Genomic DNA, 72,089 nt, shown 5'->3' on the forward strand with positions numbered 1-72,089 from the left:
AAGGATAAACTACCCCGGGGCAATCTATCAAATAGATTCGTCGCATCAAAGTTATATACTGCCAAACTTTCGTCTCGCCCGCAATCGGCGCCACTTTGCAAACTTTTTTACTGCGCAGTGTATTAATCACTGACGATTTACCAACATTCGGGTAACCAATAAAACCTACTGAAATCTGTTTCTTGTCAATATGTAATTTACCCAACTGCCGAAGCAGATTGATCAGTGATCCCTTGCCAAAAGGATGCGTTAAACTAGCGTGGAACGCAATAGTGGGATATTCTTTATTTAACAACGCTAACCATCTCTGTGTGATCCAGGTCGGAACTAAATCGACTTTGTTCAATATGAAAATTAAATGTTTGTGTGGTTTTTCTGTTTTTAGGTATTTTTCTAAGTGAGCAGAGCGCGTACCGAGAGGGTCTCTTGCATCTAACACTTGTAGAAGCACATCAGAACTGTCTACTACCTTATATAACTCGTTCCAGATACGTCGTGATTGTCCGGCCGCCATTACCCAATCGCGAGGGAGGTCTTTCACTCCCTGATTATCTCTAACTATATTTGTATCTTTTTCATCAGAGTATCCTTCTTGTTTTTGGTTGACAAGCTGTGATAACTCTTCCATTCCTGATACACTGATGTTCGGACGTTTCCGGCTCTTTTTCGGTCCAAAAACACTCTCAAAACTTTCAGTGTCCAAGAGATGTACGCGTGCGTTCTTTGCTTTTTCATTTAAGAGAGTAACTGGTAAAGTTGTGGGTTTCATGACTAGTTGAAAAGGGTTTTTCATTGCTGAGCCAAGTTCAGTTTGGAATTTTTGTAGAGCATTTTGTGAGATGACGCGAGAATTACCAAACCATTTTTGATTGGGTTCAACACGGGCAATAGTACCGGACTTGTTCCATCCTTGGAAAGGCGCCGGCGTGAGAATTTTACCGGTTTTGTCTCTTTTAGCTTTGAAATTTCTGTACATTTGAATCCTTTTTATTGTGCCCTTGGTTCTTGGGTTTGCAACCCCTTTTAAGCCAGCAGTAGGCCGCTCGGGGTTCATTGAGTGCCCCGAGCGGTTGAAACCCTGCTTTCGGGGCGCTTTTGATTGAGAACTCACTTTTGGCATTTTGTCTATAAAATAAAGCAAGTTATTACGTTAAAGAATGTATAATTTAATAGAAGAATGTGACTAATTCAAGCAAAATGTATTTGGTTTTGATTCACTTCATTATTTAACTTACCAGTGATTTAATTCACTCGGATAAACAAAAAAATAAACACTACCCAAAAACACGTGCGACTACGTTGCGAAGATTCTTACAGGTTATGTTCATTCAAACTTCAAACAGCCCCCTGTCACTTAAATGGGAGAAAGATGCAAGAGTTTGCGTGTGTGTCGCGTAATTTTAGTACCTCTGAGTGGCGCTGGTAGTTTAGTTGCACGGTAGCTGTTTACCGTTTGTGTTGTTATCATATGGCTAAAATACGCAACTACATTGCAACCGTTGCAACTAGACTTCTCTCTAAATATACGTTCTCTGCAAATAGCGACAACCTTGAGTTGTTTTCTGCAACACGGAGTTTAAGGGGGCTGGTTCTAACTCTTGTTCCCTTCTTTGTTTTAACAATCGCTTTCGAGTTCCGATCGCAGTCATGAGCTAAATTTGAATGCGAATTTGATTCGCTTCGTCGGTCGAATTCCGATATAAAATAAAGTAAATAATGACACCCGTTGTCGCACTTTTCCTTAACAATGTAATTTATTTATTTCGCAGATAATTATCATCGTCAGCCCTTCTCGAAGTGTTGTAACGCATAAAATACTGGTAAGGTATCATTGCTTGCTTCTTTTATACACTCGTGTTCGTAATACATACATCTTTTTAATCATTTCGCACGAATGGGGCGGCGTACAAACTATAGCGAGGCATCTAGAGATGTAGAGTTAAATTCTACGTCGGGTTGTACTTATCTGTGGCAGGAATTCGACCTGCAACCCACGAAAATTTGCAAATTTGCGTTCCCGGCGGAAAATAATATGAATTAATGAATATTTAGACGATTTGTATTAACTAAAATTATATAGGTATTTAATTTCAAGAGTAAATTACTAAAGGAGTAAAATTTGAATGTTTTTATGCTTTTGTGTAGTTCTTGAAGAGATTTGATGCGATGTTAAAGAAAAGATGTAATTTTATGACGAATGCTTTGATTGACTATTTATGCAGTATTTATTGCTAAATTGATGAATATTTACATTTAAATTTCAAAATTTAGTTCATTTATTTTGAATTAATACATTCTAGCAACATCTACATTTAAAGCTTTGAGTTATGTGTAAAAATCTCTATTTGTTTAGACAGGGTGGTGCATGCGCAGTTCCGTGTACGTGTAATACACGGACACTGCTATTTAAATGCGTGACCATACACTGACCCATAGCAAATCATTCACTGACTCATATGCACGCCACACTTTTTGATACACTTTGTATTTTCTTGCGGTACTCAAAAGTCACCGCAGATGGCGCAATAATGCATGTTTTCGCTAAAAATATTCCTGCGAGTGAAAGTCGGCGTGCACAGTTGTGAGGCCGGCACGCAGCTCTAACTTCGTGCGATAAGTACTAATCTTAAATGGATATTCGTGTTTCGTGTTGTAAATTCGTAATACCGCGTTATATTTGCTGTATTGTGTGATTGTAAATAATATTTTAGAGTTGTGCGAACCATTTTTGTCTTCAGCAGAACACGACGGGCGGCTATTCTACCTGGTAAATATTATTATTTAAATAATTATGGCAAATAAGACAATTTTTAAGGCCAAGTTTGGCTTCCTCCGGAACTCGGATTCATTTCAACACTGTCCTAAATTGTGTAACTAAAGTTTTGTTTCTTGTTTATTTCAGTATCTACTCGCATTTGATTTACGGCGTTTGATACACTGGTGAGTGAAATTTATCATCGTTCATGCGGCTACACTATTTTATTTTAGATCATTTTATTTTGGTCAAATTTTTCTCTTGAACTAATAGTTTTCCCGCAATTTGATAAAATGTAAGCACATTTTCAACAGAAAAATTAAATTTGGAAATTTAAAGTTTTTATTTTATATCTTCCTGTAAGAAGTGCTCATGAGCATTTTATTTGAGTAATATTTTACTTTAGGACCTATAGTTTTCCCATAATTTGACTAAATGTGAACTTACATTTTTCACAAAAAATTAATTTTGTAAATTTAAAGTTTTTATTTGAAGTTAAGTATAAAGGTTTCTGGAGCATTTTATTTTACAAGATTTTACTCTTGACTCATAGTTTTCCCGCAATTTTATCAAATGTGAACTTACATTTTCCACAGAAAGGCCGATCGCAGGTATAACGAGTATATATTCAACTGACTTCCTGTCCCCATCCTCGAGCTGCTGCCAGTCATTCCGCGTGAAATCCACACGAGCGGAGGCAGGCATAGCGTTCGAGTGAGTGACCGATCTTCCGTCTCTTCCCCACTCTAGCGGCATACAAAACGAATGGAGATTTTCTCGTGCGGTTTAGTTTTCGTTGAATGTTTAACAGTGAAACAAAATGTGAAGTGCAAGTGAAGTGTTACAACAATTGCAACAAAAAAAGGTGAATAAAATAGCTTACTTACAACAATTAACATTCTTGAATAAACTTGTAAAAGTAATGAAAGATGGAAAAAAAAGACACGTGTAAACAAACGAAATTTAGAGGTTATGTTATGATAATAAAAATGAATTGTGGTAGTTCTACTATATAAAAAAAATGGTTGTTTGTAAAGTAGGTTTACGATCGAGATGTTTACGTGATAACGTCTTATTGGTGATATAAGTTTTGTTTGTTGCAATTGTTGTAACACTTCACTTCGCACTTCACATTTTGTTTTACCGCTGTATCGGCCGATAAAAGTTTGTAGTGTGCGGGAGCCTAAGGTTATAACGAGAGGGGGTATACCCGCGATCGGCCTGCGACACAGTTTCTGAACAGTCACCCGACTAAAACGATTTTTAACACGTTGAGGACGGCGCGGTTTTGGGTGTCTGTTGCATCGGGCGGCGTTTGAGCATTTTCTCAACTCTGTCTAATTAATTCAGCTGTGCGCCACTGGTGGTTATGCATTGCTGTATCAAAAGGCGATTGTTTTGCAGTTGCGTAGCCATTTATTTATTTTGTAATGAATGCCTTTATCTCTAGAGTCCGACCGAAACTATGTGCGAACTGAGATGGCAAGTGACGACCACGACTTAAGCCGCGAGTTAGCCCAACGACGCACGATAATCTGACGAACACTGAGTTTCGGTTATGCCGTGCCTTCAGCCACCCCGGCCGAAACCAAATTTGAAGCCAAAACTGAAATTTTGGTCGGTCACTATTTATTATAATATGTAATCTGAGTGACACATTTGATGACAAAGATGCAAGGCCTGATTGTATAGGGTGAAACGAGGATAAAGATATAACCGGCGAACCAGTGGCGCAGTAGTCAAAATGAATAAGTCTCTGTTTCAAAATGAGCCGTGTACTGATCGGTGGTAATAATGCCGTCCCATTGCGACCAGACGCGTGTGTACCACCGATGGTACACGCCGTCCTCAACGTGTTAAAGACGTTATCACGTCAATAAGTCGGATTTTCCTTCCTAACGCTATAACTTCAGAATGCACGAACCGATTTCCACGGTTTTGTGGCCCGCGGAAAGGTCTCGTCTAGAGGAGGTTTATAGCAAAGAAAATTGAGGAAAAATTTTAACAGAAAAGTGGGAAAGGGCACAAAACGATATGCACGACCGTTAGTTGTTAAAACACACACAGGAAACGATGAATATCCAGTTAATCGTTGGCGTTTAAAAAGTAGTTATAGCTGGTCGAACTATCAAAGTTTGGGTTAAAATCAAGAGATTGGGAGGGTCGGAAGAGGCGGTAGTATTAAAATTACATTGGCTCCACCGCTATCACGAATTATCGAAAGGCATGCAAGCGCTGAGAGTTGTCATTCGGCCAAATCAATAATTTGCGGACACGTATAACGCTTCGATCCAGTATTATCCTTGGATTCACTTTCATTAACTTACCGAATTTACTTATAGAAGTTCAACTCAATAACGCTTTATTTTTGTAATCGAAATGCATTCATTATTGTTGTCAAATAAAATAAAATTTTTCGTTTTCAAATATAATACAAAAAAACAACTCTTTTTTCAGCTTTTGTCCACCAAACAAAATATTACTTAAAACGAAGCCATCTGGTGGCGAAACGGAGTTCACCGGATTTGCTAGTGTTAAATAAAAACATAGTTGGACTCATACCCTAAATAATTATAATACGGAAAAAATAGATAAAGTTTCAACGTCTAGTACACCGATGGAGACTGAAGAAATCACCACGCTCAACATGATGGATCCCTACAGCGCACATTCCTTCAACATCCAGTACGCCGATGGAGGCCGAGGATGCTTTACGTCAACGTCTGCAATACCCACCACCGCCGAAAAGAAGCGTCCCTCAGGTGAAATTGAGGAGTACAGAAAACGTGTAGCAGCTATTAGAACCCCAGAACAGGCCGCGGCGTTTGCAAGAAAAGCCGCTGAAAGACAACGCAAAGCGTACCATCTACGTAGAGCTGCAAATTTAGCTCTCGCCAGCGGCACGGTGGATAATACTGAAAAAATAGATAAAGTTTCAACGTCTATACCCATATAATCGAGGATGTTTGCCGCCAACGTCTGCAATACCCACCCACTGCCGTAAAGAAGGCCCCAAGGAAATCGTGCACAGAAAACGCAGCAGCTTGGCTAGGAACCCCCAGAACAGGCCGCGGTTTCGTAGTGCTGAAAGACAACGCAAAGCGTACCATCTACGTAGAGCTGCAAATTTAGCTCTCGCCAGCGGCACGGTGGATAATACTGAAAAAATAGATAAAGTTTCAACGTCTAGTACACCGATGGAGACTGAAGAAATCACCAAGCCCAACATGATGGATCCCTGTGCGCACATTCCTTCAACATCCAGTACGCCGATGGAGACCGAGGATGCTTTGCCGTCAACGTCTGCAATACCCACCACTGCCGAAAAGAAGGCCCTGCGAAATCGTCAGTACAGAAAACGTGCAGCGCTATTGAACCCCAGAACAGGCCGCGGCGTTTGCAAGAAAGCCGCTGAAAGACGACGCAAAGCGTACCATCTATGCAGTAGAGCTGCAAATTTAGTCCTCGCCAGCGGCACGGTACTCAGCAGTGCATCAAGAACAACCTACCTGGTCTACAAAATGGTCTTCGTCAATACATCATCGATTCAAATCTACTTTCCTGGATAACGATTTTGGCCATACTTGTTCGGTTTTATGATAGATTATGGTTCAGAAATGACCTTAAAGCCATCACTGCTGTACAAAATGCAGATAATCTCAGATTGGTGTTGGGTGAAAATCGGCGTACACGCTCATAGGGATTTACATTGGTTTGCAGCCAATTGTAAACGTTCGCCGAATACAGGAAAGCTTCCGGAGTCTCTTGCGAAGATGAAATCCATTTCCACATGAGGTACCCAGGTCTACCGCCATTGATCCAATCAGTGAACGGCTGATCTCACCACGTCTGCCATTTTATGCAAGCACGTCGACTCCGTCATGATTTCCTCATATGGGATCATCATTGGGACGCGATCAACGTTCCAGTCGACGTGCAGGAAATGGTGAAAATGCTTACCCTGGCAACCGGATGAGGACGAAGTAATCAATGTCAACATCTGAATCTTGCGCACAAAACGAATTCTCCTTCTACGTTAGCGGATACACGTCTAAACGTACGATCAAGGAACGGTTGACGTACTTCAGAAGTCGAGAGCCTTATCGCTTATACGATATCGAAGTAGACGGTCGGTGAAGCTACAGCTTACAGTGCCATCAGAAGAAAATCCTGCCGGATGAACCTGGTCCCCGCATCGAAGCAATTTCGGCTGATGAATGTACACCTGAATCGGAAATGTTTGCTGCTAGACAGCACACACTATTGTGGAACGAAGAGGATTGTCTTGACATCGCACCGGGACATCGGCGAACGCCTTTCAACATCATTTACGACCGTCATGCTGAAGAATTATCATTTCCGGCAATATACTTCGGAGAACCACGTCGTTTCAACATGGGAGTTTCGGTGACACCTTATATGATGGCGACCAGTGAAATAAGACGAAGTGACAGACGCGGCGCCACGCCTCAAAAAATCTTGTACGTTGCTATGAAGATCTTACGTCAACGCATGGTGGATGGAATTTACAGCACGTTCCGGAAAGTGCCGGTTACAGAAAACGTAACTCGACGAATGTTAGAAGACTCAGAATTTCTTAAAGAATTTGTTATACAAAACCTTGCCTTTATGAAATCAGTGCCAATCTCCGTCCAGTACTGGGCCTCTTGCAAATGGGATCTCTTTGCTATGCTCCGTCAACTTGGGAAGCCGACCATCTTTCTCACTCTAAGTGCAAATGAAGTACGCTGGTTGACATTACTGAACTTACTCCTCAAATTGAGTAACAAATATCCTGGCAAAGTTGCTGAAGATCTAAACACATCAGAGCGGTGCAGCTTAGTGAGTGACGATCCAGTTACGTGCTGCATATATTTTCACAAACTTGTTGGTACATTGATGAACATGTTGAAAGCGAAGTCGAATTATAATCCGTTCGGCCAATACTTTGTTAAGGATTATTTTCTTCGCATTGAGTTCCAGCATCGCGGAAGTCCCCACGCTCATATTTTACTGTGGTTGAACAACGACCCCCTCGAAACCGTTTCAGAAAATATGCCCAACACCATCGAACTTGTGGAGAAACTAAGTTCAGTTGCAAAAGAAGATGTGCCTAACGATACCATCTACTCCAACCAAATACATAAGCACACTTTCACCTGCACGAAACGAGGCGAAACGACTTGCAGATTTGGAATCCCGTACTGGCCAATGCTGACTACCCGTGTATTGGTACCAATGCCAAAAACTGATGGACGCCGCGTTGCATTCCAGAAAAAGGGTAAAGAGCTACGAACTTCCCTTAGCGACCGTACATATGCTAGCATGGACGACTTTCTGAGGATCATAGTTTGACGTTCGATGCATACCTCGACGTAGTGCGTTCAACTCTGCGCAGGCCAACATTGTTGTTCAAACGCAACTTCGACCAACTGATGACGAACACATTCAACCCTTACCTTGCTGGTGAAATTAATTCCAACATTGACATCCAGTTTGTCTTAGATGATTATAGCTGCGCACAGTACGTCGTGGAATACGTTAACAAATCGGCTCGCGGAATGGGTAACTTGAATCGAGAGCTGGCGAAAATGATGCAAGAGCATCCTGAACGGGACTACACGGGCCAATTGAAGGCTTTGAGTATTAAACTTCTAAATGCAGTTGAAATGTCGGCACAAGAAGCAGCGTGGTATTTATTACGACAACCGATGAGCGAAACAAGCCGTCAAGTCGTGTACATACCAACAGTATGGCCATCGGAGAGACAACGTTGCCGCAAACGTCGTGTACAAATGAATCGCGAAGGAATTGATGCTGACAGTACAGACGTATGGACCAAAAATATCATTCAGCGATATGAAGAACGACCTCCTTCCTTGGAACCTGTATATTTGGCCGAGTTTGCTTCGTGGTATGCTAAATGTCAAGATTTCATCGACAATGAAGACGACGTGGACGTGCATGAGTATGAAAATTTGGAACCAGAGACCGAAAAAAAAACGACGTCAAGACAATATCGCAGACGACAGATGGGACGGATCATACGACACAGGCATTACGAAGTAGATGAAATTGTCAACTATCAACGTGAGATGGTGCTGCTGTATCTGCCCTTCCGCAATGAATTATCTGAAATTGTTGATTGCAATAAATTTCTACAATTATACAACGACAACAAGGATGTCATCATGGAACGCCGTCAGATATACGAGAAAAATCTTAACATCGACAGTGTGCTACAGGAGCTTGAAGCAATGATGATTCTGCAAAATTCTAACAGCACAGAACCAGCGGAAACTGAGGCAAGGAGAGTGTCTGTCGAACAGTCTTCATAAGGTGCCGAAAATAACGATGACGTGAATCAAATCGTTCCACGAGAAGGATTTTCGGTTGTAAGAAACGTAGCAATGTGATGCCAAAACAGAGTACTGTGAGTGAACTACAACCTGAACAACGTGAGCTGATTCTTAAGGTTATACATCGTTTTGCATTGCTGCAGGTACGAGTCGTTGGTAATTCAAGTATTCTTCACGGGACCGGCGGGCTTGCGGGAAAACTTATACATTGAAAGCAGTGGAGACCGGCCACTTACACAAATGCAGCTCCTTAACAATGCCTGCTTGAGAAGCGTACCAGAAGTACGGAAGTAACAGCAGTTCTTGGTGGAACAACAGTTGCTCAGCGTTCCGTTTACAACATCTCGAGTCGCAAAGATCTATCTTCTGGAAACGTTGCAAGCATACAGGGAACATGTCCGTTAGCGTAGGGAAGCCCGTTTTCATCGACGAGATCCAGCATGATAGTGCGGCTATACTGCGTAAAGCAATTATCGACTGCAACAGATCACTTGTAATTTAGATCAACCATTTGGAGGCATTCATGTGATCTTATGATAGCGGTAGCAGTGACAGGGCACCCTACAAAGGTAGCGGTAGAAGTGACTTTTATTCAGGGCACCGTTCGAAGGTAGCGGTAAAAGTGACTCGTGTTCAGGGCACCGTTCAAAGGTTGCGGTAGAAGTGACTCGTGTTCAGGGCACCGTTCGAAGGTAGCGGTAAAAGTGACTCGTGTTCAGAGCACCATTCCGGAAGATTTGCGGTAGAACTGACTCGTGTTCAGGGCACCGCCGTTCGAAGGTAGCGGTAGAAATGATTCGTGTTCACGCGGTAGAAGTGACTCGTGTTCAGGGCACCGTTCGAAGGTAGCGGTAGAAGTGACTCGTGTTCAGGGCACCGTTCGAAGGTAGCGGTAGAAGTGACTCGTGTTCAGGGCACCGTTCGAAGGTAGCGGTAAAAGTGACTCGTGTTCAGGGCACCGTTCGAAGGTAGCGGTAGAAGTGACTCGTGTTCAGGGCACCGTACGAAGGTAGCGGTAGAAGTGACTCGTGTTCAGGGCACCCTACGAAGGTAGCGGTAGAAGTGACTCGTATTCAGGGCACCGTTCGAAGGTAGCGGTAAAAGTGACTCGTGTTCAGGGCACCGTTCGAAGGTAGCGGTAGAAGTGACTCGTGTTCAGGGCACCGTATGAAGGTAGCGGTAAAGTGACTCGTGTTCAGGGCACCGTTCAAAGGTTGCGGTAGAAGTGACTCGTGTTCAGGGCACCGTTCGAAGGTAGCGGTAAAAGTGACTCGTGTTCAGGGCACCATTCGAAGGTTGCGGTAGAACTGACTCGTGTTCAGGGCACCGTTCGAAGGTAGCGGTAGAAGTGATTCGTGTTCACGGCACCCTACGAAGGTAGCGGTAGAAGTGACTCGTGTTCAGGGCACCGTTCGAAGGTAGCGGTAAAGTGACTCGTGTCAGGGCACCGTTCGAAGGTAGCGGTAGAAGTGACTCGTGTTCAGGGCACCGTATGAAGGTAGCGGGAGAAGTGACTCGTGTTCAGGGCACCGTTCGAAGGTAGCGGTAGAAGTGACTCGTGTTTAGGGCACCGTACGAGCGTTATAGAGAATATTTAAATTAGTCTCGATGTAGGGATATATTGGTAAATTACAAATTCCTCCTTTTCCTCATCCTTATTGCATCCCAAAACCAATATATTCTTTTCTTATGCCGAGAAATATTGAAACTAAAAGAAGATTTCGTGTATATGTGTTATTTCAATATTGTGAATTTTTACTTTCGTCTTCTCAAGTACGAGTTTACCACTACGTTTGTTTGTAAACAACTTTTGTTCGACTGACGTGTATTATCGCGACGTACCTGCCTTGTACCCGGTAACGCGTAGCGCACACGGCAGTCGTTTCACCGCATGGTCCGCGAGCGCGCCTAACTACAAGCCATGTGTTTTCAGACTTCAATTATTCAATTAATGGTCGTGTATTCTTATCGTCTCAGCAAAATATTCGTAACGAGCATGTGTGGCTATTTTGTTTGATGAGTTGTGACAGTTAGAGTGTTCTAAGTAAGAAATAAATGTCTGTTAATTTCTGCGCCGAGTTTTCAGTTGATAAGATATACCTATTCCTGGATCGAAAATCTCTTCATCATTGCACTGGTAGGTGTGTAATTAATTTTTTTCGCGCAAAGTTAAGACGGTTTACATTAAATTGATGATTTATTTTATTCCATTTTAGGGATATTAATTTTGCAGATTACAAACACGTGGTAGCATTTTTATCAGAATTCTTAGTTCCGTTTCCGAAAATAACATGCATAATTTAATTATTAAAGCATCTTAGAATTATTAAAATGACAATAATCATGTGGTCGACCACGCTCACTTTGCCGTCGACCGTCGGCTCGTTCCTCTTTCCGCTGAACGTTTTTAATTGAATTACACTCCTTAGCATCATTAAATGAAAAAGTTTCTTGTTGATCTAATAAAATCTTGTACGTTGAATAGTTTTTCGCTCCATATATCTTAATCTTTACAAGTAACTAGTTATTTTTATCGTGTTTACCTACTGTATTACAACGCGCCGTCGCTTGTCGTCAGCTGATTTGAATGTTCTGCCGAATGTTCTATCAATTTATTATGATGCTTCGCCCGACGGTTACCATATGCAGTTGATGCTATCATCAAATGATAACTATATACACAATACAGTGGAGTTGCGGTAATCCGAACCTAGTCTAATCCGGCACCCCTCGTAATCCGACATGGTCATATGCTATTTGTTTGTACTTCAGAGTTCATAAATGTATATGTTGCAGTCAATGCATACATTTAGTAAATGTATACATTTACTAGTCAATGCATACATTCGCTAAAATTCGTAGTTAAAGTATTCATTGTAACTGAAATGAACACATTAGCTAGTGGATGTATGCATTCACGGGCTGCTTCTAGTCAGTGGGTTGTGTGTTAAATCCGTTGATTAAATCGTTAAATTTGCCGTGAAACCTTAAACCTAACCTCTTTATTCGCGATGCACTGTGTGCTGTTGGCTGTTGCTCAATCTGTGCTGTTTGAGAGAGTATTCCCTGGCTGATTGTTGTTTTTATTCGTGCTGTGTGCTTCAATCTGTTGCTGTTTGAGAGAGTATACACTGGCTGATTGTTGGATGGTAAGTGAGTTATTTAAATTATATGTGTCCATAGAAATTTAATAATTTTAATTATTTTTAGCCATAAATATAAAATGGATAAACAAGCAATGAAAGATAAATTCTACCAATATATTAAGAATACTCCACAAAAAGCTAACGGCTTTCGTATTACTACGGAAAGATATACTCAACTAATAAGTGATGTTAAATTCGCTAAATCTGCTCAGAAAAAAGAACATCGTCACTTCTGGTTACTAAAACATTATGATACAGTGTATGTGGGTAATGTGGATAAACTAATTGCACCAATAGCAGATGAAAAAGTGCTGTATTATGTTACTGTTGAAGAATTGTTTGAAGTTTTATATGAAACTCATTTATCAATTGGACATGGAGGACGAGACAGAATGAAAAAGGAGCTTAACCTTCGCTTTAAAAATATAACAGTACAAGATATTCAAACATTTTTAAATAATTGTGAAGTGTGCCTTAAAAAAAGGGCGAATGAAAAGAAAGGCTTGGTGGTTAAGCCAATGGTGTTTTCTCTCTCATTTTAATTCAAGATGTCAAGTAGATTGCACGATTCCAATCACAGCCAGATGATAATTAAATTTATATTGGTGTACCAGACCACTTAACAAAGTTTGTCATTCTTAGAGCCCTAAGAATGAGACAGCGATGAAATTGCTGATCAACTCCCTTCAAATTTTTTTTAATATTTGGGCACCATCTATTTTGCAATCGGACAATGGCCGAGAATTTGTTAACCACGTTATTGATGATTTGAAAGGTTTATATTCACTATTAAAAATTGCCACAGCCAGTCTCAAGGCAGTGTGGAGCGTGCGAATCAAGATATTGAGAATAATATTTTAACCGCATGGATGCAACATAATCAAACTAGCACTGAGCAGAGGACTGGGTTATGTGCAGTTTATGAAAAATCGAGCCCTTCACGCTGGTATAAAGCGAAGTCCTTACGATATAAGGTTTGACAACCCGCCAAGGTCGGCCTTACCTCTTCTTCCCTACCACACGAGGTATTAAGCAGTATAAACAGTGAAGAAGATTTGGAAAATATTCTTAAAAATATCAACTGTAATGAAGAAAGTGTCCAGGAGATTCACGAGTTGAAGTTATTGCGGAAGAGATCTAGATCTAGAATCAGAGATAATGTGCAGACAAATTGTGCAACTCCAAATGTCATGGAAGTTTAAATTGTGCAAACAAATAACGTTTTACCACTCTTACTTATGTTTATGTTTCAAATTATTCTTTTCTACATATATTTGTATTTTTTAGCTGGCAAAGTTAAGTAAACACTTACTGTAGCTGCTATACCCTCACAATATCGCCGAAAACGATATTTTTTACTGTAAAACCATTGCAAGTCAATGTAGCATTTGTCAGCTTCGATGTGGATAGCTATTTCTGACCATTATACCCAATGTGCACACCACTGGCTTGACAATTGTATTTTTTTGCTTTTATATTTATAGCTTTCTATTTTTATGTTATAACTAGTTAAATCAAAATGTTGTTTTGCCATAAATTATTTCTAGTTTCTAGATAAATTTAGTGCAGACAAAAGTAACTTACTTATTATAAAAAAATAGGGGTTGGGTGATAAGAAACCAAAAAATAGGTTGTATGTATATTTTAATGCCAGCATTGAAAAATGTCGTAAAAAATTTCTACCAAAATTTTAAAAATTAAGGGTGAAAACAACCCTATCAATTAGAGATATGAAGTTACCACTTTGACCTACTGAATGCGCATATAATAATTTTCTTGAGCGGGATGAAAATGATTAAAATTACTAAAATGGCTATAAAGAAATAGGGGTTATGATAAAAACTAAAATTTAGTGTTGTATGTATTTTTAATTCCACATTATAAAAAAAATAAAACAAAAGAATTGTCCAAAAATTTAAAAAAAAGTTAAGGGTGAACAACCCTTATCACTTAGGGTATGAAAAATAGATGTCAGCCGATTCTCAGACCTACTGAATACGCATATAAAAATTTGGTAAAAATCGGTAAAGTTGCTTCGCGGAAAGTATGGAAACAAACACTGTGACACGCAAATTTTATATATATAGATTAGCTTTAGTAACTATCATCGAGTCAATTAGTTAATTCATTTTTGCATATATTTTACTTTCATTATTATAACCTATTTATTGCTGTTCAAACTTTTGTTCTAAATTATTATGTGTTTCAATTTAAAACCAAACTTTGCTTAATAAGTAACCTAGTTTTACCTGTTCAAACTTAATCATTGTGTGTGTTCTGTAATTCTGTTTTATCCTGAATCTAGAACGGCGACTGCGGTCTTGCGCTTGTAAAAACTTGTTCCAACAAAATTTTATTTTAAAATTCATCAATTAACGCTTTGACTGCAGTTGGTTAGTAACTCTGCATACATTACCTAGGTAATACATGCATTCATTAGTTAAAGTGTTCATTCTAATAATGAGTGAACACTTTGACAGCTGTTGGTTAGTAAATGTATACATTACCTAGTTAATGCATGCATTCACTAGTTAAAGTGTTCATTCTAATAGTGAGTGAACACTTTGACTAAAATGGGTAGTGAATGTATGCATTGACTAGTCAATGTATACATTGACTGTAATGTACACTTTGACTGCAACATATATATCATACTGTGGAATCTCGGTAATCCGACAATCACTTTGCAGGGCATTGTCGGATGAGGGATTTGTCGGATTATAGAAAACTGCCTAAGAGCCCTTACAGTCCGGAATTTTTTTCACAAAAATACCTTGTAATCCGACAAATTACAAATCCTAAAGTACAAACATATGGCATGACCATGTCGGATTACAAGGTGTGCCAGATCAAGCCGGGTCTTATTGGATCTGTAATTTATCGGATTACAAGGTACTCTTATGTAAAAAATTCCGTACTGTAGGGGTTTTAGGCAGCCCTCTATAATCCGACGAATTCGATAATCCGACACTGCCCTGCAAAGTGATTGTCGGATTACTGAGATTCCACTGTATATTAAAATGTAAGTGTTTTATTCTCGTAACACCTTTTTACTCACCTTTTCCGATGATTTTCGGGTAAAATCTTTGAATTCATATTAAAACCTAGTTGTTTCGTTGTAAATTTCCTTCGTTATGATGTGAATATTGACCATATTTGTAGTTTGTAACATCCTGTATATAAGTTTTCCCAACCGAGCGTAGGAAATCGCTTATATTTGTGAGTTTTGAGTGTTCTTTGTTTTAAACTTGGGATTTTCCGTCTGGAACACCCTGTATATTTGTTTTTCTTTGTGTCCGTGAAAATTATGCTTCAGCTGTTGTTTTAGGGCTTTCCTTTTTGCACTTCGAATTTTCTTTTTGCAACACCCTGTTTATTAGTTTTCCGGAGCATCGGTTGAAAGCGAGCAATATTTGTAGTGTTTAAATGCTTTCACCTTTGATCGTTGAATTTTCTATTTGTGACTTCCTGTATAATAGTTTTCCTTCACATCCCTGAAAATTTTGCTTTGACCCTTATTAGAATTTAACTTCTGGCACTTTGAATTTTCTTTCTAACACCCCGTGTCTTAGTTTCCCATACGTCGGGTGAAAAACAATCGATATTTGTAGTGTTTTTCTGTTTGTACTTTAAATTTTATTTTTTGTAACACCCTGTATATTTGTTTCCATTTTCCATCACCTAGAAAATGGGCTATTTACTAATTTCATTATCTCGGTAATACATTTTACAATAGTACTTGCATGTGCGCGGCTATGCAGATCGTAAGTCCTACTTCAATATGGCTACATGTATTTTGTTGACTTGTAAAATCTAAACATGTACTCTATTGTTAATTAATAAATAAGTAGAAAGATATACTTCTTTGATTTGTTTTACCCCTTCTATAATTTCAGGAACAGGTCTCTTCTCTCTCAGTGGATGATCCCCACTATAAAAATTGTTAAGGTATCCTGTGTGATTTGTGTGCTCCTTCTTTCATTTCAGCTACAGGTCAGAACTTGCAAGAATATTTTTATGTGTCGCCTCGCTTGAGGCGACTTAAAACTTAGAAATATTTGAACAAGACCTTATAAGGATTGTCCTTATAAGGAGTTCCCTCTCTTTGGGGTGATCCCCACCATAAAAATTGTTGATATGCCTGAGTATTTCGGGGATGAAGCGCAGAGACATCGCAGCTGTAGGATGGGCCGGGAGCAATGGACACATCGAAGCAGTTGACTGTCTTAAAGAACGACACGCCGACAAAAATTTAAAATTACCGTCACCCCTATCTCTCTTTTCTTCTTGTACTCTCTTCTCTTCTTTTCTTTCTCTTCTTATTTTTCCTATTCTTCCCTGCTGCTCGCTCTACTTTCCTTATTCGACCATCATCTTCTACTTATTCCTATTGTTGCTTCGTCGTACTCTGCTTTTCAAGTTATTTCTGGCATTTGAATCTTGAATTTCTGTGGTATGCAACCCACATTTCTTAAATGTCTTATTATTCAATAAAATTGGCTCTACAACTGAGATTCGAACCATGAACCTCCAGCATGCTAGCATGTACACATACCACCTGAACCACAACGCTCACTTACCAAGCTCTATTCGTTTCAGGTATAAATGTTGTTCTTTATCTCCGCTTTTAAAACAACAACATTTATTTATCTCTTATATGCATTTCAAACACGGGTAATCAAATATCTTTAAATCTAATTCTGAAAACGACCATAGGAACACAGAGAGATAACTGCTTCAAAATATACTATTAAATTATATTTTATTGAAACGCATATAATCAAGACAGTACATACACAAATTTAATTCTGTTACATGAAATTTAAGTACATGTGTTCCACGTTACTTACAAAAGTTACGTAATTTACTAGTTTCACTTGCTTGAATGTTTAATTTTCACTAACTGGTACGGAACAGATTTTACGGACTTCATTCCTCACCGGAAACAATCGTGGTATATTTCCACGATTGAATTATTTAATAAATGCCCAATAATTTATAAATCTAGTAAGAACTCTTCGTAAGGACGAGAGATATCCGACGGGCAACTGAAAACACGTACGTACATTGAAAAAATAACTTAATTTATACTTCCACGCGCGATAACTTATTAATTACACGTCGCATACATCTATCAATGCTAAATTCTATCCGTGCTGACCGATAATTAAACTACCGACTTATAACCTCAAAAACGTGAAAAATCACCACGAGAACCGACCGACTTACAAAACATGTGCACGATACGCAACGAACACAGACCTGCAAGAATTCTATAGAAGGGGTTTGGGATAAAACCACTCACTTTCAGATTTCATGGGCGACAATTCAATAACTGTAAGCCACACTTGCTGACATTCATTCTCATTCATGCCACCATTACATTAACATCTCAAGAAACCCGATTAATAACTATGCAGATAGACGCACAAACTAAACACGTGTTCACGACACCACCGCGCACGACCGACTAAGCAGAGAATTGTTAGAAAATTGTCAGCCGACGTAAACATCTAGTTGGTGAAAAAATCACCCTTTCATGCAAATTTTCTCCCAGGTCGAATTCCTGCATACAACAAATACAACCCGATGGAGGGTGAAAAATCACTTTAATTTGACATCTCTAAAGATTGCGCGGAAATTTCTAAGCAACCTCTCGCGAGCTATAGCGATAAAACTCTAACAATTTCACTCTCCATGTGAAAATCCTACTTAACACCCCAATTTTCAAATTTACCAATGCGGCATTCCCGCAACAAATTAATACAACGTCACGGAGAATTTAATTTAACACCTCTAGACACGTCCCTTTTGCGAGTTAAAGCTAGACAACAGTGCTGGAACTCCCAAATACCCTTATCCGCATTACTACAACAAATAAATCTCAAAGTCGTCCCATTAGCAACGGAAGCAATAATACAATACAGTAAAAGTCGTGAGGCGTATGTGCAATACAATGTAAACTCTTGATAACCCGTTTTATGACGCTAAAGTATGTACAAGAAGGTTGGTTTGTGGCAAATGGCTGGGCGAATAAAATCCGTCTTTAAACCAACTAAACTTAATGATTTTCGTTATAAAGAGTTTACACTGCATGTTATTCCACAAGCATTCATCAAATCAATCATCAAAGGTCCCTAAATATATACACTTCGAATTATAAGTGAATTAAAAGAATGCGTTTATGGTGAAAAAGTCAGGAAGTTCTTTTGTGTCATTCCCTGTGCGCATTATTTATACTGCTTTAAAAATAATGTGTGTGCGCAAGAAGTGTTTTCAAGATAAGCAATAAATTATAGAGGTATCGCATCCCGTCGAAACGCAAATGCCTTCCACCAGGCTGGAACGTGTTCCTTGGATGATGTCGTGGTAGGCGATTATCGAGTGCATTCTCCACCGTAGGATGCATCTGTGCGTGTTTACGCACAAAATTAATTTCTATAATAATATTTCTAAAATTAAATTTGATATGATAATAAAATACATGTGATACTAAGTTAACTGCCGCGTTCAAATTAAATGAAATTCCAGTAAACAAAAATAATGAAAATGTGCACTTTACCTTTCTTTCTCGCGGTGCATGCAGGTCGCTGGAACATGGATAATACGGACGCCATTGCTGGTAGCCAAAAGATGATCTTCGGGAATATATTTGGCGCAGAATTCACTAAGAACTAAAATTAAATCACATTTAACTGCAGTAATACCAGACACGCTTAGATAACCAAAAAGTTCACAACAATAACAAAATAAGATAACGTTCTAACCGTGCGTAAGCCAAGACCTTGCTTGCACAAATAGGTGAATTAAACGGGGACAGTGATTTCAGAAAAAGAAAATAAAAAGTCTGCACTTTACCGATTTTTCCCCGCTACCGCGCAGAACATTGTCCATGTTCCCGGGACAAAATACCAAACACAACGACACAGATAGACCGCAATTAAACGAAATAATATTCCAACACACGTTGCAAGACGTTGCAGGTACATGCTACGTGCTACGAGCGTGTAGTGTAAACAAGTTGATAGCACACGGCCATCTTGCATCACGCACAACAAACGTAAATAAAATTGACGATTGTGTATATTCGACACCTATAATCCACTAATAAAACACTAAACACTCGAAACACAGACAATCGAAATGAACGCGATTTACCAAATTACAAACTCAAACTAAAATGAACAGCCGCGAAAAACACGTCCGACCCATTCCACGATCGGCACAAAACTGCGCTGAGTACACCTCCGCGTGTTTTGAAAATTGCAAGAAAAGGCGTAGCTTTGGTGGTCATTTTGAGGCAATTACGATGAAATTTCGCAAGAGTTCAGGGTGAATTGTAAGAATGCACTCTTGCCCTATCATAAAATCGAAAAATAACTAAATTATAGAAAAACCGCGTTCCACCGCGTGTTTTGAAAAATGCAAGAGAAGGGAAAACTTTGGCGGCCATTTTGTGGCAATTAAGACCGCATTTCGCGAGGCGTTAAGGGTACTTCTTAAAATGCACTCTTGTTCTATCATAAAATAAAGAAAAAGCTAAAATATGACAAAGGGTTCCCGAAATATGGTCTGCTTTCCACCGCGTGTTTTGAAAATTGCAAGAAACAGTTACGATCGAATTTCGCAGAGCTTCAGGGAGCATTTTAAAAATGCACTCATGTCCGATTATAAAATAAATAAAAACTAAAATATCATGAAAGGTTCCCGAGATATGGCCTGTTTTCCACCGCCTGTTTTAAAATTGCAAGAAAGGGGCTAATTTTGGCGGCCATTTTGAGGCTGTTATAACCGAATTTCGCGGGGGTACAAGGGTGCATTTTGAAAATGCACTCTTGTCCTATCATAAAATAAATAAAAACTAAAATATGGCATAAGGTTCTCGAGGTATGGATTGTTTTACACCGCGTGCATTGAAAAATGCAAGAAAAGGGAAAACTTCGACGACCATTTTGACGCAATTACAACCGAATTTTGCGGGGTTAAGGGTGCATCTTAAAATGCACTCTTGTCCAATAATAAAATAAAGAAAAACTAAAATATGACAAAGTGTTCCCGAGATATGGCCGGTTTTCCACCACTTGTTTGGAAAATTGCAAGAAAAGGCCTAACTTTGACGGCCATTTAGAAACTGTTACGACAGAATTTCGCGGAGGTTCAGGGGTACATTTTAAAAGGCACTAATGTCCTATACTAAAATAAAGAAAAACTTAAATAGGACAAAGGGCTCCCTAGTATAGCCTGTTTTCCACCGCGTGTTTTGAAAATTGCAAGAAAAAGCGTAACTTTGGCGGCCATTTTGATACAATTACCATCGAATTTCGCGGGGTTCAATGGTGCATGTTAAAAATTCACTCTTGCCCTATCATAAAATCGAAAAATAACTAAATATGGCATAGGGTTTTGAGATATGACCTGTTTTCCATCACGTGTTTTGAAAAATGTAAGAAAAGGGCAAACTTTGGCGGCCATTTTGATGCAGATAGAACCGAAATTCGCTGAGCTTCAGGGGTGCATTTAAAAATGCACTCTTGTCCTATCATAAAATAAAAAAAACTAAAATATGACAAAGGGATCCCGAGATATGGCCTATTTTCCAAAGCATGTTTTGAAAATTACAGAACGTAACTTTGGCGGCCATTTTGAGGCAGTTACGATCAAATTTCGCGGAAGTTCTGGGGTGCATTTTAAAAATACACTCTTGCCCTATCATAAATTAAATAAAAATCTAAAATTTCACGAAGGGTTCCCGAGATATGGCCCGTTTTTCACCGTGTGTTTTGAAAATTGCAAGAAAAGGGCAAACTTTGGCGGCTATTTTGAGGCAATTACGACCGCATTTGACAAGGGTTCAGGGGTGCATTATAAAAATGCGCTCTTGTCCTATCATAAAATAAAGAAATAATTAAAATATGACAAAGAGTTCCCGAGATATGGCTTGTTTTCCACCGTGTATTTTGAAAAACGCGAAAAATGACAATCTTTGTCGTGTCCTTCGTTTTGATATTACCCGCAATTAAAATAAACAAGGCACCCTTAATTCGCGAGCTATTGCAACACGCAGGTCATAAAACATTTGACCGAATAATATAACTTAATAAAAACTTACCAATGCAGTGATTGCTAGGGCACAGCAAGTACTGCAATTAAAAGAAAACATAAGTTAAAATAATATGCAATTGAACGCATCCAGCGCATATATAAAACTTATATAAAAATTGTGGATATTAAACGCACAAATTAATCATTAACTAAACACTGCAGATGCACGTTACAACTAAATAGTAAATTGATGAATAATAAAATCGAAAAATAACTAAAATATGACATAGGGTTCCCGGGATATGGCCAGTTTTCCATCGCGTGTTATGAAAATTGCAAGAAAAGGCCAAACTTTAGCGGCCATTTTGAGGCAGTTACGACCGAATTTCGCGGGGGTTCTAGGGTGCATCTTACAAATGCACTCTTACCCCATAATAAAATCGGGAAATAGCTAAAATATGACAAAGGGTTCCCGAGATATGGCCAGTTTCCCACCGCGTGTTTTGAAAATTGCAAGAAAAGAGCAAACTTTAGCGGCATTTTTGACGTAGTTACGGCCTAATTTCGCGGGGGTTCAGAGGTGCATTTTGAAAATGCACTCTTACCCTATAATAAAATCGAAAAATAACTAAAATATGACAAAGAGTTCCTGAGATATGGCGAGTTTTCCACCGCGTGTTTTGAAAATGGCAAGAAAAGGGCAAATTTTAGCGTCCATTTTGAGGTAGTTACGACAGAATTTTGCGGGGGTTCAAGAATGCATCATAAAAATGCACTCTTACCCTATAATAAAATCGAGAAATAACTAAAATATGACCAAGAATTCCCGAGATATGGCCATTTTTCCACCGCGTGTTTTAAAATTGAAAGAAAAGGGCAAACTTTAGCGACCATTTTGAGGCAGGTACGACCGAATTTAGCGGTGGTTCAGGGGTGCATCTTAAAAAATCTGTCTTACGCTATAATAATATCAAGAAATAACTAAAATATGACAAAGGGTTCCCGAGATATGGCCAGTTTCCCACCGCGTGTTTGGAAAATTGCAAGAAAATGGCAAATTTTGTCGTTTTCTTCATTTTCTATATTACCCGCAATTAAAATATTGCAACATGCAGGTCATAAAACATTTGACCGAATAATATAACTTAATAAAAATTTACCAATGCAGTGCTCATTGATTGCTTGGGCACAGCAAGCACTGCAACTGCAGTAAAACACAAGGTAAAATCAAAACATCGCATACAATATAATATTATATTCAAACATCGGAGATAACAAAACATTCTGTGCTGAGAAGCGCAAGTCAGATATAAGTTACTTACTCAAGTACGAAGGGTTCTCCTAATGACGGGAAACAAAATGGCAACAATATGCATTTGGAATGTACACAGCAAACGCACACATATTTACACAAAATTATGAATATTAAACACGCAATTAATCATTAACAAAATACTCAATTGAAGAGTCCGATAAAACGATACGAATCGCGCGAAATACGTTTAGATGCGCCAGCAAGCAACGATGCGGCAGTTCCCAATAAGACAATGTGCCTGCAGCATGAACCCCGCAGGTAAAAGCAATAGAATTGTGCGTGAATTGCAACAGGCATGTTACCTGCGATCACAACTGAACGTGACAACGTGCGGCGTAAGGGGATTGCAACGACGACACACGGGCATTCGATAAGAAAGTGTAAATTGTGTTCAAAACAAGCACAATTCTCGTATCGAATGCCAACGTTTGCTGTTAATATAGAAATAAAGAATATAATTCTATTTTATGATTTTTAGTACAGGCAAGTGCCATCTCTGAATGCTAAGAATAGTAGTCCCGCAATTAAAATTATTAAAACCAATCAAAAATTAAAATTCGAGTTGTATAATTCTAATTTCTCATGGAAAAGATTTTCGTGGGGTAAAAAGGTAAAAAAACGGGACTAAAAGTGCTAAAAAGTGCAAAGTGCAAAGTGCAAAAAGTGCTTCCTTTTTTCACCCAATTTATTCAATTGCGAATATCTCGTAAACTAAAAGCTGCAGAAAGGAACGGATTGAAAAATATTGAAGTCTCAACAATTCATGATAAGACTACCTACGCGATTTGCAATAGACACGATATACTCTGCGATTCAAACTAAATTAGAATATGCTGCATGCAGCAAGTTGATGCGGCGTGAGAAGACGGTGCGTACACATGCGATAAAAGTTGTTTATATCGAATCGCTGATAACAACAACACTGTATACAAAAATTATTCTTCGTGGCCACGTTTGTCGATAAATATAAAAATAAGTCGTATAACTCGATTTTATGATTTTAGTACATCCTAATGCTATCTTATGAATGCTACAGATAGTAGTCCCTGAATTTAGATTAATAAAATTAATAAAACAATAAAATTCAAATCATGAAATTATTACTCTTATGCAAAAGATTGACCGATTTTTACATCAAAATATTTAAGGCATATTTAATTAAATGATGGATTGCTAAGGTTATATTTTAGCAATGAACAAATCCAACTGAATTTTAAGACAATTTATACTAAAATAAAACACTCGTAAAATTCAGTGTTTTGTTGCAACTTCAGTAGAAAAATTATAAATTCCCCCAAATCCGAAGTTTTCTGCTGAAAATTATCACATTTGATTAAATTACGGGTAAACTATGAGTCCAACAGTAAAATTTTACTAAAAATAAAATGATCAGGAGAATGGTTTATAGCAACATCCAAAAATAAAACTTCTAAATTTTCAAATTTAATTTTTCTGTGAAAAAATGTGAGTTCACATTTGATCAAATTCAGTGGGAAAACTATGAGTCCAAGAGTAAAATTTTATTAAAATAAAATGCTCAGGGAGACTCATAACAACTTCCAAAATAAAAACTTTTAAATTTACACATTTAATTTTTCTGTGAAAATGTAAGTTCACATTTGATAAAATTGTGGAAAACTATGAGTCCAAGAGTAAAATCTTTTATTAAAATAAAATGTCTAGGGAGACCTTTCTATAACAACTTCCGAAATAAAACTTTAAATTTACAAAATTAATTTTTTGTGAAAATGTAAGTTCACATTTAGTCAAACTATGGGAAAACTATAGGTCCCAAAGTAAAATATTACTCAAATAAAATGCCTAAGTGAGCACTTCTTACAGGAAGATACAAAAATAAAAACTTTCACCCCAAATTTAATTTTTCTGTGAGCTGTGTGTCTACATTTTATCAAATTCAGGAGAAAACTATTAGTTCAAGAGTAAAATTTTACAAAAATAAAAATACTGAGGAGGCCGTTTTAGGGTAACATTGAAAATAAAACCTCAAATTTTCAAATTTAATTTTTCCTGGGAAATGTAAGTTCACATTTAGTCAAATTACGAAAAGCTATGAGTCCAAGAGTAAAATGTTACTATGATAAAGTGTTTAATTGAAAACGTCGCTCTGAACATCCGTACAAAAGGTTTGAATTTCCATTTTCAAATTTCTATGGAAAGTTTGACCGAAATTTCCGCAGAAAGAAGCTTAAGATATTCATTCTCTAATTGCAGAAAACCGAAAATCGAAAAAATAGATACTATAAAAATTTCACTCACCAGTGTATCGAGCACCGTAAAATCAAATGCGAGTAGATATTGAAATAAACAAGAAACAAAATGAAATGAATCTGAGTCTGGGAGGAACCTAAACATTGCCTTAAAATTATCTAATTTGTCAAGTAATTATTTAAATAATAATATTTACTCAGGTAGAACAGCCGCCCGTCTTGTTCTTGCTGAAGACAAAAATGGTTCGCAATAACCTAAAATACACATATTTACAATCACACAATAACATGGCCGATTTCTATGCGCGACGGCAAGCGATACCAGATACACGCGAAACCATAATAAACACACAAACATTGACTTCCGAAGATTACATACGCGATAAATATTTAGCCACTAAAACCCGTCTATTAACACTAAATTCAAGCAAATATAACGCGATATAACAAATTTTACAACACGAAACACGAATATCCATTTAAATATTAGTAATTTATCGAAGTAAGAGTTGCGTGCCGGCTACACAACAACTGGCACGCTGGCTATCACTCGCAGGGAATATTTTTAGCAAAACATGTATTATTGCGCTTAATCTGAAGTTACTTTTGAGTACCCTCTTCAAGAAAATACAAAGTGTATCAAAAAAGTGTGGCGTGCATATGAGGCAGTGAGTGATTGGCTATAAGTCAGTGTATGATCACGCACTTAATAGCATTGCGCGTGTGTCACACGTACACGCAACTGCGCATGCACCCACCCCGTCTGAACGAATAGCAATTTTACATAACTGAAAGTTTCAAATGTAGATGTCGTTGAATGTATTAATTCAAATCAAACTTTGCAATTTTAGCAAATATTCATCAATTTAGCAATAAATCAACACTGTATAAATAGTCAATGAAAGTATTCGTCATAAAATCACATATTTTCTTTAAAAAATCGCATCAAATCCTTCAAAACGAAGTGCGAGAGGCAAAGAGAGAACGGGTGTCATTATTCATTTTATTTTATATCGAAGTCGACTGACGAAGCGAATCAAATTCGCATTCAAATTTAGCTCATGACTGCGATTGGAACTCGAAAGCGATTGCTAAAACAAAGAAGAGAACGAGAGTTAGAACCAGCCCCCTTAAAACTCCGTGTTGCAGAAAACAACTCAAGGTTGTCGCTATTTGCAGAGAACGCATATTTAGAGAGAAGTATAGTTGCAACAACGGTTGCAGCCATAGTTGCGTAGTTTAGCCATGATAACAACACAAACGGTAAACTGCTATCGTGCAACTAAAACTACTGTGCGCCAGCTCTTCTTGCGTCTTTCTCCCATTTAAGGACAGGGCTGCTTCAAACAGCCTACAGAGACAAGATCGGATTTAATATTTTTTGATTTTATTTTCATCCGTACGTATTTTAATTCTCCCGCGCTGATAGTAAAAATTTTATAACCTAAACTTAAGACTATTAAACTTGTAATAAAGTTAAAAACATTTAAGTACTGATTGCTGTAGACAGCCCACAACCTTACAAATCCACATCTAACAATGTAAGATATGTTAAATGTTCGCAAATGTGAGTGACTTGATATAAATAATGCATTTTTGTAGTAATTTTATAAAAATATAAAAATCTTAGAAATGTAATTTTGTTTCTTGACTCCGGAAATCGTTTTAAGCTGCTTGTCGACGGTGCGTGTTTCAATGCGAATGGACGGTTTCCCAGGAGCGTAGCATGCGGACTCTGCAAACTGATTGTACCCTTGCAGCACCATCCTTCCTCGACATTTCAATCTACGATAGAAAACATTATAAAAACGTTCGCCAAAAAATCATTAAAAACTTATTGTTTTACCTCAAACTTGAATACTCAATGTCATTCTCATTGGCTCTGTCTTCACTTCTGAAGACTTAATTTGTTCGCGCATTGCGCAATGCGCTTTTATCTGTGGATAGCGGATTTTCGCTTTGGTAATCGATCTTCTTGCAGTAAGCACCTTCGAGTTGGCGCTGTTTTTGGTGTACGCACTAGAATTCATCATAAAATTATGTTTTAATAAAGAATATTCAATTCTAAAACTTTAAACTCACTTATGCGGCGTAAATTATGGGGTAAGATGATTTCGCGTTGATAACTGTGCCATAATTTTGGTGATTTGTATAAGACTCGAGGTGTCATTTTGTTTGAGCTCATTGTCACGTCACGTTTTTGTTTCCTTTGCGCTCATTTGCTCCTTCTTTTCCTATAAAATAAATCAATACAATCAATCAATAATCTATAACTACACAATGCAAATCACAAATGAAAAAGGAATTATATGGGGTTGTTCTTACTTTTAATAGTTTATTTGTATGAACTTAAACTAATATTACACCAAATCTTAAGACTAACATATCACATTTATACTTTTAAATATATACATTAACACTGCAATGTATAAGTTGATGTAAGCTGTCCTAATACAGCTTCGTGTAACGCATCCATAATCAACTTCTCAACGAAAACCACTTGTTCCTTATTTAACTGTCTCATTTTCATGCCAGCTAACTTCAGAAACAATTGAATTCGTTCTTCTTCTGAGGAATGAGTATCTTCTTTTGGGCCTGTATTAGTAGAAAACAATTTTATTGATGAAGATGGTGCATTTCGTCGTGGTTTTACTGTTTTCTTTGTAAAAGTTCTTGAATCTATTTTAGGTGGGCATTGAACAGGAGTGCAAGGTGTTACTTTAATAGGTTTTACAGCTTTTACAGTAGGAACAGGAATATTCGATTTAGGTACAGAAGATTTTGGTGTTGTCAACTTAGGTTGGTACGATAAACGCCTTGAAAGAACATTGGTATTCTTTTGTTTGGAAAGTTGACTTTCGCTTGCAACTAATAACTTTTTCTGCACGTTTGGTTTCCTACCAAGTGGTGTGTTGAACATTTCATCTTTAGAACTCAAATTACCCGTTGATCGTGCATTACCAAATATACTATTTGTAAGGTTTTCAATATTATTGATTAAACTCAATGCGACATTGTCATATGCCACACGGGAGTCTCCATTAGAAGAACGCCTTGAAGATGATGATGATGATGTTGATGATGATGAAGATGAACCTAAATGTGTATTGTGTGTAGTGGTGTCTTGTGTGAGTGTGGTAAGTGTCTGTTGAATAAAATAAAAAATAAGGATATGTCAAACTACTATTACATTACTAAAAGTTGAGCTTCTTCCACTGTCGAACACCAATTTTCTTCTTTTTTCTTCACATAATTCATCACAACTCACACGCGAATAACTTTAGCGCGATAGTAAATTGTAAAAATCAACCAAAGCGGATGTATTTTTACAAAACGTTTAAAAATTATAAAAGAAAAAATATATATAAATTGTAGACTTACTTGTTCCAGAACTTCCCGTGACCTCTCGATTAAACTTTCGATCGTGTCGTCGAAGTACGTAAATTTCTCACCATGCTTCTCCTCATACTGCACGGCAAGATTGAGTAGTTGCTCCTCGATGCACGGAATCTTCTTCGTAACAGCTTTGCGTTCCTTTTCTTCTTTTAGCAGCTGCCCACCACGATTCTTGAATCTATCGGGTGCATTCGCCCGTTCGTCCAAATCACGCATTCGCTTGTATAGCACATCACGCTGCTTTAATAGCTCAAAAATCTCCTGATTATTTCGCAAATATGCTTTCACCCTTTCAATCTGCATATCATGCAAAGTGAGTAGGTCTTCGGTGAACATATCATCCTCCATGTAAATGGCAAATTCCGCGCGTCGAGCTTCAGAAAATCCAGCTTCATTCCATCGATCGATCAATTCTGTGCGAAGTTTGACAATAAATTTCTAAACAAACAAAACAACAATAAAATTAAAATTTGATTTTCGACTGCAGAAAATAGAAATAGAAAAACACTTACGCCAAGATTGGTTTTGCGAATTAATTCACACCGCTTCACTTCTGTTTTGAATGCTTCTAAGGTCTTATAATTGAGCCCCACATGAGTTTGGATAAAGTCATTGCAGTACTTCACATCTTCTTCGAGAACTTTCCAGAGATGCTCGAGTGCTTCACGCAATTTATTCAGTTCTTGTTCGATTTTTTCGCGCATTTCCAGTAAATCAAAATGGAACTGCTCCACACGCTGCATGTTTTCATCGGAAGCTTCAAAGAACAACAGATTATCGCCGGTGATAATATCGCGTTCAAAATCAAGTTTCGGCATGAACTTAATCTCGTCGGATAGCGCTATAATTCGTTCTTGCAGGTCACGAAACTTTTCGATTCGGTGCTGTTTCTCAACTTCGAGTTCTTGTAGTTTGATTTTATACATCTCAATTTCATCCCGGCTAGGAAGAGGAGATTCTTTAACGAAGAACGGTTCACGACCCAAGGATTTGCTCACTTCGTCGCGACGCGTCTTGAGATTATCAATTTCTACTGTCCTTGTTGTTATTTCTTCTTGCCATCTAAACAAAACATCAAATTTAGTTAATAAAGATTAATTATCATGATTTTAATTTGTTCTTACCCTTTAACTAACTCAATGAGATACTTCTCATCATTATATAGGCCCTGATTTGTTGGAGCAAAGCTTGGCATTTGAATGGTAAGTTTCTTGCACATCTTTTCACTCTCCGTCAACAAGCTTTCAATCTTATCAATAAGAGCTTGTTGCTTCTCGATGGCTGCAGCGTGACAATCGTTAACACAAGCCTCAATCTCATCCTGGAGTTCCTCTTCCCATTTGACTTTATCATTTTCATTCAAACCGAACGTGTTAACGATGCTGTACCATGAACGCAAGCCGGTCTCGACGCTCTGAAGAATTCTTTTCACGCGCGTGTCTTCGCAAATGCTCAAGGAGCTAAGAAATATTCGTTGGTTAAACATTTAATTTCAGTTTGCCGCTCAATTTTGGCTGTGAAAATATCTCAGAAATAGAATTACTTACCCGTCAATGTCCATGTTTTCTCTCATTGCAATCAAAGCTTGACACAAACAATGGAAGGTGCAAAACAGAACACACACTGTACTTGAAAATTAAAAGCGGCTGGTAAATACGTAGTCACTAGGTAGATTGCCACTGATTACCGAAAGACGAATTTCTTATAACCGTCAACGTTTGAACCGCCAACTACCGGACGCGAATTTAAAGTGAAGGCCAGACGAGCATTCTACGATGACATATCTCCGAACTAATCCGAGTGCGCATTTGTGTGCGCATGCGCATACGGGAATATAAAATTAAACTGAAAGGTTTAGTTTTGTTTAAAACCAAAAGCAGGTAAAATCACACTTTGAATTCCTCGAAAAAGTGTCGTTAAATGTAATTAGGAAAATTTCCGACTAAAGCATCGCCCGTACCAGGTGCAAAATTATGAATAATGAGACAATAAGGGTTATCACACCTGGCACATCAAAATTTTACTGAATTAAAATTTTAGTAAAGATTTTTAGGAATTCTTTAATAAAATTAATTTCATTTTTAGTTTCAATTTAATTTCTATTATACTGATAATATTTTGCTTCCTTTATTATTTGAAAACTATTAAATGTGTGCATAAGATGTTGCCTAGATCTGTTTATACATTCCACATCTACGTGTGTTCTTATTATAAAACTTCATTACTTCATTTAATAGTTGTGTTAAAATAGTTAATTTTAATATACGCTATCATTGAAAAAGTTTTCTTTTGAATATTTGTTTTTTTAACGCTTCGTAATAGTTGCAACTGGGAGAATTTGTCAAAAATGGTATGTTATCAGAGGTTAAGTTTTTATTAGGCGAATTTTATTAGCGAATTATTCGTTTATTTTATAATTGTAATTTTCTGTATTAACATAGCACGGAAGATTGAAAGTGCGTACAAGTGAGGAGCAACAGCTTATCAAAGAAAAGCAACAAAAGCAGAAATTATTAGCCTATAGGCATGGAATGTTACTCATTCAATCCAAAAGGCATGAAAAGCCTTATGACAAAGAGAGTTTTGCCATCTGTGCTGGAATTCTGGAGAAAAATCCTGATGTTTATACATTGTGGAACTATAGAAAAGAAGTAATGCTAACACTGATTGATGATTTGTAAGCAGAGGATTAAAAAGTGAAAAATAAATTCACAAAAATATAAATTGAATTTCAGGTCAGACAAAACAAAGAAAGTAAAAGAAGAGTTTGTAGAAAATTTGAAAACGATTACGATGTATCAGACAAGGGTCTTGTTACCATTATTTCTATGCTTGATGATTACTTTAAAGAGAAATCTGATGACACTAGCAATGTGGAAAATGCTAGAAACAGCTTTAATAAACACCTGGAAAATATAAAACACAGCAAGCAATACCTATCGAAATCATCTCAGATCTAGAAGAGATGTTTGTGAGGACATGCACTCTAGATGAAACCCAAGGGCTTGATGATCAGTCATTGATTGAGAAACAATTGGGATTTTATTGCAGATTATTAAAACTACGTTTGATTAAATTAATGCAGCAAGAACTTGATTTGACCGAGAGGTGTTTACTCGCCAATCCGAAATCATATGGTGCGTGGCATCATCGTTTCTGGATTTTACAGCATCATCCCAAAGCAGATTGGCAACAAGAGCTGAAGCTGGTGGAGAAGTATTTAAAGTACGATGAACGAAACTGTAAGTTTAAGTAGAAAAGTGTTTTTAATAAATTTAAATTAAGCATAACTAAATGAATTGTTAATTTTTTAGTTCACTCTTGGGATTATCGAAGATTACTCCTCAAAAACTCGGATACAAAATTGACGCCGAACTGGAATTCTCTACTGATAAGATAAACGCGAATTTCTCGAATTATTCTTCATGGCATTATCGAAGCACGCTGAAAGAATTAAACGCCGAGACATTAGAGGATGAATTACGCTTGGTGCAGAACGCTGTTTTTACGGATCCGTACGATAGCAGCACGTGGTTTTACCTGCGTTGGGTTTTAAGTAACCGGGCGGTTTCCGAGAAACATCGCGAAGCTTTGCTAAGCGATTTCGAGCAATTGCTGGAATTGGAGCCTAATTGCAAGTGTAAGATTTAGTTTTATAGAGTGTAATAATCTTTAGTTAATCCTTTTTTTCTTTTGTGTCCCCAGGGGTTTACATGGCGAAGTGTTGGATCGCAGGTAGTCTCTCATTGTCTAACAAAGATGCAATAAAGAAAAACTTAGACGTTTACCGTAAACTGATGGAATTAGATCCGATGCGGAAAGGTATGTATGCGGATTATATTAAAATAGGCGAGGAAGGTGATCAAGAATAGAATTTATGGCAGTTTTGTTATAACAAGTTTTTGCCTAACGATTATTTTTGCTGTCTTCTAGTTTTTATCAAGTGATTTATGTATTGGGTAATAATTTTAATTTGATTCAATCATCTGTTATATTCTCTATTCGGTTAAATTAGCAAACACTAATAAAACATTAAATATAATTATTAACATATACAGTTTACGATGTGTGATGCTCGCCGCCATCTTGTGAAATTAACTTAATGTTTCTTTTCTTGTTCGATGCGTTCCAATATTTTCTCTTCGTTAATCTCAACCTGAAACAGTAAAATAATTGATTCCTTCATTCATATGTTTAATAATGTTTACATACAGTTTTTCTCAAATTGATAAACTTTGTATTGATCTCGTCCTTCTCCAGCTTTTCAAGATATTTATTTCTCAAATAAAGTACGGTATCAATGTGAGTTTTATGCCGTACAGCCAAGTCCAAAGCCCTGAAAGACAATCGCATTAGTTAATTAATTACTCTGTGTCAATTATTTATCAATTATCGAATTATCAAGTTAGTAATTCGGCGGTTGAGTCGCAGATTTCGGCCTTGCTGATTTACTAACGAACAATGCGAATAGATTGTATGCATGTACAGCATGCGGGTGCATTCGGGATTGGTGGTTTGCGGAGAGTACGTAGTACCTATTCCAATTATGCAATCTTATGTGATTGAGTATTGCGTTATACACCATGCCGTTGTGCAGGAGGATCGATTCGGCGTGTTGAATCTGTCCGCCTAGTAGCGCGGCGCCTGCTAATTGCAATGGTCGGGGTAATTCCTTCAACATAATTACAAAATAATACATTTTAAAGGCATGATCTACCATTTGATGGAGTAAAATTATTCAATAATTGACTACTAAGTGTCTCTAAGACATATTATTATTAACCAGTATGTGAATTGAAGTTCTCAATGGTAAAATATTTTAACTAAAATACCTTCAAGTGTTGTATATATAACACTTTATCATATTGATTGATGGCAGCGTAAGCTTCCTCGGCGATATCTAACGCATCACTTGCCGATTGAGTCGCCATGACAGCTAAACAAGCCCACAAAGTGGTCTCATCAATTGTACGGCACAGATTCAACGCGTCCGACCACTTGTTATTCTGTATGTACCCATGCAGCAGAGTTGGAAACGGAGATATTGGTATATTTAACAGGGATCCATCAGTTCTGCGCACAAAAACAGCATTTCCGATGAAATCATGTATTCTCGGACTTCTGCCAAGATCCTGCGAATCGTATTGCATACTACACAGGCGCAACAGATCACGATCAAAACAAGCCGACGGGCAGTACCACACGATGAGTCTGGTGTCCTGAATAGCGCTGAGCATGTTTTCATCAGTGTTCCATTGATAGGACTGTATCTGCCCGCCCAGTTTTTGAAAGTCTTTGTGTTGTGTTTTAATTGCACCAGAAATAGATCGCGGTTTTGTCTAAGATGGCAACGCGCCGATCTGAAGCTGGACCGGATTGATCCAGTGCAATTTGGATAATTGCCATTGAGTGTTGTAGAGTTGAGGAGGTGTCTTGCATCGTGCGGTTTGACGCCAAGTCCATTATATGCAATAGTTTAGCATCTGCGACATCTCGTACTACTAGTGTATCCGGCGATAATGCTACTGATTGTGATCGTAAACTCTCTAAACGCATGTTGGGCCATCTGGGGATGCTGCAAGTCTACCTTGATAACTGTATAATCCCACTGTCGTTTTCTCAACAAGTAACAGGTGCCTGCAAATAAATGAAGTAAAAAATGAAATAAACACACTACATTCTAACTTTTCAGATTGTAGCAACAAAGTGACATTTCCATCCTTCAGGTCAAATATAGTTGGAGTGTTCCAGTTGTTGGCGCTGTAAACATAACACTGCTTTGGGGTTGTAAGAACAAGATGGCCATATCGCATTGATAGTTGTATGACTCTTTCGGGTACGTCTAGGAGTTCAGTGGTGTCTGTTTGGACATCATGCACTGCCACTGCTTTCTTCTCAGTGACTGTTGCTGTGTAGTTGCCGTACTCTACACTTCGATCTACTACGTGGGCGAAGATGACTTTACCATTAGCGCAGGCTCCAGCTAATTGCGTGCCATCTGAACTCCAGCTCAGTTTTAGAATGGTGCCAGTTGGAGGTTTTTCAAGACATCTGGACCACTAACAAAATAACATTTTTAAAAATGTACTCTCTTTTTTACCATGTAAAAACTTACTCCCGAATAATCACAGAGTCGTAGAGTGTTATAAGACCCAACGGCAAAAGAGTCCCCATTTGGTGACCATGCAATTGAAGCTATCGGATGGTCGTGTAATCCGCTTGAGAATAAAGGGCGACCGTGGGAGTCCCAAACCCGGTATTTACAGTCCTCACCACCGGAGGCGATCATTTCGCACGCGGCGCTCCATGCTACGCAAAGAACTAGACCATCGTGGGCTTTCCACTACAATAAAGTATATAAATTATTCTTATAATAATTGAATGCATTGAATTACTTTAGTTGGTTTGGTATTTGGAGTTAAGTGTTTGATGACCAATAGTTTTCCATTTGTGTAGACGATTGCTTGACCATCTGGGGACCAGGCGGCACCATAGACAGAATTCTCACTGGTTACCACTGTAGAACGTAACATGCCACTTCGGGACCATACCTTCACAAAACCATCTTCACCACCTACAAGTTTTAGGATATTATAATTTTATTTTTATTGAAAAATTACCAGTACCTGTTAGAAGGCTAGCTCCATCATTACTCCATTGACCAATGAGAATGGCACCTTTGTGAGCTTCAACGGAACGTTCCACACGACCACCACGGTTTGCGATATGAAATCGCCCATCGGCCGACGTGATAAGCATAAGATCCGCATGTTTACCACCTGTCATTCCACCTACACGTGGAACGAACTGAAGATCAGTTGGAAAGAGATCAAAGTTGAAGCGGGCGATTCGAGTGGATTCATTGTTGGACACCGTCCAAGAGAGTAGTTGATTGTCATCGCTATAAGAGTTTATATTAGGTCAAAGTATTTGAGTGTTTGGCTGAGTTGCTCACCTTCCGGGAGTAAACCTCTTCCGTGCTACTCCAACCAACACATGTCACGGTCTTCTCGTGAGGGGACTCTTTTTGCTAAAGTTACTTTAAGCCTCATGATAGATAGAAGAATGTGAAAATTACAATCTTGACACACTGACGTTTCCTTTTCTGTAATGCGTAAAGTGTTTGTATTGACTGGTTGCTAGGTACAAAGATTGAATAATAAGTTGGTTTCTGTTTGTAGTGTAATAAATAAATACATATATTTTATTGTTGTCTAAAAGCGGTTTTAAAGCTTCTGATATACATATTTCGAACCTTTTTATCAGCGATGATTATATATAGAAATAAAACAAACCCCTGCATAGGAGTAGTGATAGAGAAACAATACAGGAAGAAAGAACTGTCGAAAACAAAAGCAAAGATACCAAACCACCAGTTGATACCTAACGTAAAGAACAACTGCGCAAAAAGTCGCAATTTTAATAGAAACATTGGATCATCAAATTGGCTTGACATTTTTTGTCTTGTTTTGGTTTTTTACAATGTAGTTCATAAATAATACGAAAGTAGATTATGATGTTGATGACCATTGCAAGACATGCTGGAGCCAGTATTGTGCTAATCAAGGTATATCCACTAGGATAACATAAACTCATTGATTCTAAATTATCTTCTCCGTAAGTGTTCTTGTTCACGGCTAAAGTTATAGTAACGATTGCCGCCGGCAGACCCCAAGTGAATAACAAGATCCATTTGATGTGAATTGATTTAGTGTTGTATACTTTGACGAATATTTGGTATTGACGGTGCGCCAACACAACCATCCAGCAGAATTGTGAGAGCACCACAAAGTGAAGACAAGTTCCCAAAACAATGCATCCTATTGAATTGGCATTAGCGGAATTATAGTTAGTGCCAATGATAAGAAGAACAGTTTGCATCAGCAGAATAAGACAAAAATTCAAAGTGCGTAGTTGATTTTACCCCAGCTGGGAAAACACATGGCTGTAAAGAATATTATAACAAGTCCCAAGGAAGATATGCTGCATAGTATCAATGTCATCATGGAAAGGATGCCATCACTTATTGGAGTAAGAATATTTTGCGTCATCAGAAGTTGTCCAAAATGCGTGGTGTGGTTGAAGGTGCAGATTGTATACTTGCTGGTTACGGCATTTGATTGGAAGCTCTGAGAATCTGTTTTCCATGAACCTTTAATTAGTTGCCCATAATACCAAAACGCGCATTCTGTTTGTTGATACATTGATGAAAAAGAAGGAAATATTAAGAGAACCTCAACTTCTGATTGCTGATAGTAATGTTCTGGAATTAGAATGCTGAAGGCACGTCTGTAAACTTGATAATCAATATCAAGTGAATTGCTAGATGGTTCATTGAATAACACCGTTGAATGGAACAAAGTAATTGAAGTGATGCTCAATTCTGTTTTAAATATGTCCTCCTCTAAAGTATAATTTAAATAAGCCACTACTTCCCAGTCGGCTAACTCTAAAAGTTCATCTAGAGTTTGTTCCATAATTAGGATTGTTTCATTTGCAGACGTCAATCCAACCCCTCTATAATATGATTTTTCCGACATTAATACACTGACAATATTTTCACTTTCTGTGATTTCTTCGTTATAATCTAATTGTGCTGATGACAGTGCCATATCTAATTTATCCAGGACTCTGTCGGATACGTTTAGCTGATTTTGTGCTTGGTTGAAAACTGTTGCATCCTTTGTCATTAGGATATTAATGGACTCTATTAAATCTTCCTTGGGTACTAAATGACCAATATTTTCTAATATGTTAGCAGTTTTGTTCAAATCTGCGCTTTGAAAAGGATATTCTTCGTCTTGTAGAATTTCAATTAGACTTCTTATAATTTCTTCTGGAGGATCATCGGATGTCTCCAGGTCATTCAATTCTGTAGTACGGTTGCTCTCGAAGGTATGGCAATCAGGGACGGCAGAAAATCGAGCACCGCGACTATGATCCTCTATGCATGTTACTTTAATGGCGTATCCTTGTTCGTCGTAACAGGTTGTTTTTGACACTTGGTTAACTGATACTTGTGCAAAATACAACTCATGTCCATTTTGCACTACCATGAATTCTTCGCAGAATTCTAAATGATATGTCCTTGGATTCAAGTGTTGCACAAGTGTACTTTTCATGTTGGCTTTAAGTGTTTCATAAGAATCTTCAATTTCTTTCTTTATTTCTACTTGAAATGTTTGATCGAATGTGGTAACCCCATCGGAGATAATTAAATTTAATCGGGTTATGGGTGAAAATACGAATTTTACACCAGAATATGTGCTTTCCAAATCTGAAGCACATGCTGATAGTGATTTGTTGCATGTGATTTCTACAATATAATACACTTTGGAACCAAAAACGGTAACTTTGTTGCTTCGAATAATATTTGACATATTAGCAATGTCATACACGGCACACTGCCATACACCAACAGAAGGAGAATCCTCAATTTCACTTAATCGTTTTTACCATAACCCATATCCAGATGGGAATAACATATTACTTCAACAGGATCAACAAATTCAGTTTTAGCTCTAAGAAATACTCTCTCCTCATGTTGAATGTTGACTTTTAGTTTCGTGTCATACGATAATTCAAGAATGGGTTCCTTAATAGACCAAAAGTTTCACACATCTTCCAATTATTAGGCTCATCCGAAAATACCCAACCTGTTCCTTGCCAAACAACAAATTTCTCTGAAATATCTCCAGCGATAGCCTGCTCGCCTGACCATAAAAAGTTTCAACAGGGAGTTGGTTCGCTGACCAAACCAAAACCCCACTTTTGTTTACTTCAACACCCACTGCACATTCATCTACGCTCATAGGATGTACCGCTGGAGTTTCACATTCTGCGGCACAAATACAAGTAATGCCATGTAAGCCCACCTCCCACGATGTGCGGCAATAGACGTTTGCATGCTGTAATTTGCAAAAATCTGGTTCACGCTCCGCTTTGATATATGAACTATCTGTAAATCTGGAACTTTCGTATATGCAAACATGATACCTAGGAGTATCACAATTGGCGCTGTAGACACCATTGTACAAAGACAAGCACTTGTAGTTAAGAACATCTTCTGTGCTTGAAACTAGTGTCGTAAGTTCTATTCTGGGCATTGCATCAATGGTACGGGTATCGATTAATGCCTCCGAAATAAAATCACCTACTCCGCCATCCACATCATTTCGCTTCCATGGTATCCATATGGGGTACTTCATACTTATAGCTTTATAAATGGGATCTTCATTTTGTATGTACAATCGGTTGTAAGGGCATTCTAAACCCTCTTCGTATGGCAATATAGTGTCAGATATTACATAACAGAAATCTTTTTGTTCTTGACCTGACATGAATGATGTGGGATTGTAGCACATAACTGAACCATCTTGCAAAGACTCACAGTCGGGTTGTTTAGTGAGAAACTCATGTTTTTCAAAGTCGCATTCTCGTAGTACGTAAATGCCGTTGATAATGCATAATGGCTCTGAGTAGTAGTATTTGGGATCACTTTGAATTGATTTTGACCAGTATATTTTTTCTCCGTTGACGGTTTGTTCATCGGAACATTGCTGAAATAGTTTTTGACTAGGTTTTAAATAATAAGTAATTAAAATATGTGATATTACCATAAATATTGAAGGAATCAGTGAAGTAAATAAAACAAATTTAAAAGCACTCATTTTACTACTACGCTAACATCGATGTTAACACTTTGTGATCTGTATAAATCCCATAAATCCCATTATAATAAAAAAAATATATTTTCATGTTTGGTAAGTTGTTATCTCCCAATGCTCAAATCAGCAAACACGGCATGTTAAATTAGTAAAATAGTTCTAACCAGAGATAAAGTAAATAATCGATAAAAGTATAATTCATGCCAAATGTATCTGAAATTTGCCTTTCAACCTTTTTAAAAATAATATTACTGTCACAATCGATAACATAAAAATAAATCGCAAAATCTGTTGGTAAGCGCATAACTCAACAACGCCTAGACCAATTTGGTCAATTCTTTTTTTTTTAAATGTTTGTTAAAGTTCAAGGATGGTTTTGACGGCGAGAAAAATTCAAATATTTGACGGGAAAACCCTAAAGACAGCCCTTTTCTATAGGATAAAAGTTGGCAATGAGATTCAATCATTCAATCCAGAGATTGTCCGCTGAAGTGCATTGTTAGCAATTCTTTATATAATTAATTTCTTTAAAAGAAAATTGCAAATCTTAGAGAGTAAAAAAAATTACATTTTTATTAAATACTACTGGGACAAAGTCGTGAGCAAAAGCTAGTGTAATCATAAAAATTGAATCAATTTAAGTTATTGTCTTTACAAGCTGAATTTAGTTTTCTAATGTACATCTTACGAACTTTTTATCAGCAACAATAACGTAGAGGAATAAAACAAATCCTTGCATAGCAGTGGTTATGGAAAATCCAAACAAAAGAAAGGTACACTTAAAAATAAATGCTAACAACCCTAACCACCAGCTAATGCCCAACGTAAAGAACAACTGCCCGAAAAGACGAAGTTTCAATAGAAATATTGAGTCATTATTTTGTGTTGACGTTTTCTCTTTGCTTTGTCTCTTACAATGCAATTCATAAATAATACGAAAGTAGATTATGATATTGATGACCATTGCAAAGCATGCTGGAGCCAGTACTGAGCTAATCAAGGTGTATCCACTAGGATAACATAAACTCATTGATTCTAAATTATCTTCCCCGTAAGTGTTCTTGTTCACACCTAAAGTTATAGTAACGATAGCCGCCGGCAGACCCGACGTGAGTACCATGATCCATTTGATGTGAATCATTCTGGGGTTGTACACTTTGACGAACATCTGGTACTGACGGTGTGCCAACGCGACCATCCAGCAGAATTGGGAAAGCACCACAAAGTGAAGACAAGCTCCCAAGACAGTACAACCTATTGACGTGGTACTAATGTCACCATAATTGGTGCTGACAAAAGTAACATAGTTTGCATCAGCAGCATGAGGCAAAAGTTCAAAGTCCGCAGTTGAGTTATACCCCATGAGGGAAAGCAAATGGCGGTAATGAATATTATAACTATTCCAAGGGAAGAAATACTGCCTACTATCATTGTCATCATTGACAAAATACGTTCACTTAGCGGACTTAGTACATCGTTTTGCATCATCAAAAGTTGACCAAAATGGGTGGTATGGTTGAATGTGCAGATTTTGTATTTGTCTGTTGAGAAACTTGACCAAGTGCTAGACGAATCTGTTTTCCAAGAGCCTTTAATTAGTTGTCCATAATACCAGAAGGCGCATTCAGTTTTTCGTAACCTGAAGGTGTAGTTGGAAATATCAAGAGAATCTCTACATCTGATTGCAGGTAGTAATATTCAGGGACAAGAATGCTGAATACTTGATTGTAGACATGGTAACCATCGAGGGCACTGTTATGTTTTCATTGAACAGTGTTGTTGAATGAAACAGAGTAATCGATCTAATGTTACTGGTTGAATTATTGGTGCTGTTGGTGTCAATGTCACTTTCAAATAAGTCTGCTTTGGAAGAGTAGTTTAAATAAGCCATAACTTGCCATTCACCCATATTAATAAAATCTTCAATTGTTTGATCCTTCAATAATATTGTTTCATTTGTAGATGATATTCCAACCCCTCTATATTCAGATTCCTCGGACATTAAAACACTCATAAGGTTTTCATGTTCCAAGATGACTTCACTTTCTTCTAAATAAACTGATGTCAATGCCTCATCTAGCATGTCTAGGATCCTGTCAGATACATTTAATTGAGTTTGTGCTTGATGAAAAACGGCTGGATCTATATCCATCAGAATATTGATTGACTCCATTAAATCTTCTTTGGGCACTAACTCACCAATGTTTTCTAATATGTTAATAGTTTTGTTTAAATCTCCGCTTTGAAAAGGGTATTCTTTATCTTGTAAAATTTCTATTAGACTTGTAAAAATTTCTTCTGGAGGACCCTCGGATGTTTCCAAGTCACCCAATTCTGTAGTATGGTTGCTCTCGAAGGTGTGGCAATCAGGAACGGCAGAAAATCGAGCACCGTGACTGTGATCCTCTATGCATGTTACTTTAATAGCGTATCCTTGTTCGTCGTAACAGGTTGTTCTTGATACTTGGTTAACTGATACTTGTGCAAAATGCAACTCATGTCCCTTTTGCACTACCATGAATTCTTCACAGTACTCTAGATGGTATGTCCTTGGATTCAAGTGTTCCACACCTGCACTTTTCATTCTTGCTTTTAGTATTTGATAATAATCCTCATCACCTTTCTCTATTTCCGCTTGATATGTCTGGTCGAATGAAATAACACCATTGGTGATAATTAAATTTAAGCGGGTAATAGGCGAAAACAAAAACTATCTCCATCTCCATCATTTGTGCTTTCCAAATCTGTGGTGCATTCATCCAAAACAGTGTTGCACGTGATTTCTACGATAAAATACACTTTGGAACCAAAAACAGTAACTTTGTTGCTTCTAATAATGTTTGAAGTATTTGCTATGTCATGTACGGAACACTGCCACACTCCAACATAAGGTGGATTCTTAACCTCACTTAAGCGATTTCTCACAGTTTCCATATTTAAATGTGAATAGCATTGAATTTCACCCTTTGATTCCTGACGTAAATATGCCCTTTCGGGGTTTTGAATGTGTACTTTAAGTTCAGTATCGTATGATAAAGTTAGTATCGGTTCTTCAAATTTCCAGTGCGTTTCACACATTTGGCATTTACCAGGTTCTTCTGAAAGGATCCAACCATCAGACCAAGTAATAAATTTGTGATTTGGTTTCCTCAAGACCTGGCTGCCTGTCCACATGGTGTTTTTACCGGTTGTTGAGTTGCTGTCCATATTAAAACATCATCGTCATTTATTTCAACAGGCACTCCACAATTTGCTACCCTTTCAGGAATTACTGCCGGAGTCTGACATACCGAGGGACAAATGCAAGTTATACCATCCAAACCCACATCCCATGATGTTCGGCAGAACTCGTTTTCATGTTTCTCTCTGCAGAAATCAGGTTCATAAATTGGACTCGGAAAATCTATGGAGTTGAACATTATAACATCGTAGAGACATACGTGATACCTAGGTGTTGTACAATCAGCGCTGTATTGTCCGTTGTACATAGACAAACATTTGTGATCTTGGACGTCTTCTGTGCTAGTTACGAGTGGAGCAAGTTCTACTACACTAATTAAAGGATCTACGTATTTTCGATATGGAGTGTATATAAAGTCGCCTACTCCACCATTCACGTCATTGCGTCTCCATGGCAGCCATATTGGGCGAAGATTACTTAAATATTCATAAACAGATTGATCATCTCTTATGTACAACTGATTATAAGGGCATTCTCGTTGATCAAATGCCTGTGCACTATCCGGAAATACAAAACAAAAGTCACTCAGGACTTCTGATGTAGAAGGATAGCATACTTTATAATTCGATTGCCATGCTTCACACTCTGGTGGTGGATCTATAAATTCATTTGTTTTCAAATTACTGCCACCCTTCTTTGGCCGGGCGTACACCACCCGTCTAATGAATTGCTTGAAGCTTGGAAACTGTTGACGACATTAAATACGCGTCCGCTCAAGGGTGTGAGGCGTGTGTGAAGTTGGCAAATGCGTTTTCCTTGCACGCGCTGCAGGCCGGATGCAGATAACAAGCTTCAAAGGGAATTAATACAATCGAACGCGAGATTATTTATTGTGAGAGCTTTTTTTTTTATTTACGCACACTAAATACAAATCAACCTCTTTGGATTATAAGTTTTGTGCTTACAGCCATAGAGCCCAACTTGCCTTGCATCGGCTGTTATCAGCCCCAAAATTGATTCAACCTATACCTCCATAACATTTATTTCTTAAATTTAATATGTATTGATTGTATTATCATTTGTATGCAGTAGAACTTAATTAACTATAGCGATGATTAACTCTGTGTTGTTGGTTTTAACTGCGCTTTAAAGCTTTGGACTTTCCAATTGTTTGATTAACTAATCATAATGAACATTTAGAAACAGATGTGAAAACGTAGATTTATACGCTTTCGGCGGTTGGGAGGATCTCTGTTTCATCACGTGCGCTATAAACACATATTTTAATCACACTAATCGTAGAAACTACCTGCTACCAGGGGTGTATATTTTAGACGAACGCGTTTGCTAACGACGCCAGCAAGGATGCTTTGGATAAATCAAAACTTTTAGTTTTGCAAACACCAAAATGCATAACACTAAAATAATTTACTAATTGTTCTATAAAGCTAAATTGAAGTCAAAAATATTTCAGCCACTTTTACGTAAGAGAAAGAAAAATGCAAATAAAGTCACACATTAATATCTTCTATAAAATAAAAATAAATTGCAAAATCTGTTGGTAAGCGCATAACGCAACAACGCCAAGACCAATTTGGTCAATTTTTTTCTAAATGTTTGTTAAAGTCCAAGGATGGTTATTAAGGCAAGAAAAAATTGATTAATTGCCGGGAAAACTCTAAAGACAGTCCTTTCTTTAGGATAAAAGTTGGCATTGAGATTCAATCATAGTTATAGTTAAATAGTTGAAACCTAGATGGCTCACTGAAGTGCATTAGGATTAGCAATTCTTTATATAATTAATTTCTTTAAAATAAAATGTCTAAAACAAGAGAGTGAAAACGAATTACATTTTTATTAAGCAGTACCGGGACGAAGTCGCGGGCAAAAGCTAGTATATAATATTAATTTAAATTTTAATTAAAAGTAATTAAAAACAAACTATTACTAATACAATTCTTATATTCTAACATAATTGCCACATGTGATAAGCTTTGCAGATAAACTCTAATTGTTCATTGTTATTAAATTGCAAATCTCACCTGAATGTACCCTTGCACGATTGAGGTTATGTTGCTATCTGCGTCGTGATGTGCTACGCATATAATCGCGTGATACATTCCCGACCGCGGTCATAATCCGGGACCTGGGATAGGTATAACAATTATTTCGGCCAATTGAATTTGATAGTTTCATGCGCGAGAGCGCGATCATACTAATCTGCCGCGGCAATATTGGTCTTGGCGATTAAACCGGCACGAGAGCCGATGACCCTAACCTAAAACCGCATCTGGTTCAAATCTAATAATGTACAATCTAGGTGCTACCAACACTTTCGAAAATAAATGAAATAATCATTCAATTTCAATGAGGACATCATCTTCAGCAATTCGATCACCAATGGAAAAATTGATTTTTTTAATTCTTCCAGCTGTAGAAGCGTTCATGGAGTTCTGCATCTTCATTGCTTCTAAAATATAAATAAATGTTATATTAAAATGTTAAATTAATATTAAATATATAGATTCTAACCTATAACGCATAGAACTTCACCGTCATGAACAACTTGTCCTTCTTTACATAAAATGTTCTTCATTAATCCAGGCATTGGAGCTCTGACTTCTTTTGAAATAGAATGAGTTGATTTTGTGGTTACGTATTGCATTAAATCATGAGCTACCTTCGGTAGTATCTTAAGGTCATATGGAGCTCCTTTAAATCTAAAATGAAACAAATAACATCAACATAGCCTGAAATTTAATGAATTTGACATTATCTTACATAATTCCAACTCCGTCTGGTTTCTTGTAAGCAAATTGCATCACAATTTCTGTAGGATTATTAATAATTAATCCTTGTGAAGATATATTATACCCAAACCAATCATTATCATCAATTTTTAGTTCAAGACTAAATTCTTCCGTGTTTTTGATTTTTTCAATGTTTCTAATTAACACATGATATTGATTTCTATTTTGGTCATTCCCACCAGGCAATTCAATCACTACCTCAACAGATTCACTATCTGTTCTCATTGGTCCTAGATGAAATCTTCTCCTAACCTCTTCTTTGGCAAACATTGCAACACCATTAGCAATTAAAGCTTGTTTCTCTTCCAAAGTCAAATTATACCTTGTGAATTTTCTCCCGTCTTGACCATAGGTCCGATTAAGGTACTCGGTGTTAATTTCACCACTCTGAAAGTCTTCCCTTGTGAGGACATCCCTTAAGAGAGGAATATTATGCGTTACTCCTCTGAGAATGTACGAATCCAACGCGTTGATTGTTTTTTGTATTGTACTCTTTCTATCCACGTCATGGGAAATTACTTTTGCTATAAGCGGATCGTAGTAAATGCTGATAAGATCTCCTTCCAGCACACCACTGTCACATCGCACATTCGTTGGTTCTACATATTTGTAAATTCTTCCTGTTGAAGGAGTGCCAAAATTTTTAAAAGGATCTTCTGCATAGATTCTTGTTTCGATAGCCCATCCTTTGAAGGAGATATCATTTTGAGAGACTGGTAGTGGTTGACCTTGAGCTACCAATAACATTGCTTCCACAAGGTCAATACCAGTAATGCATTCAGTCAGTGGGTGTTCAACTTGTAGACGCGTATTCATCTCAAGAAAATAAAAGTTTTTCTCGGAATCAACTAAAACTCCACGGTACCTGCAGAGTGATAGTTGATTTTTACATAACGCCACTGCTTGCGAACCCATAAGTGATCTGGTAGATTCATCTAGGAAGCTACTGGGAGCTTCTTCTATAATCTTCTGGTGTCTTCTTTGAATGCTACATTCTCTTTCACCCAAATGTATGGCATTGCCAAGTTGGTCACCTAAGACTTGAATTTCAATATGGCGGGGATTGGTTATGTGTTTTCTAGTAAAATACGGTTATCCCCAAAAGCAATTTGAGCTTCGGCTGCAGCTAACTCATAACCCTCACTTGCTTCTTTTCGTTATGAGCTATCCTCATGCCTCTACCGCCACCCCTGCTGATGCTTTGATCATTATAGGATAACCTATAATTTGAGCTATTTCTAAACAATGGTTGACATTTTGAATAATTCCATCAAATCCAGGAATGGTTCTGATACCAGCCGCCATTGCTACTTGTTTGGATTTTAATTTATCGCCCATTTTTGCTATGGAATCTGAAGATGGTCCAACAAAAATTAAATTGTTTTGGTTCTAAAATAATTTTATATTGATAAAATATTTAGTTGATTTTTATGGTGTTACTTACTAATAATTCAACAAATTTATAATTTTCTGCTAAAAATCCGTATCCTGGATGTATTGCGTTAGCTCCTGTCATTTTTGCAGCTTCAATAATACTTTGTATGTTCATATAGCTGTCTGAAGGTTTAGGACCACCTATATGGATAGATTCGTCCGCCATTTTGACATGTTTCTACTTTTTAGGTTAAAATTAATTTCTGTTGTGTTTGTTACCATTAGTTAATAGTCTTACCGAATTTGAATCTATGTCGGAAAACACAGCCACTGTTCGTATGCCCATTGCGCGAGCCGTGTTTATTATTCGACACGCGATTTCACCGCGATTAGCAATCAGCAGCTTATCGAAGCGCGGTTTGATTTTCGCGTTTATTGCACGTTTTGCAGCGTAACTGCCGCGAAGAGAAGGTGGCGTGTTGGTGTGGTTGCCTATAGTGTGATAGTTTACGCGCCATAACCTCCATTGTTTATGGGTCGTTAACTGGATGTTTTTAACAGCCAATTGTTATAAAAGTATTAAAATTATATTTTATTTTTGTACTTACGGTTTTTAGTAGCATTCTGAATGGTTTTGTTTCAATATTCTACGTTTAGTACATGTTGAGACGGATGATTTGTGGGTGCAACTAAAGAAATTAATTCGTTTTGCAGTGAAATATCGCACTTGTAGAGCAATTAAATAAAGAGGTCAATGACGAGTTATCAATTTTATTATGTTCTCACACTTTGCTTACAAATCACAAACTATTTCTATGTGCCTACAGTCTGCGGTTGATTTCATAGAGATTTTGATTTTTAACGTGTAAGCCCTCCTCGGAGATTAAATTTAACTTCCCTAAAATCTATTTTTACTTGTTTTTATTCTGAGAATTTAAAAATGAAAATATAAAAAATATTGTGTACTAGCTTTTGCCTGCAACTTCGTTTCGGTTGTGTTTAATAAAAATATAATTCGTTTTACTCTCTTGTTTTAGACATAGTATGGGTCAATTCTATCAATAAAATTCGCAATTTTTTAAAAGAAATTAATTGTATTAAGAATTGCTAATAATGCACTTAATCGCCCCATCTCGGAATCAACTATTTAACTATAACTAGGGTTTTTAGGGTTTTCCTGCAATTATTCAAATTTTTCTCGCCGTAAAACCATCCTTGGACTTAAACAAACACTTTAAAAAAGAATTGGCCAAATTGGTCTTAGCGTTGTTGAGTTATGCGCTTACCAACAAATTTTGTGATTCATTTTAATATTATAGATAAAAATTTTAGTAGTTTATAAATCAGTATATACCCATCTATTATGTACATTTAGAAGTAAGTAAAATAATCTGTTATTTTGATTTTGATGTGAATCCACATTTTCTATATATGCATACCGAATTAATCCCTTCATTGTATAAATATTGTGAGAATGTAAACACTGCCACGTGTCATGCGCCAAAATAATTCATATTGAAATGATGAAAATGGATGTGAAAGGCAAAAGGGATTTTCAACATTTAGAAATTTGCATTGTTGCTCTTTCCGGATGATTCCGCGCTCATGGGGTGGTTTACCCCGGCGGCGAACATGCGACTGCGCCTCGTGTGTGCAACATGCAACATGCGTCATTAGAAGCTACCGACATTGTGATGTCTTGTTCGTTCGTTGCTTCGTTCCCATGCAAACAAACAACCGTAAACGAGGCGAATTTAATATTAGGGGTGGTCATTTGTAAATAACGCATTTCACGTCCTGTCAGGATAATAACCAGATTTATTTGGCTGCAGAGTTGTAATGCTAATTAATGTTTTTGATTTTTAAGTGTGAGTATTGTGTGTGTATGATGAGAAGCGGCCATCTTGAGTATTTATAAATTAGATTGATTAAATTAGAAGCTCTTGTTAGGCATTAGCTTCTATCTTGTATCTTGTAATGTTTGGGTTTGAGTATGCGGTGACGCGTGCATGAAATACAATAATGGCGAATTGGGGTGAGTTGTAGTAAACTGGTGGAGAGCGAGGGGCGCGGCGTGTGTTGACCGTGGGTGCATTTTGCGAATGCATCCCGGATTAATTCCATAATTGCAGCGCGACGTGTGTGGCGTCGCATGTTTGGATTGCATTATGTCCGATGGTCTTTGAAATTATTTACTTAACTTATAGTCGGACAAATTGCAATCATAATTTTACTTTCTATTAACATTAATTATATTTTCACTTAAAGATATTGTTATTAACGCATAAAATGTTAAAAAGCAATTTAATTATTTCTTCAAATGTGTGTTTTACAAATTTTGATAGTCTAGCTTCGTTTCTCCGCCTAATAGTATTAATATTTAAAAGAAAAACATGACATAAAGCGTGTTAAATAAGATTTTAAAGTTGGTATAAAGATTCAATCATAGTTGAAGCTAAATAATTGAATCCTAGATGGCGCTGACGTGTTTTATTAATATGCAACTTTACCATACTGAAATATATAACAAATTTATTTTGCAAAAACAACAATCTTTGCCATTTTAATTTGCAGAAATGTGTTTTAACAGAGAAAATATAATTTAAAAAAACAACCTATACAAATTTGTGATGTACCTTTGTTTGCCTACTTCTTGGGTTACTACAAAATATGTATCACTATTCTCTTGACCTGTAAAATTCAAATTTCCATTTGCAATCATTGAAAATTTCATTGATTGTTTTTTTCCTCTTGTTGTCCGGATGCGTTGCAATTTCCAGCACTTCAATTCATTCCGTGACGTTGAAAAAATCCGATTATGGATTTAAAAAGCAATCTGCAAATGGACTGCAAAATGCACGAATAAATGATAAACTCCCCACTCCCGCGAAGCGCGCAATCATCGGACGTGCAGGACAATTGCGCGGACTTTTCGGTTTGGCCTCAATAAAATATGACGCAAGGAAACGCGGCGAGCGGGCTGCGCACAAAGCGCATTGCATCCCTGATGGAAAATAATACGCTTTTATGCAGTGGTGTAAATGATAAATAGTTGAAAAGTTCTTTTGAATACATATTCGCAGTATGCGGACGGGAATAAAATGGAAAATATGCCCAACTATAATCCGCTTGTCCTAAAACTCCCGGCTGGATTCATTATGATCATTAAAATCAGTTAAACGGATTGGGGAGGCGGAGCGCCGCGTTTTCATTAAATTTATAATTACGCCTAAATATTATGATGTGCACGTGGACTTATTTTAATAATCACTTGATTTATGTGCGTCATGTTATATTCGATTTATATTCCTAATGAGATTTGAAATTTTGTAACTGGCTTTGCTTGTGCGCTTAAACTAATCCTTCCGTTTAACTGTTTACAACATCATTAATGTCGGAATTATGCTTTATTTTGTTTATTTACTTAGCTTCACATAAATGTTTAATCACATGCATACAATTGTTTGTAAAAAGAACAGTATCCGCCATTTTATGTACCAGAAATATGTTTTAATGCCATAAAATCATAAATCAAAATCATAAAATCAAAGAAAATCAATATAAACTAAAAACTGCTTAAAACATTAATTTCTGATATGTAACTTTGGTTGCCTACTTCATATAACAGCGCAAAATGGTTTTATATTTTAAAACATAACATATTATCGAAAATAATATTTTGAGGCCATTTTAATTACCAGAAACGTGTTTTAATGTGTTTTGCATACTTTCATAAACCAAAAAAGGTTAAAATAAGGATTTCTGTGATGTATTGGTTGCCTAGTTACACATTAGCATAAAGTTACCACCAATGTTTTCTAGCACCATATTTTATTTAATATTGAAAATACCAGAAACCAATGTATTATAACCAAAAAATTAAAAATAAATATTTTTTGTTTGTTTCGTGTTTTATTCGAATCCAATCTTAGTAAATAATGATATTGATTGTATTTGTTTATCAGAAGACATGTTTATTGATATCGTTTTCGGCTTATAATCTTATCGTCTAATTCTATCTGGTTTCCTTTTGTGTCGCGCGTTCTCGCATTCCGCCATTGTTTCGACTCCCGATCTATGACATTAATTAGCCCACCAATCAGATGGATATCGACGTCCGCTCTTGCATTCTCATGTTCTCCACCTCTTATTGACCCAGTTGAATCAACCTCTACATTTGCAACCATTTAGTCAACATGACTTGTATATTTCTATCAAGCGATAAAATAATCTGAAAATACACTTGGTGACTTTCCTATATTTTCCTATATTTGTTTGAATGTGTGTGTGTTTGCAATTAATTTTGCACTTTGCCCTGATAAATGGTTTTGTCATACCACGACGTCCTTCATTCCCATCCCTGCGCAGTGACTACCCAATGACTTACTAACACATATAAATAGGAAGCAAGTATTTGTTGTTGGTAGTTGGCCACTGGAAAGGTATAGATGAGCATTGAAGGTTGAACGAGCGCGGATTGAGAACTGTGGGTTTTGGAACCCGCATGGCGGAGATGGAGGACAGTTAGTTTACCCTTTGCCGACCGCACGTTCCTCAGTCGGGCTCTAACGTAACAGTCGGTCTTCATTAACATGAATAATTGTGGACGGCCAAAGTTTGAGAGGGTTGCAATTTTAACTACATAGTATAAACTTACTAAAACTTAGCGCAAACTAAAAGTGATTGAAATAACTGTTTCTGTTTTGTAAGTTTGGTTGCCTACTTTGAACAATATTACAAAATGGTTTTCTATTGATTAGTTTCAAGTTGTATGAGTGAATTTGTCCTAGTGACTTTCACAACTTGTATTTTTATGTGTCATAACGCTGACTCGGCTTTCCGGCTTGTTAATTTAATCAAGTGGATGAACTTTGCGATTTTCATGCATAGTTCTGTGTGTACATTGTTGAGCGAAAGTTTCGCATGCCATTTACTTGCGCGGATGGTAAACTCGAAATTGTAATACTCTTAAGAGTTTTATGTCACATAAATATTATTTGAAGAATGCTTCCAACAATGTTGCAAAATATATATTATGAAAAGGCATTTTCGGACACTTTATTGTGAAACTAAATATAAATGTCTTCGTTAAATCAATTATTACTAAAATTAATTTAGCTTTTTAACAACATTAAATAAAACTTGAAATAAAATTTATTTACCACTAGCTTTTGCTCGCGACTTCATCCTGGTAGTGTTTAATAAAAATGTAATTTGTTTCTCTCTTGTTCTAGACATAGTATGTGTCAATTCTATCAATAAGATTCGCAATTTTATTTTAAACAAATTAATTATATAAATAATTGCTAATAATGCACTTCAGCGCGCCATCTCGGATTCAACTATTTAACTATAACTATGATAAAATCTCATTGCCAACTTTTATCCCATAGAAAAGGGCTGTTTTAGGGTTTACCCGGCAATTATTCAAATTTTTTTCGCCGTAAAAACCATCATTGGACTTTTACGAATATTTTACAAAAAGAATTGGTCAAATTGGTCTAGGCGTTGTTGAGTTAAACACTTACCCAGAGATTTTGCGATTCATTTTTATATTATAGATTCTAAGAGTGAAAAAAATATTTTACTTATGGTCTGCATCGTCCGTGTTTAAAAGGACACTTTCGATGTCTTAAAACCGTGGAAAAACTGGCACTTTAAAGGTGAAAGTAGAAAAATCAATTTTTCTTGTCTCATTTAATTTTTCGTGAAAATTTTCAATTCTTTATCAATTATTTTTAATTATTTTGAGCCAAGATAAATCTAACAGATAAAAGATTACAAATACCTGAACAGTTCTTCAGTAATAAATAATTTTCAACCCTACACATTTTATTTCATATAAAGAGATATAAATAATAATAGCACTTCATAATTTATGGCAATTTTTATACGATAAATTTTTGTTATTTTTTAGCTTTCATCGAAATTACATCCCGCGTAGACCTGTAAACAATCATAAATTAAACGCTTCACAAGTCCTATATCATTTTATGCAGTTCACGCGCAAAAGTTATTATGTTACAAGTTTTCCAGAGGGTGTTAATGCATAGTTACTAAAATTATATTTAGCAACGAAAAAAAAAAAAAAACATGCGTGTGCTGGTTTGTGAAAAGTGGAGTGGACGCATGAACGCTTGTTTGAGTTATTACTTTGTCGAGCCAGCGCGCCGCTCGCGCAAATTGCGAATCGGCTAAGGGTAAAAAGCTTTTAAAACTCAACTTGCCGCCACCTTTCTGGAAGCGTGCGCGCGCGCGCCTCGGTTGAACAAACAAATAAATCCGAAAGTTCAATTTTTGAACGATGCGCGTTCCCCGCGATGTGTGTGGGTGGAAAACTTCACTCTAACGAAAAATGTATAAAAGTTGCTTTTATAAATTTTTACTCGTAAACATCAAACTCATGCAGAAAAGAATAATATTTTTATGATCAAACCCAGAAAAAAAAAGTTCACCCTGTATAAGTAGGAAGTAACTTTCATAAATATGAAGAAGGAAATCAAGAGTAGGAGGCGGCGGAAAGTCGAAGGCGAAGATGAGGAAACGGCTTCATATATTCTTCATATATTTATCGGCGGCGGCGTTTGCGGAAACTTTGCACTTTTCTGAAACATCGACGTTCGCTCGATGAACATCTTTCTTTTCCGTCGTTTGCGGCCCTGGCGGGGGGTTGGCAACGCAGACGTCAAGTGGTAATAAGTCAAAAGTTTGCCGTTTATTATCATAAAATATCGAGCAAAGGCGCAAAAACTCACAAATAGTGTCCGACCAAACCTCCAACATCCACCATTTCTATAACATAACCGAAGAATATTTTATTTAAGTCGGACACTAAGAAATAAAAAAACGGAAAACGGGAAGTAGTAATAAAATATGCATGCGGAAGAGATATATTAGAAAGCGCGTTAACAAAAACAAAGCGAAAAGGAATAAAAAATGAAATATTTGACAATCTATAACACAAACATAAATAAGCAAACAAAGAAAATATTTTGAGATATTGAAATATCTTGAAATAAAACAAAACAAAATGGACATGCATCCAATGTCCAAACCTTCCAACTGTTATATATATATATTTTTGTTTTGTTTTTCAACCCTTGTTAGGATAAAAACATTTTCCAAATTGAATTTCAATCGCCGCCGGCCGAAATGGATAAAATGGACGCACTATGAATACGAATGCATCTTTAAGTAAAAAATCAATAAAAAAATATTTCCACCTCTATTAGAAACATTAGACACACTGTATAGTTACATGTAGCAATAACAATTTCAAATTAAAAGCTGGTTTAATTTAGATGTCAATATAATAATCGAGGGTGTCACATCATACGACAATAGATTTCATTCACTACTAGGGGTTGTCAGTCATGCTGCAACGAAGGACGTCGTTTCACATCGTCATCGAAACGGGAATTAATTAGATTTAATTGGATGTCCGAACGTCATGTCACAACTAAAAGTTAGTCTGGGTTGAAGGAGTGAGGATGATGAATGTATAGGGGTGGTATTCACCGCCGACTGCGGCGATAAATAATTTCGGACTCCTGTGTAGGCGTGAAAACCAATAAAGTACAAGTAGGTGGCTGGTGACTCACTCATAGTCACTGGCAAGACTGTGGTGAAATGTGGTAGACCGGGGGTGGCACTTGCAGTGTTTCCAAGAGCGTCAAATTCTAACAGCACTAGAGTAGGTAATAAGTTGTATACAGTTTGTTTAGTTTTAGTGTTTTAAATGTTTACCAATTTTACCGCCAATTTTTTAATATTTTGATAATTATTCTGCTATTTGAAGCAAATACGAATTCAACAAATTTTAGATGATCAAAATCTGTTCAGCCATTCTTGAGTTATAAAGGTTGTAACTAACTATTTCTTTTTAACGTTTTCTTTGGGCACATTGTATCTAAACTGATATTGCTAGTAATAGCCTGTCCACTCTTAACCCTCTTGAAGTGCATTGTGCATGTTGGTTGGGTTTAATAAGTTCACTTTGGGGGATGGCCAAGATCAAATGAACTTTCCCAGTGTGGTTGAGGGTAGTTTTCCATCTTGATTATAATTATGAGTTTTAAGAATTTTTTGTTTCTAGCACTTTGAAATTATTTCAGGGGTGTTTTCTACTGTAGTGTAAAACCTGTAATTAGTAATTTATGTGTGAACGACGTCACGCAGCTAGTAAACCTTGAAAATGTAGAAACAGCCCCTCTTTGTCTTAAACCCTTAAACCTTAGGAAATTTAACATGCACGGTGGTCGCTCATTGTTTCCGGAACTGCCATTGCACATCGCTCCTCGAGTGATATACGACGTTGAGGTCCGACAGTCTAGCAACCCTCAAAACCACCCCTTCAAGAAGGGTCTAAGCAATAGGTACGAAGGACCGTAATGCATTTTGCAACATGCAGGTGTCGAGTGCGTGGCGATTTCGCACGGCAATTGTCAAAATCCTCCGACGAGAAACAAAAAAACAACCGGGTTTATTTTTGTTTTGTTCTGATGTTTATTTTTCCGGTTCGGTTTTGTTTCCTGATGAGATGTTAAAATAGATGTGAGGATGGATGTGTATGTGCATTATCTTGATGGAAGAGCGCACACGTCGCGGCTTTATCCTTTCACGTGGCGTTACCTGCCTAATGAAATGATCTCCGTAGGCTTTCCGCGCGTTTCCGGGTCAGTGCGCTTCGACGGGCGTCGATCCACCTTCCTGCGGCCTTTCGCTTTTCCACGGGGATTCACAAATTTCACTCAACTGGGTCTATCCGGAAATGCGGGAATTAACTACATCAGCAAAAATTGTGATATGCAACACACAAAGCACATTTTTACGGTTTGCTGTTGTGCGGTTGTAAGGAAAAGTTTTCAAAAGGATGGTTAGCCTTTTGTCCTCCATTGCATTGTGAAGGTGTGTGTCATTTGTAGGTAAAACATGCGAGATGAATGCAATATTTTAAACATTCAGCATTTCGAATACAAAGCGCAAGCATCGTTTACGTGGTGAGTCCTGTCGCAAGTCCTGCGTCCTGCAATTACCGCAAACGTGCACAAAGGACGAATGCACTCGACGATAACGCATCAACACACATATATAAACACGTTGAATTAATTTTTACATGCCATGTTAAGAACGACTAAATATTATTTTATACAATGTGTTCGAAATACTTTTCTGTATACACTTGGTATTCTTTTGGGGAATGTCAGGTGCAAGGGTAGCCTCGTAATTTTTTAAACATACTTCAAAGCATCATACTCGTTATTCTCTGGCTTGTGAAATTTTTGTACTTTTCTAGCCGTTAGACGCTTTTGTGTCCTGGCGAGCTACAAGTTGTCCTGCATTTAAATTTTGCTTCCGCGACAAATAAAGCAAAAATCACGCGCGCCTGCAAAAGGCACGAAAAACAGGATAACGCCGGAACAAAGCGAACGCGCCGGGAATTTTTATCCTGTTTATCCTGGACGTCCAGGATAACGCCGCAAAGCAAATTGTTAAACATTAAACATTGTACATAAAAATTATGTTAAAATAAAATTAAAGTTTATTTTTATCTGTTTCTATAAAAAGTCAACTTTTTGTTTTATTTCTTGGCTAAAATTATTATGTATAATATTAAAACGAAAGAATAAAACAATCAACTATTTCAATAGATTTTATTTATTACTAAACACAAGGCATGAACTTGCTTTTAGAGGATTTGCAAATGAATGACAGCATATTTTCTTTCTTTGCTACTGTGTATGTTTGGTTGCCTATATTAGGTTATTATACTCAACACAATAATTATTATATTATTCAAGCTAAAGACAAATTCATCAAAGATATAAAAAACTGATTTAGCCATCAATTTGCATGTAACTGAAAGAATAGTGTGTGTGCAATAAGAAAAAAGGTTTTTGTTTATAAATTTAATGTTTTCGTGTTTATATATATCTAAATGTCCATTCGTAAAGTTATCGTAGTGTCGTTGGTCCTTTTTTTAGTTTTATCGTTTTGAAATCCTCCGATCTTTGCTATCCGCGTTCAATGTTACCTGTCTAGTGTCCTGCTGTCAATTCCCTCGAAGGAAGAAGAAATTTGCAGTGTCGGAAAAGAGTTGGCCGGATTTGGCAGGACTCGGAAGGACTACACAAGATTGGCGCGATACTCCGATAAACATTATGCAGACGATTCCTTCGGGTCACATCATAAAACTTGCGCCGTTACACATACGCTGCGAGCGTTATCCTTGACTGGGAACAAAAAGCACGTAAAAAAGGACAAGCACACACCAAGTGGAAGACAATCGAAAGACGATATAAGGCGATTTGGCATAAAAGGGATCAAGGAGTTGTCGTTTTAGTATTTTTAGCATTTTTACTCGGACTAAGTTTATACATACAGTGTGTTTAGATTAATTTTACTTCTTGTTTCTTTCCTGGCGCAATTTTTTTGTTTATGCAGTGTTTTTGTTTCCGATTTATGTATTTTTTGTTATCTAGTGTTATTCTTTATTTTCCTTATCCGTGTATCGCATATTGTATCGTCCTTAAAAAGGATTTGCCCACGTCCGAAAAACGCGCGCCACTCGAACTCTCGATTGGGTTCATTTTTTGCCCGGAAAACGAAGGATATCGGCGGATTCACGACGTAATAAGGACTTTTATGCGTTTCTTATGAGTCCCTGCAAGGACAATAAAAAATGGCACCTTTACAACGCATAAAAATTCCAGCAAAGATTTACACGAGAAAAACGCGTCATAAAAATATAAAAAAAGACATTTTTTATAATAAAAATAAACTGCATGTTCCAATTTTTATTTTTAAATTTTTATTTTGATGTGTTATCGCTTGAGAAATGGAAGTTTTTAAACTAAGGACATACTTAATCGGCCTAATAAGATAATGATTGCATTAGCAAATAAAACGTAATTGTTTTGCACCCCGTCGCGAATAAAGAAAAATGTAAATTTCGCGTGACCATTTAATCACCGCAAACACTGACACACACCAACATCAGCAATGTGTTGACAGACTCGTTTTTCTTTACTTGGGGTTGTTTTTTTCACTCTTATTCTATTGTTCCCATTCTCAGTTGTATTTAAATTTTAGTATTACCTTCACTTCGCAGTCTAAACAACAATGAGTGGCATGAAAAAGATAAAAAAAAACTGCTTTGTTTAATAATAAACCATTAATGAGATAAAATTCGACGTGAATACGCGGAGGTAATAAATAAAACTTGAAACGTAGATATAGGCAAAGGCAAAAAACTTAAGGGTGTTTTTGCAAGCGTTGTGTGGTGTTTTGTGCTCGTAAATAGTTAAACGCTCTCATTAGTGCCGCGGGCAAATTGCGTGCGCAATTATACCCGCACGGTGCCCACAATTGTAATTTCATCCCCGACCACCCGGAAGTGCATAATATATTTATTAATATTTATTACGCCATCTCATCGAGACGCTTCGGACTTACGTTTATAAGATTAACGTCTTACAATCACGCTCACTTAAAGAATAATTGCTTAATTTTCTCAAAACATAAATTTCATTCTTTAAAACATTGCAAATCTGTAATTTATTTTGTGAATTTTCTGCGAATTTGTGCGTGAATGAGAAAGTTTTGACAGTTTATTGATTTGGGGGTTCTTCCAGGGGTAACTGCGGTGGTACGCACGTAATAAAACGAAATAGCTCGAAGGCGTTGTTTGATTAATGGATTTCGAATTAATAATAATCCCCATGCTCCGACTCCTGTTTCACAACCCACCCCTGCACCCCCAACATCCCTTATTCACTTTGCATCAATTTCGAAGAATTTAGTTGACTTACTTACTCGTAGACCTAGTAAACTTAAAATATTTGTTTGCTAAATATTCGCAGCTTTCAAAAACCACCCTATGTTAACATTTAGCAAATTTTGAGGAAAATATTATCTAGTTGTCTATATCTTGTTGTAGCGCTAAGAGGGTTGCATTCACATATGTGACAGAAGGGTTGAAATCTCTATGTGAGTTTTAAAGCGTTCGGGGATGTTTCGGGGCGTTTTGAATATACCTAAGAGTGGCGTGTGAGCAATGTGCACGGCGTGATGCTCCCTCGAGGCGAGCGAGGGTGGAAGCGCGCGGATAAATAGTTGAAATTTTGGAAATAGTTAAACGCCACCACCTTCAAGGGGATGCAAGCCTGGGAGCGGGTGAACTCACAGCTCGATTACCGTTATTATTCATGCATAATATACCTTCACCCACCCACTGTCGCACTTCATTTTGTCTTCTCTACTATCTTTCAAATATACAAAGTGTTCAAATCGATAAAGAGAGAGAGAATTTTGTTAGTTACAGCATTTATAACTCAAGAACGGATGGACAGATTTTGAAGATTTCTTATTTATTGAATTCATCATCTAAAGAAATAACAGAATAATTAATAAAATATTGAAAATTATTAATTAATGGGTGTTAAATAAGAGATGAAAATTGGAATAGAGATTCAAACATGGGTATAGTTAAATCATTGATTTGGAGATGGCGCTAAAGTGCATTATTAGCATTTCTCTTTTCTTTAAAGTAAAATTGCGAATCTTATTGATGAAATTGACACATTCTAAGTCTTAAACAAGAAAATAAAAATTACAAACATTATTATCACGAGGCACGAGCAATAGCAAGTATAGAATATTTTGAAACAGAGCAAAATAATCTGTACACTTTATCATCACTAGAAACATTTTTTGCTTTCAAATAAAAAAAATGCTTGGGGTAGATTTTCTTACTAGGGGTGAGTTTTCTTTTACTTTTATAGTTTTAACGTTGGTTGCATTCTTGCGATTGTTCTGTTGCTTTCTAATCAGTCACCCCCAGGATGAGGGTTGCATCGTAAGGGGCCCGTCTACTTTTTCTTGTTTAACACTTAATTATATCAGACAAGAGACACAATTATCGGAACTAACCCCAAACAGGCCAGAAATTTATCGAGATAAACGCCGCGACGACGACGGCGTCGGCGGCGGGGAGAACGAAAGAGGCGGCAACCGGACGCAACTTTAGGGTGCCGGCAGGAGATGTATGCGATACTAACGAACTGCTATGCAGCAATGCATACAAAGTGATACAGACAAGAAACTACGAATAAAAATAATTTTATGTAGGTCTGCATAACGGAAATGTAAATCTAGAGACATCTATTGACAAAAATATTAAATATTTAGGTTAAAAATCACTTTTTTGAAAAATCTTGAGTTTGGATAAAGTAATTTGAAATATTTTTTACAAATTTGTGTCATTGAATTGTTGTTTTTGATTATAATAATTGATATTGCTATAAAAGTTAAAACTACCCATAAATTGTTCTTGAAATTGAATATATTTTAATTGTTACCTTTCATAAAGTAACTATGACAACTTTCAATATATTTTTGCATTTATATTTTTTAATAAACTATGTTCTTGGTATTAAAATTAATTGACAGCCCTAAAATAACCTATAACTAGCTTTAAATTGCTTTTCAAGTTGTAAAAATAATTTTGTTATTGCAATAAAATGTCCGTTTCACCAGTTTACGGCGCGTTTTAAAACTAGTTTTTATTTTCGTCGTAACTTACGTTATCGTCCTGTATTTCAAACGAAACAGATCCTGAAAAGAAGCCGGCGCCCGAAGGCAGATAGCCGTGGTGCCGTGCGCGAGACAGCCGACTGGGAAGCCGATGAGATTTATGCCCTTCTAGTTAAACGCGCAAATGGAGACGACTGGGCTCCTGCGGGGCGGTTTGTGTGGGTGGTGGGGTGGAAAGCGACGTGGGATCACTGGCGGACGGACGGTGGACGGACGAGGAATGTTAACAAAATTACGCCGCATTCATGCACAATTATTTCGAATGCGAGACGCGCACGTCGCATTATCGCTGTCAAGAGGAAAACTCAGCAATGTACGAGCACGACTTGAAAGGGAAGGAAAGGAAACGCGAAAATACGTTCGGAATTATGTGAGTGATTCACACTTTATCTGAACTTTAAACATCAAAAATATTTATATTTATGATTTCCTGAAAGCAATTTCACGACGATTTGTGAAAATGTAAATGGAAAGCACATCAAAATAAGTGAGCAATTTGTTCGAGTGAAACTTTTATAATTCAACTACGGAAGAAATATCAACGCATAACTTTTTACGTTTTTTTGTATTTTTGGTGTGATTTTTTGTATTCGAAGAGATTATCTACCAATTAAAAGGAAATCCATGTTGAGTGGTTCGCAAACAATTCGAGAGCGGGCCAACTGTTAGTTGTTTAATCTTGTGACGTTGAAACTTTCAACTTTGGTCTCTCAACTTTCAACTTTTAATCTCTTCGAAATCGGCAGCGATTGGCTAACGATGTTTCCTTGTTAGCGGTCGCGGATTAAAAACTTTACAATCGCTATGAACAATGTGCGGGCAGCTGTTTGGGGAGCAAATTATAAAACAGCTTCAATTTTATTGTCAAATCCGAGGACACCAAAATCACGTTTTTGTATAGTGCCGTAGTTCTTATGTGTGTAATAATATATATATATATATATATATATATATATTTTACTAATTTATAGCATTCAATATGATCGTCTTAATTAAAAGGATTAAAAATATTAGTTTATAAAATATGGTTAACAAACCTTATTGAGTTAGATCCCGTGACGGCCAGACTTTCGTCATTTTAGGAAAGATGAATTGTTTCTATGTGTGTACCCAACACAGCAAAGAACAATCTCAATTATGAAACCTGGATCAGCGTTCCTTTGGCAGTTAACAGCCAAAAAGTTGTACCAATTATGATCTCAAATTCGTTATTTTAGCAAATTTAATTTTTGCATATTTTATTTATAACATTATTATAACCACATGGTATGGTTTTAACCACAACCGGACACTCCTAAACTATAATATTTTTTTAATTATACTTACGTCATATTTGGATAGCGGAATTTTATATATATATTTGACCCAGAAATTAAATTTTGGGACAAAATTGGTATTCTTGAAGTGCTTTTAGGGCACTTCTGGAAGGGCTAGAAGGTTGAAAAGACATGTATCGTATGGAGGAACTCTCGAGCTCGGTGACAAACTTAAAAATATCAATTTCTTCACGAGATACAAGGTGTTTTCTACACCATTTTTAGAAAAGTACTAATAATTGCCGGGTAAACCTTAAAGACAGCCCTTTTCTATACGATAAAAGTTGGCATTGAAATTCAATCATAGTTATAGATAAATAGTTAGAAGTGCATTATTAGCAATTCTTTATATAATTTATTTCTTAAAAATAAAATTGCGAACTTTATTGATTGAATTGATACATACATTTATTATCTAATATCTAAAATTTAATATAAATAAAATAAATGTTGTGCCAAAATTTACATCAAGTAGGTACTTCAAAGTACAAGTATATTCATAGATTTAATCCAAATCTTCCTTTCATTTCTTAAACTAATTAAAATATAGTTTGTACCAACCCTGATTTAATCAACTTATATTTATAAACTTCTGGTAACAGCATTAAATCTTCATAATTAAGCAAGGATGTAACTCAAGTCCGTATCTAGTGCGAATGTAACTTGTAACTAGATGTTTGTTAAACGTTGTCAGAAGTTGAAGTTAGCACAGCATTCAGAAAGTTATAACTCGCCTGAGTGCTGCCTGCCTGTCTGCCAGCGTCCGATGCGCTTATATCGGCTTAATGCCCGTAATTGATATCCAAGAACAACACGCCGACGCCCGATCGGCACTCACTTAACGGATTAGGCCGAATCCGCGAATCTCGACGCCAAGTTTCCATCGCTGACCGCGCGCGCGCATTAATAAACTTAAGCTCGGCGCCGAAACTGTAATTTAGTTTTATGTGAGTTAGCCAACCAAATATGTATTTTGCTGTATGTTGAGTTGCCTAGTAAGGGATCAATGGTGCGTTATATTGAAAACACATAAATAATACGAAAACGGATGGAAACGGTAATAAAACGACGACAACTTAATGCTGAACGGTGTGAATCAATGGGGCGTGAAAATTACTTTATAGCAATAAACAAATTTTTGTAACTCGGTCAGTGGATTTATTTATTTTACAGGCTTTCTAAAAGATTTAGTTTTGTTAGCGTCCTAAAGACCTAAATGTGCACCAGTTGTCGAATTCCTGCGGAAAGCTTAAGCAAAAACTTTTTCGCCCTATTGCCCGGAAACCGGAAGGATAGGCAAAAACGACAAAACAAATCGCTCTCCCTCGGTTAATTAGTTACCCTTTCTGCAGAATTTTCTCATTCGCCTCGTTTTTGCTCATTTCCCAGGACTCATTTTCCCATCCTGTCGTATTTTACTTCTTCTGCGTGTAATTCCGCATCGTCCACATCGATATGTATCCGATTCCAGCCGATGTTTATCCACGCGCGCGTCTCATCCTTTTCCGGGATTAATCCTTGGGATTTTCTTCGCGCAAGTGTCACCCGCACTCGCGCCGATTACGATTCTTATGACGTTTTGATATAAATCGATTTCTTCGTTTCCTCATTTCTTCGACTCGCTTCGGTCGGATTAATTAGCGATTTATCTCGAGCATGTCGTCGGCATTCTGACGCCGAAAAATATCGGAGAAAAATTTATGTTTTGCTATTATTTCCGTGGGGAATTAATCGCCGTGGTTTAATTAATGAAATTACAAAATTGTCGGAAAGTAAATCCCATCTCCGTTTATTTTTATTTCTATGATTGATTACGCTGCGTATGCGTGGTGTTATTTGTGTATAAAGCATAAATATAATATTTATTAAGTTAATATAGAATCTTCAAATGTTACAACATCCTATATGGCATAATATCTTAATAATCTCTCTTCCCGAATGCTTCCGCGTTATTGATTATGTTTACTGAACACTGAACACCGACTCGACTCAAATCAAATTCGAAATGTAGGGGAGCGAAGAGAAACGAAAGCAATATATGTGAACGAATATGAATACGAATACGAATATACATTCGGAATTTACAAGAGGGTGAAACATCTAGAAGTAGATAAATGATCAATAAGCCAACAATACGTAATAAAGTATTAAGTACACACACAAATATTTGCATATGATTGAATGATGTTTTATTAAATCAAACTTTGTAATATTTCACAATATATGTACATTGATAAATCAGTATATTTGAAAGAATATTATAGACATTTTATATTTTGTGAACGTTTAGTTGCCTATGTTACGAGTATCATGCATTTTGTAAGAACTGAATTCAATTCATTTAATAAATGCTTATATAATTTGGGACAATGTTAAACAAAAACTGTGGAATTAATTTTGGTAAATTTTGGTACAGAAATACTTTTGCCCAAGGAAATTAATTAAGCAATATTTTGTCACAAAATATAACTTAAAAAGTGAAGTATATGTAATTTAATCATAGTTATGGCTAAGTAATTGAATACGAGATGGCGGGAGTGCATATTTTAGCATTTTTTGTTCATCTTTATCTATATTATAAAAATGTCTCGCAAAATCTGTTGCTAAGCACATAACTCAACAACGCCTAGATAAATTTGGCCAATTCTTTTCTAAAATGTTCATCAAAGTCTAAAGATGGTTTTTACGGCAAGAAAAATTCAAATAAATGTCGGGAAAACCTTAAAGACAGCCCTTTTCAATAGGAAAAAGTTGGCACTGAGATTCAATCATAGTTATAGTTAAATAGTTGAATCCAAGATGGCGCGCTGAAGTGCATTATTAGCAATTCTTTATATAATTAATTTCTTTAAAATAAAATTGCGAATCTTATTTATCGAATTGACCCATTCTATGTCTAGAACAAGAGAATAAAAAACGAATTACATTTTTATTAAACACTACCGGGACGAAGTCGCGGGCAAATAAAGAATCTTTTTGACAGATTCGGTTCATAAAAAGTTCAAATTATTAGAAAGTAATGGTCTAATCCATCATATTAGAACTATTTTTCATAATCATTGATATGGAATTTGGCCTCGCGAAATTATATACCAGAACATCAAGAAAAATGAAAACAGAAAAAGTATTAGTTTTTATGATTAAAATGTTTGAGAAAATAATTAATTTAAGATGACATTTATGGATGAGCAGTAAAAGTTGTCAGTGCAATTAATAAATAAAATGTCATACAAAACTATTAAAACGATTCAGTTTCTGATTATTTTTTATGTTATAAAATAAACCTGGCTGATAAAGTATTCCTTAAACGACATTTCATCAAAACAATTCATTCTACTAGCATGCGAACCTGTTCCTCTAACTAATTCGTGTTGGAATTAGCATTTATTCAGTGTAGCGTGCCTCGACATAATAAATGAAGATTGAAAATATCGCTGTGTTGAATAATCGCTGGATGAAAAATCGAACGCGATTTATCACTCGACTATGCGAGCAAATGTGAAACCATATTAACATGATGAATGTTGTCGTGGCGTTTTCAGTGCCTTTTGCTTCGTTCACGTATTCATAGTGCGCTGATGAACAATATCGAACTGTGTCTATAGACACGCCGAGTTTCATTCTCTCTTTGCTCAACTCTTCGTCGGCGGCCGATTGCGGAATTATGTAAATTAATTGACGCCGCATGATGTCCATTACGTTTTCGCGCCTTTAATAAACCGGGCATTAATATGGCATTATTAAGTTATTTATAGTTATTTTAATGAATGAATATTTTACTGTGTAAAATCCAACAAAAAATCACAACGGATATTTGTTAACGTGTTAGCCTGGTGGCCTAAATTCAGCATTCCAATAACCTATTATCTCCTTTCATCTGCAATTTCCTTTTCAGCGATGCGCAGCGTGCAAAAGTGCGAATGCATTCGTTCCAATTTTCTATCGTCATGGCCTGTCATGGCCGCCATTCAACCGTTTTGCGCCCCACGCACACAGAGAACACATTTAACATTTCATTTCGTATCCGTTTTCGTATTTTACGCTGTAACATTAGGCATTGTTGAGTTTTAACATGGTTAAACGTGCTTAAACGTGCTTTCATTCCTCATATATGATACTATTCCTTGTCGTGTGACTCGTGTGACGTTACTTTGTATTACTTTGTATTGCGTTGCCTAACGATCGTTACGCATTCACGTCGGTCGTTTCTTACGTTTTACGTTTTAGATGCGGGGACTTTTCATCTGCGACAGACAAACAAATAGATAAAAGCACACAATACTGCACACGCTTGTCGGCCATGTCATCGGGTTGAAAGGGGTCGGCCATTTTGTAAACATATTAAAATACAAACAACCACAGACATTTAAATCTAATAAAATATTAGAATAGAATTTGTGCAATATTCTTAAATTAAAGCTTAAATCTAGGCAACACACCATACTTCTTAATTCTTTCATGTAATACTGGTTGTCTATTTGAATATTTTGATTAAAGCAAAATAAAAAAGTCGTTTTGCCACGAAATAAATCCCGAAGTAGCAATAAAACGTGTGCTACCAGGATTAAAGTGCAATGTTATAAATCTAGTTTAGTTTACGATTGTAATCGCCAGTTCTTTTAATTCTATCACTATTTACGAACACTATTACATCCATTTAAGTAGCAATTAATTTTAAATCAACCAATTCTTTTTTTCCACCCAGTATTAGGTTTGTTAGATAAACTTTTACGAGGTTTTCAGCAAATTTTTAATCGCTGATTTCTTAATCTCGTAGCATTTCGCAATTCTGCATCTGCAGAGGCATTAAAGCTGCAAATGGAAAAAGTTTATTACTTTATTACGATTTCGTGGTGAAGATAAAAAATAATTAAGTCCTTACACCAACTCACAAGTTTAATCTCAAGTTTTTAATCAACAAATCTTACTACGTGACAAACTGTCAAAATAACCATGACAGGTGTAGTTCTATACTAAAAAAAACTATTTTTGTGTAAAATATAATTTATGCTAAGCATTAAAGTCAACCTATTTTAGAGGTAACAAAAGATTAGACGGTTTCAAACATCTTTAGTAGTTTTAATTGAAGTGTCACTATGTCAAGATGGCCGCTGAGCAGGTAGGCGACTCACCCGTCGTGCACTGCAAGCTCCTATTCAATACAAACCCTTGGAATATTTGAATAAATTAACAATAGAAACTAAAACATGTTTTATGTGACATTTTCCACCTAATAACATTTTATACATATTTATAACCATGTTTTAACATAAAATAAGGTTAAGTTAAATAGTACACATGTAGATGGCGCTAGTATTACCAATATCAAAATACTTTTTAATGTTTATAAGTGTTTCGAGTGTTTGCAGAGTTGAGTTAGAACGCAATTCGTTTGCGAGTGATTTACGAGTCGTTTGCGCATGAGTTCACGCGATGGCAATCAAATTTTTCTTCGAGTTGTGAGTTTCGTATTATGTCAGTTCATATTTTCACCATAGGTGTGCACGAATGGATTTTCCTACGTCTGTTTGTTTTGCGATGTTTGTAGTTTTGTTATGTTGTTGCGCTGCTGTTATTACGTCCTCACACGTACAGACGTCTATGCACTTTGCACATAAATGCAACGGGCGTAAAACGCGTCGGAGCGCACAATAAGACTTATTGGAATTAAAATTGATCGTGCCGAGGGTCGTTACCGTTACCGAAACACACAATCGTACTCGCTACTATTTTTGTCTGTTTACGAATGCAATTCACTCAATTTCATTCGATTCACTCGCAATTCGTAATAATGGTTTCAGGCCAATATCGACGAGTATGTAGTTACTTAGTGTGTTTTGCATTTTAGGCTAAATCACCTCGTAATTCGTTGTTTCGGCCCTTGAACAACATGTTTCGACTTGATTAATAAACGTTTTATATTCACAAATCTTATTCGTAGCTTTGTAACAAAATTATCTGTATCGGGCGCATTTTACGAGTGAAAATATCGATATTACTATAGTGTATATTCACTTTATATCGCAATAACGTTTATTCTTTATCGTATTTGTTCGCAACGCCAGTTCGAGTTTATTTTAACGTTCGACGATTCGCAGACGAGCAAAATAATCACATAAAACCAGCTTACGCAAGACTATAACCTCAAAAATGCTTAAAAACCTCTTAAAACTTGGATGTGTTTACAACTTTCAGCATTCAGTACGTAACCTCATTTTAAAATTACATTGTGTGATTTTGATACCCATTTACGCTGCTAGACGGCGCTGGTAGTGCAAAAGAATCATTTAATAGTAAACTGGTGCACATTTTCATTGAATTTTATTACGCTGCGCATACGAATATGATTATTATAGTTTTGTGTAGTCAGTAATGAATAAACAATGTAATATCCTTGGGGCGCATCAATTATATCACTGCCCCGGCATGTCCGCCATTGCACAACCATTAATATTGCAGCGATGTTATTGCTATTATATCGAATGTATCAAAATAATTACACAATGCGTGCGCGGTTTTCAATTCAATAGAATGCAACGTGAATAGAGCGCTGTACAAACGAGTAAACAAGTGACGCTCGCAGAACAAAAGGAACGCAAAATGTGACCAAACAAATTAAAGCATGTTTTTGAAGTTCGAGGAGTGCATTATGGCAATCACAGTATTGTTAAGAGGTCTGAAAATGACACAGGTGGATATAAATTCATATTAATGTTAAATAATTTACAATGGTAGATATGTGCATTTTCAATTAATCCATCGGTAATTGCAATATCGTGTTAATTAATATTCAATCCAATTCAATGAAAACTGGTGCATTATTAAGCATACAGATGGCTTTCATAGGTTATGATACACATAACCTAAAATTAAATGTTTGCATTGCTACGCAAGCATCCGTAAAAGTTTACATTCGCGCTCACACTCTTTGTGTGAAGCTGCATTATAAATTTTCAACCCCTCAATAGTGTCATTGTATCATTGTACGAAAATAATGCAAACGAACCCCACGGCGTGGCTGCCGTCAGCAAACATTGATATTGCAATTTAACCAGCGACCAGCAGTGTGTCAACCACTATGGGGTGTACCGCAAGAAATAGTTTTCGGCACATCCGGAACGCAGAGCTTAATAAAAGACCATCCACCCCATGGAGTCGTGCGCGTATTTAGAGTGTGCCTACTGGTGCCTCTGAAAATTATACGCGTGTTGTTGGGTGGCCATTTTGGGGTGAATGCAGCTGTTCAGTTCTAGGTAGGTACACGCACTAAATACCAAAGTGTTTTTGATGCGATGCACACGTCGATAAACATATCATATCGTTAGAAACGTTTTGAAGCGTTTCTGGGATGTACCAAGAGATTAAACAGTAGGATGTCTAAGGGTGCCACACGTGACACAATGAATTTTGTATATTTTGTGTCTTATTTTTATTTTGAGGGTGGTAAGTCAATCGCAACCCATATGCAACTGATACGCATCATAGAACATAACCTAAATTACGGTTAAATAATAGTAAATCAATAATTACACAAAATTACCCTTATTTTGGGTTTTAATGTTAAGTTATATATGTGGGTGGTTAAAATTTATACAAAAACTACCCTAAAACGGTAAAAAACGTTGAAAAATCAAATTTACATAATTTATCAATTTATATTTTAAGCAGATTATGCCATACCACCCAAAACCAGGTGTGCATCCCTTAAATTATCATTTAAAGTATTTAATTCTTCACAAAGTCAAAATTTCGTCAGAGTGAAAAGATTATAAAGATGTTTACAACGTTACCAGTTTGCCACTCGTTTATTCTTCTCCTTCAGTAGACATTCAGAAGTAATTCGTTGAATGCTGTTATATGTTTGATGCTAGATGGTGGATGGTTTTATTGCGCTCGTCCGCCGCGCCGTTAGTGAAGATATAAATATCAAGTTTTTTCATTTCCATCTGCACCCGTTCCCGGAAGGCTATAAAATAGACAAGCAAAAAAAAACTTAGTTGAATTAAGAGGCACGGTATGCATAAATACACGACATGGTAAAAAAATAAAAACGAAAACAGGAAAAACATAAACGTAAAGCATTGAAATAAAACATGAAGTTAACGTTTAACGTTTATAACCGGTAGGGGTATAAATTTAACTTAGTTTTAAATTATTTAATGCCCGAATTTATCGTGAGCGTTTATTTAGGTTAATATTGTTAGTTTCTACTTAGAAAAACACATAAATCATATTATTTTTTTTTCGCTTTTTATATTTTATATTTACCCCTTTATTTTTTGATATTTTCTAAATGTCAATTTTATTTTTATTTGTTGTGTCGCCGACAAAATGTGACAAAATGAAGCATTACTTTCGCACTGCGCGCGTCCAAACAAAAGTCGTAAAACTTGAAGGGGTCGTAAATTCGTAAATTCGTGAATTCAATAAAAAGCCACATTAAAAATAATTCAATTTTCTAGCGTCCTGCGACACAACGGTTTTATTGCGCTTTATTTCGGCTTAAAAAGGTGTTTATTTAGACTTTAGAGATTGCACCCTTCGCAAATTTAAAAGGGTGCCTGAAATATTAAATATTAAAACGGTTTCTTTCATAGCTACAGCATTCAATTCACATTTGGTTAGAAATATATTAAATACGAATAAAATATACTCCGCCATTTTGGGCACGCGCATGCGTTGTGTGCGTTGTATAATTTTTTCCTGTATTTTATTGACCTGTGGGCAGTTGGGCAGTGAGTTGATATGCTCGGAGTCCATTCATCATCGCGGATTATTCATTATAATCTGTTTGAATCGCCGTGGATAGCATTGTGGCACTGGCAATATGCATAAATATTTTCAAGGATTAAAGACGCATTATTGTCACAGCAGTCCGACACTCCAACGCTTCTTAGTGGTCGTACTTTGTGCGATTATGATGCTTCGCTTCACATTACACATCTCGTTTGCTTCTCAAGTCTTTCTTCTTGATTTTATATATTTTCTGGTTGTTGTTGAGTGTATCAAGCTGTATCTGCATGTATCGTTCGATCTTATCTCGAAATGATTCAACTTAAAACTCATAAATTTTAGGATATATACAGGGTGGAGCAGAATATAAAATAAAGAATATACTTTTTAACTTTGAATTGTGGTCCAATGAATAATAACGGTCTAAAATTCGGACGGCAAAAATTTTTTACTCATAACCCACGTAATTTCATTGCTAGAATATTTTTTTGTAGTAAAAATGTTTTATTAAATTCTACACATAAATTCCTAAATTCAACGTTTGTATAGAAAATTAATTAAAATTAAAATGAATAGATCAATGCAAGTGGTTTTAATTAATTTTTACAAATATAAATTTAAACTGTTCGTAATTAGTTCTTTGACTGAATTTTTTTTAAATTTTTTGTAAAACGAAATGTAAAATTTTTACTCAAATCATTAAGCTAATCATTATTGAAATTTTTAGACCGCTATCCTTAACATATTGCAAAACCACAAATAAAATGTTAAATTTTTCTGTAATACTTTGTATATACTATACTATTATTTATTTACATTTACGATTTCAATCCTATAAAATATGCCCACTTACATGGATTTTATACATCATATTTTATTACACTACGAAATTTCGTGATGGATTAGGCAAATTCTTAATCGCATTGTTATGACAAACCATAAATAAAAATAAATCGACAAAATAAAATTCATAAAATTTACTTAATACGTTTCTTTTTCGAAACTAAAGCCCCTCTAAAATGAATACGCTTAAAGATAAAAAATTCGTGCTTGAAAGCTCTCAAAACGTTTGAAAACTTTTTATCGGATTCAATTCGCGCGTGAAACGCTTAAATTCATAAAACTTGTCACGGTCACCAGACTGTTAAAGAAAATTAGAAATGTTTGTCGCCATTCTCATCCCTGCGCCGAAAGTTTTATTCACTTTCTTTATTTCCATCATCGCTTCATTCTCTGCATTCTTTTAAATTTTAATGCTTTTATTCAGATTTTTATTATCGCCGTCAACCTACTTAGATTTTTTTTTCCTTTTAATGTACCTGATAAAATTTAATATTTAAAACACATTAGGTTTGAAGTATGAAGAAGAGTTGCGGTTGGAAGTAAGTTGAAAGTGGAAACTGAACGTTATTGACGTTTTACTTAATTTTTTATTATTATTTTAATGTTCTTTACAAGTAATGTTTCTTTTTGTTGTTTCCATTCCTTCATCGAAGCTTAATCCTGTCGTAAGTATCGTTCCAGATTATTCACTAACGAACAACGACATTTTTAATGCTTTCAATGCGTTCGGGAAACTTTTTTAATGCGTTTCTTTACCCTCGACAAAGATTACATATTTTTCTTTCTGAACCACCAGCAAAAAACGAAATAATCTGGCATAAAGCATAAGAATAATGAATAAAAAAATAAAAATACTCACAGATAAGACTTTTATACTTCACTTATTGTTGGCAATGCGTATAAGCAGACAAAAATGTTTTTGACAGTTCCAATTATTTTATTTTTGTATATGTTTTACTGCGTATGCATAGTACTTCCAATATATTTTAGTTTAAAAATGAAAAATAGCGAAAATATTTAATAAATTTCTAACATTCACAAAACTATAACAAACTGAAGATTATAACTGTTTCCCACCCTTGAAACAGCAGTTTATGTTGCTCCATTCTGTTTAGTGCGGATGCGTTGTGCATTCGTTTGTTCTGTTTTGTTTTGCGGACGCTTTACGTTAAAATAATTATTTTCCTGCAACGTTGCACAGGTAGCGAGTGCGCAGACTATCAGAAACACCTGAGACGCGCCCCATCCGGCTAACGCTAGCTGGCATCTGTACATTTCCACCCTTTCGGGATGTGGCGGAACACATCCTTCGAAGGTTTTACGTGGAAAAG

General features: G+C 36.5%; 6 protein-coding genes and 2 long non-coding RNA genes across 8 annotated transcripts; 2 read left to right on the forward strand and 6 right to left on the reverse strand.

Moving 5' to 3' along the window:
• Nucleotides 1-6: 6 nt before the first annotated feature.
• On the reverse strand, nt 7-1,379 carry Ns2 (nucleostemin 2; the record flags this gene model as incomplete). Its single annotated transcript, XM_065315625.1, has 2 exons — nt 1,236-1,379; nt 7-1,125 (listed from the first exon to the last, which is right to left on the reverse strand). A coding segment is annotated over exon 2 (1,114 nt), but the record flags the coding sequence as incomplete, so codon positions are not given.
• A 1,214-nt stretch (nt 1,380-2,593) lies between these two features.
• On the forward strand, nt 2,594-5,434 carry LOC135802081 (uncharacterized). The gene is made up of 3 exons (XR_010550502.1): nt 2,594-2,767; nt 2,903-2,940; nt 5,213-5,434. It is a non-coding gene; the product is annotated as an uncharacterized lncRNA (long non-coding RNA).
• Nucleotides 5,435-18,417: 12,983 nt separating this feature from the next.
• LOC135802050 (uncharacterized) lies at nt 18,418-19,693 on the reverse strand. Its single transcript, XR_010550496.1, has 2 exons — nt 18,823-19,693; nt 18,418-18,698 (listed from the first exon to the last, which is right to left on the reverse strand). It is a non-coding gene; the product is annotated as an uncharacterized lncRNA (long non-coding RNA).
• Nucleotides 19,694-26,948: 7,255 nt separating this feature from the next.
• Nucleotides 26,949-30,002, reverse strand: LOC135802048 (protein regulator of cytokinesis 1-like). The gene is made up of 5 exons (XM_065315582.1): nt 29,789-30,002; nt 29,366-29,701; nt 28,754-29,303; nt 28,227-28,679; nt 26,949-27,079 (listed from the first exon to the last, which is right to left on the reverse strand). The coding sequence occupies exons 1-5, from the start codon at nt 29,812-29,814 to the stop codon at nt 27,038-27,040; spliced, it is 1,407 nt and encodes a 468-aa protein (XP_065171654.1). The 5' UTR covers nt 29,815-30,002; the 3' UTR covers nt 26,949-27,037.
• Nucleotides 30,003-30,390: 388 nt separating this feature from the next.
• On the forward strand, nt 30,391-32,211 carry LOC135802075 (geranylgeranyl transferase type-2 subunit alpha-like). Its single transcript, XM_065315606.1, is given in 6 exon segments — nt 30,391-30,591; nt 30,683-30,929; nt 31,307-31,483; nt 31,556-31,585; nt 31,588-31,881; nt 31,947-32,211. Coding segments are annotated over 6 exon segments (918 nt in total). The 5' UTR covers nt 30,391-30,588; the 3' UTR covers nt 32,114-32,211.
• Nucleotides 32,208-35,293, reverse strand: LOC135802074 (intraflagellar transport protein 80 homolog). Its single transcript, XM_065315604.1, is given in 12 exon segments — nt 32,208-32,397; nt 32,454-32,577; nt 32,777-32,913; nt 33,074-33,560; nt 33,562-33,814; nt 33,817-33,878; nt 33,927-34,300; nt 34,357-34,584; nt 34,637-34,815; nt 34,868-35,152; nt 35,208-35,262; nt 35,264-35,293. Coding segments are annotated over 12 exon segments (2,271 nt in total). The 3' UTR covers nt 32,208-32,340.
• An 849-nt stretch (nt 35,294-36,142) lies between these two features.
• LOC135802110 (uncharacterized) lies at nt 36,143-37,363 on the reverse strand. The gene has a single exon (XM_065315632.1). It carries the CDS (start codon nt 37,361-37,363, stop codon nt 36,143-36,145), a length of 1,221 nt encoding a protein of 406 aa, XP_065171704.1.
• Nucleotides 37,364-43,925: 6,562 nt separating this feature from the next.
• LOC135802100 (biotin carboxylase 1-like) lies at nt 43,926-47,060 on the reverse strand. The gene is given in 12 exon segments (XM_065315626.1): nt 43,926-44,367; nt 44,421-44,559; nt 44,622-44,809; nt 44,871-45,750; nt 45,753-45,787; nt 45,789-45,972; nt 45,975-46,052; nt 46,055-46,090; nt 46,093-46,288; nt 46,344-46,511; nt 46,572-46,817; nt 46,882-47,060. Coding segments are annotated over 11 exon segments (2,142 nt in total). The 5' UTR covers nt 46,897-47,060; the 3' UTR covers nt 43,926-44,367; nt 44,421-44,443.
• Nucleotides 47,061-72,089: the final 25,029 nt, after the last annotated feature.

The sequence above is a fragment of the Atheta coriaria genome, unplaced genomic scaffold, assembly GCF_025399875.1.
Source record: "Atheta coriaria isolate IRGN ID8LTWV9N9 unplaced genomic scaffold, Caltech_Dcor_3.1 hic_scaffold_15_pilon, whole genome shotgun sequence".
Taxonomy (NCBI): domain Eukaryota; kingdom Metazoa; phylum Arthropoda; class Insecta; order Coleoptera; family Staphylinidae; genus Dalotia; species Dalotia coriaria.

Excerpts from the sequence above, each read along its gene's own strand:
- LOC135802110 (XM_065315632.1), bottom strand. The coding sequence starts at position 37,363 with ATGAAAAGTACACTTGTGCAACACTTGAATCCAAGGACATATCATTTA.
- LOC135802048 (XM_065315582.1), bottom strand. The coding sequence starts at position 29,814 with ATGAGAGAAAACATGGACATTGACGG. Across the intron at positions 29,304-29,365 it reads CTCATTGAGTTAGTTAAAGG|ATGGCAAGAAGAAATAACAA; the intron begins GTAAGAACAAAT and ends TGTTTTGTTTAG. Across the intron at positions 27,080-28,226 it reads CACGGGAAGTTCTGGAACAA|GAAAAGAAGGAGCAAATGAG; the intron begins GTAAGTCTACAA and ends TTTATTTTATAG.